Source organism: Eubalaena glacialis, chromosome 15, assembly GCF_028564815.1.
Source record: "Eubalaena glacialis isolate mEubGla1 chromosome 15, mEubGla1.1.hap2.+ XY, whole genome shotgun sequence".
NCBI lineage: Eukaryota > Metazoa > Chordata > Mammalia > Artiodactyla > Balaenidae > Eubalaena > Eubalaena glacialis.
The window spans coordinates 56,784,427-56,856,515 of NC_083730.1; the positions used below are offsets into that span (position 1 = coordinate 56,784,427).

The 72,089-nt window shown below is 36.9% G+C and overlaps 1 pseudogene; it reads right to left on the reverse strand.

Annotated features, from left to right (window-relative positions):
- Positions 1-12,640: 12,640 nt before the first annotated feature.
- On the reverse strand, positions 12,641-49,377 carry LOC133075134 (hsc70-interacting protein-like; annotated as a pseudogene).
- Between the last annotated feature and the right edge of the window lie 22,712 nt (positions 49,378-72,089).

A 72,089-nucleotide genomic window follows, 5' to 3' on the forward strand; every position in this document is an offset into this window, starting at 1 on the left:
CACCTCGCAAAGGCCCCACCTCCTAATAACCATCATGTTGGGTGTTAGGTGGGGGGCTGGGCGGCACAAACATTCAGATCAGAGCACAGTACTAGGAGACTGGGTGGCTGCTTCATGACTGTGAACCTCCTTAAGGATGAGGCAGTGCACGAAATGCTCAGGCAGTGGCAGTGAAGGCAGGAGCTTGCTCTCAGATTTTCAAAACATTGTAGGAAACTTTTGATTTCAATAATAGTTAGATGCCACCTAGAAGGCAAATCGTATTTGTTTCCTAATTTATGTTTCAATTATGATGGAGTAAAACAATTCAGATGTATTATAAAGAATATATGTTACTTCTACAGCTCTTCTATTTTTTCAAAATGTGTTTATGATCAAGTTGCAAAAAAATAAAAGGATATATTGCATTCTCTGATTAAAATATTTAGTTATTATACAAATCCAAAATAAGGATTGCAACTCGGCTATAAAAATGCCGTGAAATATAATGCTACTGTAGCTGAAGTCCTGTTTTGCGTGTAGTAGAACCTTTTGATTATTTTGCAATAATCAAAAGATCTTTTAAGCAAGCTCTCATTTATTTAATATGTCCTATGAGGAAATAGCATTCCTATGAGGGGTAGAATTTGGGGGAATGGGGTTTATGAAGTCTAGATTACCTTAGGAATGTGAATTGTTTCCTTGAAACAGAGGGAGAAGAAACCTATGGCTTGTTTCGATTCCCCGTTTTGGGATAAGGAGTTCTCTTGGAGAACTAGGCCTCTCCTTAAGGTAAGATCAGAAAGCGCACTGAGAGTTACTAAGTGCCAAGCTCAGGAACAAAAACAAAGGGATGAAATCCATCAGAATGCCCATCTGCCAGCCTAGAAGAAAATGAGGACTGTAGACTGTTTTTAAGATTTGGAGTTACTGTTAAAAATATGTAAAATTCTGCAATCTTTTTAGTGTTCCCATATTTGTTGTTTTTGTATGCCAGTTTCTTACTTTCTAACAGAAGCAAAATCCTTATAGTCAGTAGGTCTATGAATTTTATTTTATTTCATTATTTTATTTTTGAAAGAGTGAAAGACAGGTAAGCTGAAAAAACATTTCTATAACTAGGCTTGAGGAACATAGAATCCCAAGGGACAGTGTTGCTAGTAACAGTTCTCAAGAAGAGAAAGAAACATTCTGTATGCTATGGAGACTGCTACAAAGGAGAAAAAGAATCTCCAGATTATTTTCAAAGCATGGAGATAACACAGGCTAACAATTCTCTAAGATCTAGAGTATCTCTTTTTACCAGATAAATACATAAACTAAACATTAGCAAATTTAGGTCATGTGGTACTGATATTCCAACTATGAAGCAATGTCATTAGCTCATTTGTGGTTAGCCACTTAGAAAAACCTACAGTTTATTAGCTAGATCTTTGAATTAGGCAACAAGGGTTCCTGATGACAAATTTTCCTTATGCGTTCAGTATACTTAAATTTATGCCAAGTGTAAGTACATGATTACATGTTTTATATCTCCAAATATTATCAACTTTCTTTTTGCTGGTAGTGTTACATACAGTCATGGATAATCATCCCACATACAGGTGATGAAAAATACCTAAAATATATTCAGAGTACTTAACTTGCCATTAAGGATTAATTTGATTGTGATCATTAGCTGGTTGAAACACTATTGCAAATCTAAATCAATTTCTGATAGTTTATGGGTCATTTAAAGTAATTGTCCACAGCAAAAAGTATATAAATTAGTTAATAAAAGTAGTTCTATCTCTTTAAGGGACACCAAACATTTAATATCCATCCAAATTAAATTTAAGTTTAATCTGGACTGTGGGAAACCTGCAAATGACCCTGTTAATTATCAAATAAGCCTAACCTAATCCATACCTAGTCAATAAAGAACTCTCTAAGAGAAGCCCTGGTAAATATGAGTGGAGACTGCCAATTTTATAGGGCAAATATTATTTTTGAAAAAGTTTTGGGAAGTCATAAAAAGTGCCCAATAACCACTTTATTTGTTGTGCAGCTGTCTTGTCCATCATGGAGCTGCATTAGTGTTTGGGGTCAACGTCACATACTGCTGGAGATGAAAAGAGAATATTTCCTGTCTGTTTTTCAGTACATATAGTTGAGGAGTAGTGGCTGCAGAGGGACAGAACTGGGTATCTTAAATTCTAGATTCACTCTGCATTCATTCATTCATTCACTCATTCATTCTCTTGTACCCTATGGCTCCTTATCAGACCCTTTTATCACTGCTTACACTATGCTGGACAGGTCAAGAGATTCCTGCAAAATGTATCTGTGAACTTTGATTGCTGTGGGCATGGAAATTAACAAATGGTCTTAAAAGGCTGCAGGGCTAAAAACAAAAGAAAATGAAACTCACAGGCCATACTGTGAAAATGAATTGCATCATTGCTTCTGAGTTGTTATCTTTTCTATTGACTTCACTTCTATTGCATTTTCTATTTCTTCCATCAGGTTATGCTGTCTAGCAACTTCCATGGCCCATTTTAATACAACACATCTAATTACATATAGGTATTATTAGGACTTTTGAATGACACAGAAATAAATGGAAATGTTTGTATTGTATATCAGAGTATAAGCTAGTTATTTACACAAATTGGGTATTACCTTTTTATTTTTCTTCTGAAAACTTTAATACACATTATTTTTAAAAATTAAGAACTGCACCAATCTTCTGGAGTCCCTAAAAATGTTTGCCTGAACTTTCACCCTATTTAACCACTTTGCACCTTCAAGCAGATTTTAACCCAACTAGGCTCTTTTTATTCTTCAAACTCACCGGTACTCTTGCTCTTTCCTAATTAACATGGAATCATCACTACTATATGTGACACACCCAAAGCTTTCCTACCTTCTTTAAATTTCTGTATGTGTTTATCTCAGCTTAGAACATTTACTATTTATGACCCTCTAGGGGGAAGGGAGGAGGGCTTTCAGGTAGCACAGTGAGTAAGAGCTTAGAAATAGGAGGCAGGCAGCCTGGGCTTAAACGTGGCACTTCCTAATGTTGTGATGTCCGTAATTCCATAACCTTCCTACAACTTCTCTTTACAGATCCTTAAACTTAGAAAAAGAAAACTAAATGAATTGTCGCTGTAGACAATATTTCTTTTCACTCTCAAAATGTTCTGGTTTGGGCACTACATTATATAGCCACACAACTGATATTGCAAGTTGTACATGTTAGTAGTACTTGTTAGTAACCTTGGCCAGAGCAACCATAAGATATAAAATGGCCTAGTTTGAGTGTCATATCTTGTATTAAGCAGTAACTACGAGGAGGTTATAGTAACTACCAGGAGGGTAAAGAAGAGCAAGGAAGAGATAAAACACACAAATTCAGAGTAATCTTCTGAATACTTCAGACATGATTGTGTTATTTTGCTGTCATGCAAACAGGCATGTCAGAAATCTGATTATTCATTCCATAATTCCTGTGCCTGGTTGTTATTATAATGAGTTTTTTCTCTTTCCTGTCATTGTGTTCATATTTACAGTCACTTGCTTCTTTTTAATTTGATTGGTGTATTACATTATTCTTATAGAAATAGTCATACCAAAGATTCCATTTGCTCCTCTACATTTTTTCAGTCACTTTACATACAAGTAGGTAGGGTCATGGACACCAGTTCTGGTCAAAAAATTGTGGGAGGGATGCTCTGTGTCCTTTCTAGGCTGAGGCTATGTAAAGCCTTGCTGCTTTTCCAACTAGTGGAAATCCCAGAGAGTGGGTCTCCATTGGGCTGTCTAGACCACACCCCCTGTCCATCTGCAGGAGACATGTGCTGTGATGCGGAAACACCCTTTGGTATATGAAGCCACAGAGAGTTGGAGGCTATTGGTTATGTCAGCGTCACCTAACCTGTCCTGACTAATACAGAAACTGCTACCAGGAGAGATGTGCTGCTGTAACAAACAAGCCAGAATCCTCAAGTGCGTGGCCCTGGGTTTGGTGGCTACTGAGTAAATGACTATCAAGCTAGAAAGGTAGCAATCAATTTTTTTCAATAAACTTTTAAAAAGTTTAGAACTGTTTTAGATTTACAGTAGCAATCTGTTTTTGCAGGGGTGAAATATTTTATAAAACTGGAACCTGTGATAATTTGGGAAGCAGATCTTGTAGTGTACCTGATGCAGCTCTCTGAGAAGAGGTTGAAGATAGAGCATGAATAGTGTGTGCTGGTTGCTTTGGGGTTGTATTTCACAGGATATTAGAAGAAAGAGGTGATTTCAGCATAGAAATTGTCAATTTGCAGCTTAATGAAAGGGAATGAGGACATTTAGACCTTTTACTGTTAAGAGTCAACTGCTTTGACATCTAATAGTAAGAGGCTTGAGAAAGACTTTTTGAGAAGCCTACTCAGTACTATCTTTCAACTAATTAAAATGCTTAAGGGAACAATTAAACTAAGTGTCAGAGCCCAGAAAAAAACATTTTTTTTCCACTGAAGCCCAAGGGATTCTAGACGCCACCATTAAGTTTAGAGAAAGTGATAGTTACCAGGATGAGAAAGCAAACAACTATTTTCTCTATGAGAACTATGTCTCAAAGAGAATGTTAGATACATTTACTGGCACATCGGGCTATCTGGAGTGGACTGGATAAGAAACTCTTGAAATTTTTGAAATTATTATATTGCCAAAGAAACCACTGAACTAAAAGAGATGGAGCCTTAAAATGACCCTAGTCAGTTTTAAGATAGGTTAAGTTATGCCATGGCAACAAACAACTGAAAATACTAGTGGCTTACAAGAGGCAAAGCTTATTTCTCCTTTGCACACATGACCATCATAGTTGGCTGTGCTCTGTATGTTCTCTTTATGCTGGGTCCCATCTGAAACAACCACTGTCTGGTACGTTGCAAATCAAAGTGGCAGAGGGTAAAGAGAGCATGGAAGCAGGTCCTACCGTAGAGGTAACACATGCCACTTCCCATAGGATCTTGGCTGAAACAATGAGAAAGCCAGAGATTAACCGAGGGGACATGTGATCCCCTTGCCTGGAGAGGCAGTGAATATTCATGAGCAGCGATGGAGACAACTATGTGTTACTGACCATCTTGTGGGCAGGAAGTGGGCTCAGAAAACTGCATAGCCACAATGAAGGTGAAATTCCCCAAGGCTCAATTCAGATGTGAACAAGAGTCAAGATACAGGAATCAAGGATTATTTTCCACCCCAGTCGAGGGTGCCCTCCACAATGTATACTCAGTGGGATTTGGGGATTGGTACAAAAAGTCATGACTGTGCCTTTCCTATTTTTCTCTCCAGATGAAGTTTTCTACTGTTGTTTTTTGTTAGTTAGGGCGGTAACAGGTCTTTTTAATCCATAAGTCTCTGGACCTAGAAGAGCCATATATGGGCTAATGTAGAGATGACTGTGCATCACCCAGAGACCCTGGGCTTTCGGCTGAGTCTTTGACTGGCTGGAAGTTTTATGCGATCTCCCTTGGGAGGTGGTTCAATGTGGCCCATCTGTTGGAAGAAGAGAGCAGGAGGATATGCGGTGACTAGATGGGTAAACTGGAGCATAGATGGTAATGCTCACCAAATATTCCATTTTCCCCTCCATTTCCACTCATGTGACCATGATGGCCAGTGACCTATGAGTGGAAGCAAAGTGTCCCTTCAAGGCTGAGATGATGAGAAGCTCACACATGATCTGCAGCCTCTCCTTCCTGGTGTGGAGCCTGAGCAAGCCTTGCAGGGAGCACACTCACAAGAGGAGAAGCCTCTGTGGGATCCACCTCTGAGGGGCAGTGTGGGGCAGAGCCTCCTGCTATCCCGCATGAGGCATGAGCCTGAGGGATCAACCGACAAGGACCTACTGTATAGCACAGGGAACTCTGCTCAATATTATACAACAACCTAAATGGGAAAAAAATCTGAAAAAGAATAGATACATGTATATGTATAACTGAATCACTTTGCTGTACACCTGAAACTAACACAACCTTGTTAATCAACTATACTCCAATATAAAATAAAAAGTTAAAAAAAAAATAAACTATTCTTATGTCAAGTGCCTGCGCTTTGGGAGTGGTTTGTTCCTCAAGCCTAATCTAGTCTATCAAGTTATGCTGGGTAAAGCTGAAAACTCTGTATAAAGCAGGCTTTTTAAAAAAGGTCATTTTAGTTTCCTTCACATTTATGAGGACACTTTGTGTGGCTTATCCCCCTTATTCACCCATCTCCCTGCTCCTGGGGGAAAAATAAGTATCATAAGAATAACTGTGAAGAGGCAGACAGAGAGCCTGATCTAACCATAAAGGCTCTGTTTCAAATGCAGCAAAATGTGGTTAGAGAGTTTGTTTTTCCCTCTCCACCTAATGGTGCATCAGAGGTTAGACACACTCAGGAAAAGGTTACTGAGAATATCCTTTGGGAATTCCATAATGGGCGTTGGCTCTTTGTGCATCCCTTCTAATCAATGCAAAACAGCAGATTGTGGGTTCCATAAGCAAAAACACAGACATTTAATCACATGAATGCACACAAATCCAAAAGAAGAATTAATTATTAATGATTCTGTGGTTAGGCTCAACTTCAATTAGTAAATAATTTAGAATGCTGTAGACAAGGAAACCACATTATAATAAAAAATAAGGTAGAGTCTTAACCAGAAACCTCCAACTCAACATTTAAGAGGTCATTTCTCAACATTGATAATTCCTAACAGTGTAGCACTCGGCTCAGTCCACTCCTGCTTATTCATAGCAACACCCATAGACCAGCATGAGGTATTTATTAATATTTACATACTTCTTTTCATAAGGATATGATGGTGTATTATAAAAAGGACATAGTTCAAGATGTAATGTGGCCTGATGCAATGAAAATAGATAACACCCAAAGCAGCTTTCACTAACACATAGCAAGGCAACAAACAAACTTATTTCTGCTTGCAGAAATTTCTGCTTGCCTAGACAGTGCCAGAGTCTTTCAAATCCCAAAACTGCTTTAACACAAATTAACAACCATCTTAAAAAGTCGTGCTACAGCACGGTACTCTTCTCATTTAATGGCCCATCTGCTGCTTGTGGCTAATGTATGTGCCAGTCACTTATTCCAGAATCTACCAGCATTTAGGCTTCAAGATGAAAAGACAACACCATCATGAGATGCTGTTTTCTTTTGATATGCACTTGGTAAACACTCCTTGTGTTCTTTGAGCTTCAGAGTTAAAACTACTTCAATAGGGTGTAGACATAGGAAGAAATTAATCTGGGAAGTCCGGTTTGAGAATCATTTTCAAGAACCTCTCATCCCCCCTCACTCCTCTCCCTCCCTCCCAGGACAGTAATAGAAAAAGGGAAAAATGAGTTCAAAGTTCCTTTTCAAGCTTCTTTTGGCAACGATTGCATATCTAAAAACCAAGATATTTTGGATGGCTTCACATTCAGTAAACTCTGTGTGATGTTTCCTGTCACTCCCTGTGCAGCTAATTTTTGGAGAGTGTGACATTAGAGACAGATAAAACTGTCTCTAAGCATAATTTAATTTTCGTAATTTATGGTCTTTCAAAACCTAGAATTTATTCTAGGCCAGACGAAATATTAATCATGTGGACTGTCTGGAGCTTCTGCCTGAGATTATAGAATTAGAAAATAAAGATGTTGATATAATGCTCAATCTTGTACTACTGGTTTATTTTCATTCTTATTTCATGTTAAAAGTAATAGCCTTTAAAAAATTGCTTATACAAAGTTAACAAATGTAATAAAAGGAAATAAGAGCCCTGTGAAAGCCTCTGGTTCTACATTTTATTACCCAGTGTTTAGCTTTTTTTGTTTTCTTCTCAGTCCATTAAATAGATACAATAGTAGAAACGCCTCAGAGTTAAAAGAATATTTGCAAATTTTATAATATACATTGAGTTCTTATGAAATAGGTATTCTATAATATAAAGTGGGTTAAATTTTAAGAGATGTACATCATTTATGTATTAAGAACTGTACGATAGGCAATTAAAATTAGTTAAACTGTATTGGTGTATTTGCTAAAATAAAGATGGATGAGAAGAATTTTTAGAAGAATTTGTCTTCTAAGGAAAAAAAGAGGAGTCCTCATGCTGGCATTTATTCAGTGGCTGTCTAGTGTTTTAGTGCCTAAGTCTCATGGCAAGGGACTCTTTCAAATGATAGATTCTAGAGGGTCCTTATTCTAGTGATTGGCAATAGACAACTTTGGGCTTAGGAATCAGCATTTATAACCAGCAGCTCAGGTGATGCCAATATGCATGGTCCCTGTCCACACCTTTTTTTTTTTTTTTTTTTTTTAATAGGTAAAGATAAAAGCTGACAGAAGAGAGAGATTAGCTGGATGGGAAGAGAGGAACCTCCTGTGAGGGACCAGGTATAGTAAATAAAAATCTAAAAATTCCCTTGGTAAAGAAAACCAAGGGGAAAAAAAGCCTGAAAAAATAGATGGACTATCCAAAAGTAGTTAACAAATAGGAAAAAGCCAGTCTATCAAACCTACCTAGACCAGAAGCAAAGTTAACAAGTGTAAGAGAATGATGAGAAAGGAAGTAATTGGATAACCTTCATATTATTGTATTTTAATTTTTCTTTAAAATTTTGTATTGGCAGTTATCTTTTTCTATCATTGTGTTTTTAATGTTTTCCTGTCCCCTCTACCCCCACTGCCCTGACTCTTCCCTGTTTGGAGAAATAACTTGTTCCCTCAACAGATGTTCCTTGACACCAATTTCTTGTGTGAGGAAACCTTAAGAAGTAAGAAATAATAAAAACATAAATGGGGAGAAATTATCCTCCTTGACTCGTGGATCCTAGTCTTGGGGGCACAAATAAATTTGGAAACAATTTTGAGGGATTCACAGACCCCTTAAGCCAATCCTCTGGATTTATTATTATTTTTTTTCCCTAGAGTTTTAACACAGCCCAGCTTAAGCACCCTGGGAGAAGAGCTTGGACACCTTTATCAGATCTAAAGTTTTTTTTTTTGAAAAAAAATTTCTTATAACACAGATACAGAAAGGTACCATTAAACAGATTTATAATTTAACAAATTCTTATAAACCAAAATACCTTAAGAATTCAAGAACCCACTTCAAGAACCCCACTCACAAACCCTCAACGCAACTCTTCCTAATCACCAGTTCCACTCTCTACCCGAAATGAAGATACTATCCTCACTTTATGGGAATCACTTTCTTGCTTCTGTAAAAATGGTTTTATCATCCAAGTGTGCATTCTAAAACATTCTATTTCACTTTTCAACACATATTTGGGTTGTCTCATTTTTCTTTCATCTTTCTTCTCTTTTCCTCTTAAAATTAGTTATTTTGGAAATATCAGGTGGTTTTAACTGTAGTTTCCTGGAGTATGAATGTTACTGATTTGATAGTCATGATATGTTTCACATGTCCTCTGTATTTCCTGTAACTTCGTAGTTAAATCTAAAGACTTGATTAGATTCCTTTTCTTCCTTCCTTCCTTTCTTTTTTTAAAATAAGTTAATAGGTGGTGGTATTTTCCTTTATTAGGACATTACCTCTCTTTTGGGGTGTTAGTAACCATTGGTATTTGATGCCTGGGTCCATTAATTCACTGGGGATTAGAAACTATGACATTTTAATTCCATCACTTTGACTTCATTTATTTGTTGGAATATTTTCATAAAAATGTTTCCCTTCATCAACTATTTTGTTATAAAGTGGTGCAGTTATTATAAAAAAGCTAAGATATATATACATATCATCTTTTCAAGATAATTAATTGGATCCCTATCACTCTCCAAACTTAGTTTTTTTCTTTAAATTTGATACAAACTCATAAGCTTAAATATATCTACTGTTTCAATCTGTTCCAATTAATATCCTCATTGGAGCTTAAATTATCTCAATTAATTTGTCAGAACTTCTTTAAGTTGGCTCCTAAGTCATTTCAACATGACCTTCGTAAACTTCACTATCTTTCTTTCTGACATGAAAGACGGTTTTAGCTCATTTTTTTTAAAACGTCTTTATTGGAGTATAATTGCTTTACAATGGTGTGTTAGTTTCTGCTTTATAACAAAGTGAATCGGCTATACATATACATATATCCCCATATCTCCTCCCTTTTGTGTCCCCCTCCCATCCTCCCTATCCCACCTCTCTAGGTGGTCACAAAGCACCAAGCTGATCTCCCTGTGCTATGCAGCTGCTTCCCACTAGCTATCTATTTTACATTTGGTAGTGTGTATATGTCCATGCCACTCTCTCACTTCGTCCCAGCTTACCCTTCCCCCTCCCCGTGTCCTCAAGTCCATTCTCTACGTCTGCGTTTTTATTCCTGTCCTGCCCCTAGGTTCTTCAGAACCATTTTTATTTTTTTTTAAGAGTCCATATATATGTGTTAGCATACAGTATTTGTTTTTCTCTTTCTGACTTACTTCACTCTGTATGGTAGACTCTAGGTCCATCCACCTCACTACAAATAACTCAATTTCATTTCTTTTTATGGCTGAGTAATATTCCATTGTATATATGTGCCACATCTTCTTTATCCATTCATCTGTCAGTGGACACTTAGGTTACTTCCATGTCCTGGCTATTGTAAATAGAGCTGCAATGAATATTGTGGTACATGAGTCTTTTTGAATTATGGTTTTCTCAGGGTATATGCCCAGTAAGTGGGATTGCTGGGTCGTATGGTAGTTCTATTTTTAGTTTTTTAAGGAACCTCCATACTGTTCTCCATAGTGGCTGTACCAATTTACATTCCCACCAACAGTGCAAGAGGGTTCCCTTTTCTCCTCACCCTCTCCAGCATTTATTGTTTGTAGATTTTTTGATGATGGTCATTCTGACTGGTGTGAGGTGATACCTCATTGTAGTTTTGATTTGCATTTCTCTAATGATTAGTGATGTTGAGCATCCTTTCATGTGTTTGTTGGCAATCTGTATATCTTCTTTGGAGAAATGTCTATTTAGGTCTTCTGCCCATTTTTGGATTAGGTTGTTTGTTTTTTTTATATTGAGCTGCATGAGCTGCTTATAAATTTTGGAGATGAATCCTTTGTCAGTTGCTTCATTTGCAAATATTTTCTCCCATTCTGAGGGTTGTCTTTTCATCTTGTTTATGGTTTCCTTTGCTGTGCAAAAGCTTTTAAGTTTCATTAGGTCCCATTTGTTTATTTTTGTTTTTATTTTCATTTATCTAGGAGGTGGATCAAAAAAGATCTTGCTGTGATTTATGTCAAAGAGTGTTCTGCCTATGTTTTCCTCTAAGAGTTTGATAATGTCTGGCCTTACATTTAGGTCTTTAATCCATTTTGAGTTTATTTTTGGGTATGGTGTTAGGGAGTGTTCTAATTTCATTCTTTTACATGTAACTGTCCAGTTTTCCCAGCACCACTTATTGAAGAGGCTGTCTTTTCTCCATTGTATATTCTTGCCTCCTGTATCAAAAATAAGGTGACCATATGTGCGTGGGTTTATCTATGGGCTTTCTATCCTGTTCCATTGATCTATATTTCTGTTTTTGTGCCAGTACCATCCTGTCTTGATTACTGTAGCTTTGTAGTATAGTCTGAAGTGAGGGAGCCTGATTCCTCCAGCTCCGTTTTTCTTTCTCAAGATTGCTTTGGCTATTCGGGGTCTTTTGTGTTTCCATACAAATTGTGAAATTTTTTGTTCTAGTTCTGTGAAAAATGCTAGTGGTAGTTTGATAGGGATTGCATTGAATCTGTAGATTGCTTTGGGTAGTAGTCATTTTCACAGTGTTGATTCTTCCAATCCGAGAACATGGTATATCTCTCCATCTGTTTGTATCATCTTTAATTTCTTTCATCAGTGTCTTATAGTTTTCTGCATACAGGTCTTTTGTCTCCTTAGGTAGGTTTTCTTTTCCCCCTATGTGGAAATATGAAACATTTATTTTAGATATCAGAGAAGAACAGAGCTAAGTAATCCAATTTTACTGCAGCAGTATAAAAATCATCCCTTCACCCAGTGTAAGATTTAAGTGCATCTGCACAAGGGTACACATTATATGAAATGTAGTAAGATTACTGCTGCCCTGACAAGTACTTCCACTCCCTACCCAGGTCCTACTGCAACACTGGTGGTCCCAATAGTTTCATGGAAGCAAATCATTAAAAAGAAAAATAATAAAGCAATTAAAAAGACAAATCAAAATGCCTCAGTGACCATATATCCAACTCAAACTTTATATATTTAAATGTTACATTTTCCTCCCACTAATAAATCTTTATTTCACTCAAACTTGAACAATAAATCTTCCATACTGAAGTATCTTCCTTGCCTAATTAATTCAAAGGAAAAAACCAAAATGATTAGTAAAGAAAGATGTAGGGATTAACACACCCTTTTAATTTGTTTTAAATATTTTTAAGGTTTAAAAATTGTTTAAAATTTTTAATTTCTAGTAAGAAAACATTATCTGAATGAATACCCTAATGGAAAACCACTGTAAAATGTTTCAGCTGCATTTGGGGCAGAGGGGTAGGAATTATCTTCAAAGCACCCCAGCTTTCTTCATGAGAAGGTCAGAGGTACACTAGTTTGTATTATTGCAACATCCATTAGGTGATCTAAGTTGCTTTTCCTTCAGCAGGGGCTTTATTTGTCCGAAGGGCATTATGCTTGACCTCCAAATTTGCCCGACAATTTACTGATGAGATTCATAACCTTTGGGTTGCTCTGATATATTGACATATTTCCCGGGTTCTGAGCCACATCCTGGAAGGCCACCATAACTTCTGGATCCTGTATGGCTGCAAGAACCCCTGGATCACTAAGAATTTCATTGAGCCCAGGCATTCCTGCCATTCCAGGCATGCCCCCTCCTATTCCAGGCATTCCTCCAGGAAAATTACCAGGCATTCTGCCAGGAAAGCCACCTGAAAAGAGCCATACTAAGCTCCTGATTGTCATCTGGCTTCTTCCTCCCTCTGGGCTCTCTCATGTTCTTCCTTAGCCTTCTTGACCCTTTCTATTCTTTCTTTGATCTCTCGCTCTTCACATATTCGCTCATACTTTCTCCTATGTTCAGCAATTTTCTGGGCCCTTGGTTGAACTTCTTTCAGCATTGCACTAGTATCTTCATCATAATCCAGCTTACAGGCATGGGCAAGATCATGGGCAGCTTCTTCCCAATGGCCCAAAAGTCTGTGTGCTTTCCCTCGCCACTTGTATGGCTGAGCAGAATCAGGATTTATTTCAATAGCTCTGTCACAGTCTCGGAAGGCAGCATTTGGCTTCTGTAATTTGATGAAGGCACTTGATCTCTTGGCATACAGAATGGCCAAACGAGGATTTAGCTTGATGGCATCTGTGAACAAGTCAATGGCTTTCTGTAGTTCACCATTATTTAGGGCATCAATGGCAGGCACTTTTTTATCATTTGCCTGATCCATCATCTCCTCAGTTATCTCTACATTTTCATCTCCCATTTCTTGAGGGGCATCAGGGTCTGGTTCAATCACACCTTCATTGTCAATTTCTAGATCACTTTCCTCACTTGATGGTTCGTCTGTCTTTATGTTTTCCTCCTCGTTCTTACTGTTTTTTCTTCCTTGGTATTTTCTTCCAATTTAGTTTTACGAGTAGCAGGTGGTATTTTACCCCCCATGCTCTCCACCCATTCCCTCAGGAAGCACATTTCCTCGGTGTGCAGAACACTCGGGTCCTGCTTGCACATTTTCACGAAGGCTCGAAGCTCGCTCACTTTGAGGGGGGTCTATGGTCCGGAGGCGGCGGGAGACAGCAGGAGGCGGCGGGCGCAGCGGAGGCTGTGGCACAATCCCAGGCCCAGGTGCTAGCTCAGCATGACCACATAAAGGGGGCGGCTGCTGTGAGGCAGAACAGACTAGAACCTCCCCAGCCGCTGGCTCTGCCCACCCAATGGTCTCGTGACCCTGGGTCCTTCGCCCGTTCATTCCTACTCTCTACCGCTTTCCTGCGCACTGGCTAGAATCTTCTAGAAGTGTGGCTGTTAATGCTGTTGCTTGCCTCTCCATGCACGCATTCTTATATTCACTCAGAACCAGTGCTCTCCTTAGGTAGGTTTATTCCCAGGATTTTATTCTTTTTGTTGCAGTGGTAAATGGGAGTGTTTCCTTAATTTCTCTTTCAGATTTTTCATCATTAGTGCATAGGAATGCAAGAGATTTCTGTGCATTAATTTTGTATCCTGCTACTTTACCAAATTCATTGATTAGCTCTAGTAGTTTTCTGGTAGCATCTTTAGGATTCTCTATGTATAGTATGTCATCTGCAAACAGTGAATGCTTTACTTCTTCTTTTCCGATTTGGATTCCTTTTATTTCTTTTTCTTCTCTGATTGCTGTGGCTAAAACTTCCAAAACTATGTTGAATAATAGTGGTGAGAGTGGACAACCTTGTCTTGTTCCTAATCTTAGAGGAAATGGTTTCAGTTTTTCACCATTGAGAACGATGTTGGCTGTGGGTTTGTCATATATGGCCTTTATTATGTTGTGGTAAGTTCCCTCTGTGCCAACTTTCTGGATGGTTTTTATCATAGATGGGTGTTGAATTTTGTCAAAAGCTTTTTCTGCATCTATTGAGATGATCATATGGTTTTTCTCCTTCAGTTTGTTAATATGGTTTATCACATTGCTTGATTTGCGTATATTGAAGAATCCTTGCATTCCTGGTATAAAACCCACTTGATCATGGTGTATGATCCTTTTAATGTGCTGTTGGGCTCTGTTTGCTAGTATTTTGTTGAGGATTTTTGCATCTATGTTCATCAGTGATATTGGCCTGTAGTTGTCTTTCTTTGTGACATCTTTGTCTGGTTTTGGTATCAGGGTGATGGTGGCCTCGTAGAATGAGTTTGGGAGTGTTCCTCCCTCTGCTATATTTTGGAAGAGTTTGAGAAGGATAGGGTGTTAACTCTTCTTTAAATATTTGATAGAATTCGCCTGTGAAGCCATCTGGTTCTGGGCTTTTGTTTGTTGGAAGATTTTTAATCACAGTCTCAATTTCAGTGCTTGTGATTGGTCTGTTGATATTTTCTATTTCTTCCTGGTTCAGTCTTGGAAGGTTGTACTTTTCTAAGAATTTTTCCATTTCTTCCAGGTTGTCCATTTTATTGGCATAGAGTTGCTTGTAGTAATCTCTCATGATCCTTTGTATTTCTGCAGTGTCAGTTGTTACTTCTCCTTTTTCATTTCTAATTCTATTGATTTGAGTCTTCTCCCTTTTTTTCCTGATGAGTCTGGCTAATGGTTTATCAATTTTGTTTATCTTCTCAAAGAACCAGCTTTTAGTTTTATTGATCTTTGCTCTTGTTTCCTTCATTTCTTTTTCATTTATTTCTGATCTGATCTTTGTGATTCCTTTCCTTCTGCTAACTTTGGGGGTTTTTTGTTCTTCTTTCTCTAATTGCTTTAGGTGTAAGGTTAGATTGTTTATTTGAGATGTTTCTTGTTTCTAGAGGTAGGATTGTATTGCTATAAACTTCCCTCTTAGAACTGCTATTGCTGCATCCCAGAGGTTTTGGGTCATCGTGTTTTCATTGTCATTTGTTTCTAGGTATTTTTTGATTTCCTCTTTGATTTCTTCAGTGATCTCTTGGTTATTTAGTAGTGTATTGTTTAGCCTCCATGTGTTTGTATTTTTTACAGATTTTTTCCTGTAATTGATATCTAGTCTCATAGCGTTGTGGTCAGAAAAGATACTTGATACGATTTCAATTTTCTTAAATTTACCAAGGCTTGATTTGTGACCCAAGATATGATTTATCCTTGAGAATGTTCCATGAGCACTGAGAAGAAAGTGTATTCTGTTGTTTTTGGATGGAATGTCCTATAAATATCAATTAAGTCCACCTTGTTTAATTTACCATTTAAAGCTTGTGTTTCCCTATTTATTTTCACTTTGGATGATCTGTCCGTTGGTGAAAGTGGGGTGTTAAAGTCCCCTACTATGATTGTGTTACTGTCTATTTCCCCTTTTATGGCTGTTAGCATTTGCCTTATGTATTGAGGTGCTCCTATTTTGGGTGCATAAATATTTACAATTGTTGATCTTTTCTTGGATTGATCCCTTGATCATTTTGTAGTGTCCTCTTTGTCTCTTGTAATTGTCTTTATTTTAAAGTCTATTTTGTCTGATATGAGAATTGCTACTCCAGCTTTCTTTTGATTTCCATTTGCATGGAATATCTTTTTCCATCCCCTCACTTTCAGTCTGTATGTGTCTCTAGGTCTGAAGTGGGTCTCTTGTAGACAGCATATATATGGGTCTTGTTTGGTGGGAGTATTTAATCCATTTACATTTAAGGTAATTATCGATATGTATGTTCCTATTCCCATTTTCTTAAATGTTTGGATTTCTCTGTCGAATCTGAATGAGATCCTTGCTGGGTAGAGTAATCTTGGTTGTAGGTTTTTCCCTTTTATCACTTTAAATATGTCCTGCCACTCGCTTCTGGTTTGCAGAGTTTCTGCTGAAAGATCAGCTGTTAACCTTATGGGGATTCCCTTATATGTTATTTGTTGTTCTTACCTTGCTGCTTTTAATATTTTTCCTTTGTATTTAATTTTTCATAGTTTGATTAGTATGTGTCTTGGCGTGTTTCTCCTTGGATTTATCCTGTATGGGATTATCTGTGTTTCCTGGACTTGATTGACTATTTCCTTTCCCATAATAAGGAAGTTTTGACCTATAATCTCTTCAAATATTTTCTCAGTCCCTTTCTTTTTCTCTTCTTCTTCTGGGACCCCTATAGTTCTTCTGTTGGTTAATTTAATATTGTCCCAGAGGTCTCTGAGACTGTCCTCAATTCTTTTCATTCTTTTCTTTTATTCTGCTCTGCAGTAGTTATTTCCACTATTTTGTCTTCCAGGTCACTTATCTGTTCTTCTGCCTCAGTTATTCTGCTACTGATTCCTTCTAGAGAATTTTTAATTTAATTTATTGTGTTGTTCATCATTGTTCTTTTGTTCTTTAGTTCTTCTAGGTCCTTCTTAAATGTTTCTTGTATTTTCTCCATTCTATTTCCAAGATTTTGGATCATCTTTACCATCATTACTCTGAATTCTTTTTCAGGTAGACTGCCTATTTCCTCTTCATTTGTTTGGTCTGGTGGGTTTTTACCTTGCTCCTTCATCTGCTGTGTGTTTCTCTGTCTTCTCATTTTGCTTAACTTACTGTGTTTGGGGTCTCCTTTTTGCAGGCTGCAGGTTCGTAGTTCCTGTTGTTTTTGGTGTCTGCCCCCAGTGGGTTGTGTTGGCTTCCTGGTGGAGGGGACTGGTGCCTGTGTTCTGGTGGATGAAGTGGATCTTGTCTTTCTGGTGGGCAGAACTGCATCCAGTGGTGTTTTTTCGGGTGTGTGTGACCTTGTTATGATTTTAGCCAGGCTTTCTGCTAATGGGTGGGGTTGTGTTCCTGTGTTGCTAGTTGTTTGGCATAGGGTGTCCAGCACTGTAGCTTGCTGGTCATTGAGTGGAGCTGGGTCTTAGCGTTGAGATGGAGATCTCTGGGAGAGCTTTCGCCATTTGATATTACATGGAGCCGGGAGGTCTCTGCTGGACCAATGTCCTGAATCAGCTCTCCCACCTCAGAGGCACAGGCCTGACACCCGGCTGGAGCCCCAAGACCCTGTCAGCCACATGCCTCAGAAGAAAAGGGAGAAAAAAAGAAAGAAAGAAAGAAAATAAATAAATAAAATAAAGTTATTAAAATAAACATTTTAAAAAGTATTAAAAATAAAAGAATTAAAAAGTAAAAAAAAATTAAAAAAAGAAAGAAAGAAAGAAAGAAGAGCACAACCAAGCCAAACAACAAATCCACCAATGATAACAAGTGCTAAAAACTATACTAAAACAAACAAACAAAAAAGAAAACGGACAGACAGAACCCTAGGAAAAATGGTAAAAGCAACACTATACAGACAAAATCAGACAAAGAAGCATACACATACACACTCACAAAAAGAGAAAAAAATATATATATCTATATATAAAAAATAAAAAAGGAAGAGAGCAACCAAATCAATAAAAAAATCTACCAATGATAATGAACTCTAATTACTAAACTAAGATAAACATAAAACCAGATACAAATTAGATGCAGAAAGGAAACCCCAAGTCTATAGTTGTTCCCAAAGTCCACTGCCTCAATTTTGGGATGATTCATTGTCTATTCAGGTATTCCAGAGATGCAGGGCACATCAGGTTGCTTGTGGAGATTTAATGCTCTGCTCCTGAGGCTGCTGGGAGAAATTTCCCTTTCTCTTCTTTGTTCGCACAGCTCCGGGGGTTCAGCTTTGGATTTGGCCCTGCCTCTGGGTGTAGGTCGCCTGAGGGTGTCTGTTCTTCCCTCAGACACAACGGAGTTAAAGGAGCAGCTGATTTGGGGGCTCTGGCTCTCTCAGGCGTGGGGGGGGGAGGGAGGGGTACGGAATGTGGGGTGAGCCTGTGGCGACAGAGGCTGGCATGACGTTGCACCAGCCTGAGGCGTGCCGTGTGTTCTCCTGGGGAAGTTGTCCCTGGATCACGGGACCCTGGCAGTGGCGGGCTGCACAGGCTCCTGGGAGGAGAGGTGTGGAGAGTGACCTGTGCTTGCACACAGGCTTCTTGGTGGCAGCAGCAGCAGCCTTAGTGTCCCATGCCCGTCTTTGGGGTCCGCGCTGATAGCCGCGGCTTGCGCCCGTCTCTGGAGCTCCTTTAAGCGGTGCTCTTAATCCCCTCTCCTCGCGCACCAGGAAACAAAGAGGGAAGAAAAAGTCTCTTGTCTCTTTGGCAGCTCCAGACTTTTTCCCGGACTCCCTCCCGGCTAGCTGTGGTGCACTAGCCCCCTTCAGGCTGTATTCACGCAGCCAACCCCAGTCCTCTCCCTGTGATCCGACCGAAGCCCGAGCCTCAGCTCCCAGCCCCCTCCCACCCCGGCGGGTGAGCAGACAAGACTCTTGGGCTGGTGAGTGCTGGTCGGCACTGAACCTCTGTGCGGGAATCTCTCTGCTTTGCCCTCTGCACCCCTCTTGCTGTGCTCTCCTCTGTGGCTCCGAAGCTTCCACCCTGTGACCCCCCGCTCTCTGGCAGTGAAGGGGCTTCCTAGTGTATGGAAACTTTCCCTCCTTCATAGCTCTCTCCTAGAGGTGCAGGCCCCGTCTGTATTTTTTTTGTCTGTTTTTTCTTTTTTCTTTTGCCCTACCCAGGTACGTGGGGAGTTTCTTGCCTTTTGGGAGGTCTGAGGTGTTCTGCCAGCGTTCAGTAGGTGTTCTGTAGGAGTTGTTCCACATGTAGATGTGTTTCTGATGTATTTGTGAGGAGGAAGTTGGTCTCCATGCCTTACTCCTCCACCATCTTGAAGGTCTATATCTTAGCTCATTTTCTGTATCACTTTTCTGTTTCTATTTCATTGATTTTTTTGCTTACTTTTGTTCTTGGCTTCCTTTAGATTAAATTTGCTTATCTTTTTCTTATTTCTTAAATTGAAGCATAGATCATTGATTAGAGAAAATTCTTTTTTTTAAATATGAGCATTAATCCCATAAATTTCCCTCTAAGCAGTTTAGCTAAAACTAACAAAATTTGATATAATGTGTCCTTATTTTCACTCAATTTGCATGTATTAAGATTTACTGTTTTCGGTGATTAGCTCTGTGACATTTGACAAATGTAGACAGCTGTATAATCACCACCACAATAGAGATTTAAAATAGTTCCTTCACCCCCATAAAGGTCGCATGCTCTTTATTATACAAATCCTCCTAACATCTCCATCCCCTCTCAAGAATTGGTCTTATGATTGTACCCTTGCAAGAATGTCAAATAAATGGAATTATACAACATGTGCCCTTTTGAATCCAGCTTCTTTCACTTACCAGGATGCATTTTAGATTCACCCATGTTGTGTTGACCAGTTGTTTTTCCTTTTTATTGCTGAGCAGTGTAACATTATATGGATGTGCCAGTTTGTTAATCCATTCTCTTGTTGAGGGATGTTTGGGGTTTTCTCCTGTTTTGGCTATTGTAAATGTTCATAAATAGAGTTTTATATTTTTATTACACTTGGGAGTAGAGTTGCTGGGTCATGTGATAAGTATAGATTTGCTTTTTAGGAGGTTGCTCTGCATCCTCAACAACACTTGATATTGTAGGGGTTTTTTTAAACCATTTTAATAGATATTTAATGATATCTAATTATGGTTTCATTCACATTTCTTTAGTGACTAGTGATGTTGAGTATATTATCACAGGCTTATTTGCTGAAACAATTGTTCAAATTTTGTCCATTTTTTTGTGGTTTTCTTATTAAAATTTGAGAATTTTTTGTTAATATATTTGAGATATACCTTTTATCAGATATGTGATTTAAAATATTTTCTACCAGTATATGACTTTTTCATTTTATTAACAGTGCCTTTTGAAGAACAGATATTATTAATTTTGATGAAGTCTATCAGTTTTTCTTTAATGGACCATGCTTTTGATGTCATGTCTATGAAATATTTGCCTTAACTGAAGTAATAGAGATTTTCTCCCATGTTTTATTCTAGAAATGTTACAGTTTGGGGTTTTGCATTTGTTTTGCACGCATTTTCTTAGCAAGAGTAGTAGGAGAAGGGGGAATTTAAATTGAAGAGATTATAAAATAACACATGCTTTGTGAAAAGACCAAATTCTATAGTATCTGTTATAGACAGTGCATCCTCAAATCATGCCATGTAGAAATATTATATGTTATAATATAAATAGGCTTTTAATTTTGTCAGTATTTGTTAAGATTATTTAAAAGAGAAATAGTGTCAAAACATAATACTGTCGTAGGGCTTGCCTTTCCTCCTGCTTGGCAATATATTTATCTTGGACAGCTGATCATTTTAGTACGAATAAATTTGTTTTGATTTTCAGTGACTATATAATAATACCTAGATTAAATAACTCTCATTTTGATGAACTTTGAGGTTCTTCCTTTTTTTTGCTATTGCAAATGGTTTTATATAGTTTTGTCTATTTCTGTGACTATATCTCTAGGATAAATTTCTCCAAGTGAAATTGCTGGATCAAAAACTATGTAGAGTCCATACACAAATTTCCCAGTTTTTTCCTGTATTATCTTTTAAAGCTCTTTCTTTTTGATCCAAGATTCAATTAAAGTTCACAATTGAATTTAATTTTCTGTCTCTTTTGCCTTTTTTTAAAGTGAACTTGAATATTTAAAGAGCCCAAGCCATTCGGCTCATAGAATGTCACACATTCTGGAACTGTTTGCTGGTTTCCTCATGATTTAATACTGGATAAACATTTCTTACAATAATGCTATATAAGTGATGTATTCTTCTTAATGTCTTATATCAGGAGGTACATAAATGTTAGGTTATCCCACTGTTGGTGACCTTACTTTTGTTACACTTGGGTTACAATGATGACTGTCAGACCTTTTAATTGCCAATTCCCCCTCAGTAATCAACAATCAATCTATGATATATGATACTTTGCTACTATGATAATCTATTTCCCAGTATTCTCTTACCCAGGGGTTTAGTGTCCATTGATGATCCTGGCCTAAACCAAATATTACAATGAAGAATGGTCATTTTCTAATTCTGTCCTACATTTACTAGCTAGCTTCCTTCTTCCTCTTTATCTCCTTCTTTCCTTTAAAAAAAAAAAGTATCACTGTAAACAAATTATTTTTAGTATTATATTTGTTATACCCTTTACATTTGTTAGTCATTTTTGGCTGCTGACAGCTCTTGCAGGCTGGCTCCTGGGTCGTTTTGGTGTGACCCCATTAATCACTGAGCAGTCCCTTGCTTTCTGGAACTACAAGCTGTTCCAGGTTCTCCTACTTTTTCTGCACCACACCTGGAATCAGCTATTTTCCCAAGGAGCTCTAGACCATTTCGAGAAGAATGATATTTAGAAAACAATTTCTGGGTGTAATGTGTTCATTGTTACTGAAGTGGCATTTCTTGTAGATCCTTTCAGTAGGTAGACATGTTGCTGAGTGCAAGCTCCTACTCCTTGCTGCATGACAGCTCAATAAATCCAGAGACAGGTGTTGGGGCAAGAAATAGTGATTTTTTTTGGAAAGCCAGCAGACTCAGAAGATGGTGGATTAGTGTCCCAGAGAACCATCTTACCTGAGTTATAATTCAGGCTTCTTTTATACTAAAAGGGGAGGGGAGTGTGGCTGGTTGTTGCAGACTTCTTGGTGCTTGCCAGTCACCAGAGGGGGTGTGATAATCCTATGTTGTTGCAGCCCTCCACTTAGGTCTGGTCACAATGGTCCTGTAAACCTCCAACAAGACAATGGTTATTTTCTGTTCTGCAACTTTTTATCTTTATATAAATGGAAGAATGTTATACCTTTAAAGCTCAAGCCTGGGAGGCAGAGCATTGAGACAGGGCTATTATGTGTATTTCAGGCTATAGGTAACATTCTTTCAGGAAACGTGCAGAGCCACCATGACTCAGCACAGGCAACAGAGCACAAAGGTTAGAGCTAGAGGAATAGATCCAATGTAGAGTCAGGTTTGTTCTTCTCTGTTACAAATAGAGATTTAGGTAATGTATATCTTGCAAATAACATGAGTTCATACAGATATTTCCAGTCAAATGTAATAGTACAGTGTTTCCTTACTGATATTTTTAAAGTTTTGTATTTGAATCTCCTCTTGCTTACAGTGAAAATCCTAGACTCTAATGACATTATTATATTTACATATTAGCTTTAGTCTATATGTACACACACAGATAATAGTTTTAGAATTACACTACTAATATTTCCACTAATAACAAACTAAGTCAACTTTAAGACCTCTTTGGATTTATTTCTTTCCTTGAAATAGTACATTAAGTTCTGTATCTGGAAGTTCTCTTTTTAATTTATTTTTTCATAATCAATGTTATGAATTTGCTATGGAGTTATGTCCATTTATTTCTCTCTATATATGATTTAGGGTTTATTTTTTCCTGCTTTTGATTTAATTTCATTTTTGAATATGTGAAACATGATAAAATATTGTTATGGTTCAAAACTTAGACTATAAAAAGGTGGTACACTTCTTACCATTTCTGTCCTTCCTTGTTCCCATCTACCCTATCATTTTCATTATTTTATGGCTTTTCCTTCCATCCCTTTCTTCCTTCCTCCCTCCCTTCATTTTTCTGTTTTTTTGTTTTTTTTGGCACCAAAGTCATATACTGTACACACTTGTTTTTACCTTTTCACAATGGCTTATACTGGTAATTGCTCATACCAGTTTACAGAGATTTTTCTTGTTCTCTTTTGTGGTGGCAGAGAATTGGAAATTTGAATTAGTTTACATTTCCATCAAAAGTGAGTGGGGTACTGGAAGCACAGATGAGTCCTGGCCTTCAGAGATCTGTTAAGTTGACAATATGACAGACAGCAAGATATAACACCATAAGACTCACAAATGCAGGGACCTTTACCCTAAATTTACCAATTGGACAAGCATGGAACAAGCGAAAAGAGTGACCCTCCTTTGCTCCCTGCTGAGAGTGGAACAGGAGCTCCAGTCCCACTGAGGCAATGTAAGGACCTCTCCAACGGCAACGTTCGGGCCATTATGCAGGTTTATTGGCAAAATTAGGGTCATACAATTTCAGGGTTGTGGGAAGCACTTCCTTTACTCCTAACAGACTCTTCTCAAAAGTCCAATTTGTTCTGGAGTTATTCCAAAGCAGTATTTGGATTACGTAAGCTTCCTGGGGCATAAAATTATGCCATCACAAAGGGACTTAGTTGCTGTTGCCTACCCTGCTGATAAGGACAGGGAGAAAGACTTCCTGAGAGTAACAGGACAAATGATGCCTGTCACTATCACAACTGTTGCCGAAGATGGGTGGTTTCTCTTTCTTTAGAAAGAAGCAAATATTTACTCTCCTAGTTATTGTAAAAATATTTCACTTTATGCTGTCCCAGTACAGTTTTATTTGATTGCAGAGCCTGATGTGCTCCACCATGAGGAAGGAAATAATGAACAAATCCTTCTTTTCTTAAATATATATCCACCTAACCCTGTTAGAAATGACTTACACATATGTCAGTTTGTTTGCTGTAATGAGGCACCAATATCTACTTTGCAAAGTACTCAGACCTGAAGTACCACTGGGGGTTTATAACACTGTTCTGAAATGTGGACTGTAAAATAAAAATGAAAAATCTATTTAATATATTTATCTAGACCAGCAATCTAATATGTGTATTACTTTAGAAGATCTTAAAATATGAGCACCAAAAACTGATATTAAATAGTTTAAAAGTTTTTAATGGCTTTACTTTCCCCCATGGAGATTAAAAATTTGCTATAGTATGTATTGTGGAAAGATAGAATATTTACAAAGAAAGTAAGTGCAACCAAGGACATCACATTTGCCAGTTTTTACTATTCTTTCCAGTTTGCCTTTGGTCTCCTAAATAGTTAATGCTGCATGTTAACATAATTTCCCACCACTTAGAAACAACATATACTCGGAAATGCCACATTTTAATTAAGAGACTCTTACCCAATGAAGAGGTCTTGTCAGAACGACCTTTTTTACTTTATGTCAACTTCCTGTTCTGACTACAGATTAATTACAGATAAAATGATTTGGAGGATTAGGCAGAGGACTATTTCTCATCTTTATTAACATTACTCTTTCTTTTCTATTTATAAACAGTGAGTACACTGGCTATAAAAGAAAAATATTGGTACCATCCATTAAGTGCTCTCTATTATTGAGTATTCCTACGAATTCTTACCACTTGTGAGGGTAAGGTGACATTTGGCTATAAGGTGAGCATTCTTTATGCAAAGGAATTTCTATCAAGAAAATGAAAACAAGATGAAAGCAATAAGAGAAAGGCTCTTCCTTATGGATTATTCACTCCCAAACATATACAAACAAAACCTAGTCTGAAAACCAATTAAAGCATTAAGCACACCAATTGTGTTTTACCCAAAGTACATTAGGAGCCACATAGAAGAGGTGTTATAGCAAAGTACAAATGAGTCTGAGGAAGGCTGGTGAATTTTCAATAGCAAGTTAGTGTTGACCCTTGATCCCTGGAACTTTTGACAAAGTAAACTGTAGGCCAAGGTATGGTTGGATTCTACTCCTTGGTTTCTGAAATTCCTACCTCATGTCATCATGTTTATCTGCACCTTTTGGCACCTGGATCAGAACAAACAAATCTAGAAAGGGACTCAGTGAAAAAGCCAAATAGGAATTGCATACTTTGAGACTTCTAACTATATTTTGTACTCTCCTGAATCCTGAAACATGGCTAAATATGTTTTCACACACACACACACACACACACACACACACACACACACACTATATATATATATATATCATTGCTAGGTGTATAGAGGCTGTATACATGTCTTGGAGTTGGAATTGGAGAAGTTCAGTTTCATGGAATCAGTTATCACAGCACCAATTTTGTTGTGACAGGAAAAAAAAATAACAATCTTTAGCATCACTTAGCAGTAGGCAACAAGACTACGAGCACAACTATTTAAAAACCTTGCCTAATTTTTCCATAGTTTGCCAGATGAACTTTTTGATAAGATGTAACTTTAAATTAATGGTTTATGCCTCCTTAATGTTTTTTAGCCATCTCAGAAAGAAAGAAAAAAACTGTTTTGGTTTCATCTCTTGACCCTTGAGAGATTCCAAGAACAACCATTATTCTTAAGACTGGATGACTAAGGGCAAATCTTAATAGATGAAACAGCCTGGTCCTCATAAGCCTCTGAGATTTTTATATTCCTTCCAGTTATTCTAATCATTTTGCAAGTGGTTTTAGTTTGTCTAATTTTGAGAAGTGACTTGAGAATTATAACTCAAATTTTTGCATTCTGTTGTATTCTCTTTTAATTGTACTTATCTTTCTTACTCAGAGTCAGCTTCACAAAACGCAAGGACTCACAGAAACCTGCAGAAAGTTCCATGATAATGAGAAGTAATGTGAAAATGTCTCCATTTCACACTATATTTAATAATTAATTTGTTTTTTCAAAAGTATCCATTACCCATCTGACTACCTTTTTTGTCTGCATATGAGTTCATAAAATGCAGAAATATAAATATGCTATGAATCTCACCCATGTGTTGTTATATCTGCTACCTGATCTCAAATTTTGAAGAAAGATGATATGTTTGTTCAGGAATTAAGCAGGCCTTTTGTGTTATTATGCAAAGATTTTCGTGCCTGAAGTTTAATTGTTTTTCAGATAAAGTCATAATGTGGTTTTAAGGTTTTCTTAGTTGGAAAGCAACAGAGAATGTCTCTGGTCAATTTTAACCAAAGGACATTTTTGAAAGGACACCCAGGCATCGCAGAATTAGTAGGAGACCACAGAGCAAGGCTGAGAAAGCATCAAGAAGCAAACTATAAAAGAAAGCAGTGATCATTTTGAATACACTAAAATTATAAAATTCTGATAGAAATGTTACTTTTAACAGAATAGTAGAAAACATCTCAGAGACAGAAAGAAATATATACAATGATCATAACCAACGATAAATTATTTAAATTATATTAAGAATTTTAAAAGTCAGTATGAAAAGCACAAAACTCTTAATAGATAAGTATATAAAGGAAATGAGCAGGCAATGCACAGAAGAAATTTAAATGTCTAATTAAAGTGAGATGCTCAACCCCACTGGAAATGAAAATAAAATTGAAAGTGAGATTTTGGTTCATATCTGTCAACCTGATCAAGATTACAAAGGCTGAGAAAAAAAAAAGATTACAAAGGCTGAAAATGCTAAGTGCTGGTGAGGGTCTGGAATAAGGGTACAGCTTGTACGCTACTGGTGGTATTATAAATTTGTTCAACAACTTTATAGAGTGACTTGCCAATATCTGGTAAAGCTGAAGAAACTTTCCGCCTCTAGATATGTACTTTACAGTAACTCTTATACATGTTTATATAGAGAGATGTATAATAATGCTTATGGCAGCTTTTTATGTAGAAGCAATAATATTGAAAAACATAAATGTCCATAGACAGGAGAATAGATAAATAACTTTTGGTATGTTTATATAATGGAAGATTATCAAAGGGAGAAAACAAAACTAGAGTTACCTATGTTAATATGGATAAATTTCCAAAATATTATGTTGAGTAAAATAAGTTACAGAATAATGTGTGGCATTTGAGCCATAGACAAAAGCCAAAGCGCAATGTCTTTTTTCTCTCAGCCTTGCTTTTAAAGCCTTCTGACTGATTAATTCAGGCCCACCCAGTTATTCTGGATAATCTCCCTTGCTTACACTCAACTGATTAGGGACTCCAGTGACATCTGCAAAATCCATTCACAGCAAACCCAGACAAGTGTTCCACTGAATCACTGGGAACTATATCCTAGCCAACTTGACATCTCAATAAAGTCATCACAATGAGGTTAATAAAATATTTAAAACTTCTGTGAGACAAGTTGGGAAGCTAGAGTTTTCAACATTATTTCTGGGTGAGTTAGGGACACAAACACGTGGTAGATTGGGAGTGGGAACTGATACTGGTAGCATCTAGTGAGCATTCAGAAAATAATTATTGAATGAATGAATTAATATATTCAGGTGACTCTTGGGGATCAGCTATATTGTGTATAGGTATCTTTATGAAGTTGTTGCTGGGGAGAACATCATAGAAAGAATTGTCAGTTTTAAGTATTGTTTTCCTCAGGCCTCAATCTTGCTGTGACATGAAGAAGGCTTTTTACACTGACTCCAAAACATTTCTGTTTTTATCTTTTAATAATATTGCATGAGGGGCGAGTTTCTCCAGCCATTTTCTGTGTCATATCAGTATCTTATTAGGTGTTAATAGGTATTCTGTGAAAAACAGGTTCCAAGGTGAAACAAATTTGGTAAAAAATCAGGATAAGCCAGGTAACAACCAGTACAAATCTTAGTAATTTAAGACAACCATGTTTTGTATCTCACTCACAAATGTCCATTTGTGTCAGCAGCAGCCTCTGGTCTGTCACTGTTACTGTCTTTACTCAGAGCCAATAGGACAGAGGAGCACTGTGTGGAATTGTGTGTGTTGCTTGGACAGAGGTAGAAAAGAGCAGGGACAGCACCCTTTGGCTCTTAATGCTTCTGTCTAGAATTGACACATGTCATTTCTGCTCACATTTCATTAGTCAAAGCAAGTCCATGTCTCTGCCTTGAAGAGGGTAGGGAAGATGAATGCTCCTGCAGCGAGGTAGACATTATACCATCTACCATGAAAAGTAAACCACAGGGCTTCATGGAACCAAGGAAGTGCTAAAATGTGTGATAAATAACAATGAACACATTTAACCTTCTGCCAGGGCTACTGACACAGTATTAACCAAATTTATTAGAATACAGATAGAATCTTTCCTTCTATTAATGAGAGAGGGCAATGTTGTATAGGTAGGTAAATGCATGGACTCTGTTGTCATGCTGCCTGGGTGCAAATTCCACCCCTGATTAGCTAGTGACCTTGGGCAGATTTCTTAGCCTTCTCAACCTTCGGTTGCCTCAATAATGTCTCTTACCTGATGGGTTTCTTGTGAGGATTAAATGCACATGAATCACTTATTCACTTTCTGGCAAGTTATAAGCTCTTAATAAAACTCAGTGGGGTTCTGAGGAATGCTGAAAAACAGTGTTATAGGGTTTTGCGTTATTAGTTTACAAAACAGAAGATTTTACTCCATACCCTTAAACATCAAGAGTCCGGTGTGTGCTAGTAGATAAGGATCATGAGAGGAATTAATCAAGGCTATTGAAAAAGTCAGAATGAGCAGGACAAGGGGGGTGGCACAGGACAGGACACAAGGAAAGTAGTGCAGCCAGAAAGAGTGACCCTGGGGAACATTATATTTCTATTATAGCTTGGAGAGCCAGCAAATTGAGTCTTCTGAAACTTCCCATAAAACATTTAGTGAAGCCCATGTGGTGCAGATAGAGTTGTAATGAAATAAGAGGTGATTATTCTTCATCACCAGAATGCTGGCACTTTAAAGGGGCAACACGATACCCGTGCTTGTATTGATTGAGAGCATGTTACAATTGGCCAATATGTGTCAGGTACCACTAGCTACATCATTGTAGAAGTATTTTTTTTTTCCTGTGGATTTTAATGATCTTTTCTTATTATGAAATATTGGCTAAGAGTTTAGATATAGGGCAGATAGATAGCAAAACTTACTAAGTTTTTAAAATATTCTTGGAAGTATTGTTATCTTATTTACTTGATAGCTTCAAGATTTGTAATTATTTCCAAAGATTCAAATGTACATTGATTGATTATGAGTTGTCTTAAGGAATGTTGCTATGGAAAATTACTGATTCTTATAATTATTTTTGGGTGAAGCCATTTTTTGTACTGGAGTAAACAAATAATGTCTACTTATTTAGGGTTTAAGATTTTCTTATTTTTATGTGAAGTTTGATTAAAATTTCATACTACCGTTACATAATTTCCAAATAAACAAAACATGTTTCTTCCATCTCCTCAAAATAGGAGTCCTAGAAAACAAAAATAATTTCTTATAAAAAAGGAGATACACTTTTATTAAATGTCAATCAGTAGATTTCTCATAGAATTTATATTTCTCAACCAGGAGATTAACTTTGATGGAATTGAATAAAAGTGAGTAATTTGCATAATAATAGATTTCCCAGTGTTCCTGAAAAACATATTCACACCTATTATACTCTCAGCTTGAAAGTATGATGTTCCTTTGAGATCTGGGGACTTAAATAATTCTCAGAAAAAGAATTGGAACAGTGTCCTATTCTCTATCCATAAATCAATGTATAACTCAGTCATGCTAAAGAAGGGATAACTCAGGTGATATGGCTCTCTGACAGTCTTCAGCATTGACTGAAAACAAAATAATTGCTTAATTGTTTTCAGAAATATGCAGTATTTTGTTATGGTTTCCACTCTTAAAACGTTAGTAGATAATATTATGTCACATAAACACATGGAAGAAATTCAGATGCCTGAACATATATTAAGCAAAATAATTCTGGTACCATTCATCTCAGGTGAAATAAGCTTACAAAGCATAGTCCTTTTGGAGCCTCAAGGTAGACTGTGAATATTAAATGGTCAACTTCCAATCAAGTATGTTACTGTGTTTTACTTTTTTGGAGATATTGATATATATCTATATATCTATATATATACACACACACACTATACATATTTTTTAATTAAAAAATTTTTAATTGAAGTATAGTTAATTTACAAGATTGTGTTAGTTTCGGGTGTACAGCAAAGTGATTCAGTTTTATATATGTCTTTTTCAGATTATTTTCCATTATAGGTTATTATAAGACATTGAATATAGTCCCTGTGCTATACAGTAAATTCTTGTTGCTTTTCTATTTTACGTATAGTAGTTTGTATCTGTTAATCCCATACTCCTAATTTATCTACCCCCCTCCTTTCACCTTTGGTAACCATAAGTTTGTTTTCTATGTCTGTCAGTCTGTTTCTGTTTTGTATATAGATTTATTTGTATTATTTTTTAGATTCCACATATAAGTGATATCATATAGTATTTCTCTTTCTCTGACTTATTTCACCAAGCATAATATTTCCTGGTCCAACCATGCTGCTGCAAATGGCAATATTTCATTCTTTTTTATGCCTAATATTCTCTTTTATATATATATATATATATATATACATACATGCATGTATGTATGTATGCCATATCTTCTTTTTTTTTTTTTTTTTTTTTTTTTTTTTTTTTTTTTAGTTCACTCATTTACCAAATATTTATTGAGCTCCTATTTTACATAACCGTGTTAATTTTGATTTATTTATATTAAGATCTTTTCTTTAATGAGGATAACCTGGACCTCCAAACAAAATCAGCTGAGGTTCACATTCATAAAAACAGAATTAATGAAGCTTACTATTCATTTCGTCATCAAACATTTATTAATTGCCTACCGTGTGACAATAACTACGCTAGAAGTTATGGGAAATTGAAAGTTAAAGATAACTTATATTCTTCCTTAGAGGACTTTACACTCTAATGGAGGCAACCTCAAATAATTATTCCAGTTAAAATAATACTAGCTAAATATTAATGTAATAAAATATTAAAATAAAAAGATGCTTCATTTGTCTAATATTGGTATTTGGTCGGATAGGGAGAGAATGGAGGGGGAAAGGACCCTGGGAAAGATGAAGATGCGCAGGAGAATAGTTGCAGAGAAAAACAAGTCAGTTCATCAAATTCCAGCGGTACACACCTACTAGGCATGCTCCCAGTTGCAAAAATATAAATATAATATTTGCCAAAGTTAACATATTAACTAGCACACAAATTAAATACAGCCCTTTTGTTCTAGAAATGTGGTTAAATGTTGCTATAGTTTAAAGTATTTTTGACTGTCACAGAAGTTCATGAAATTTTCTTTCCTGTTCTCAGTAATTTATTTATTTATTTATTTTTTTTTTTTAAACATCTTTATTGAAGTATAATTGCTTTACAATGGTGTGCTAGCTTCTGCTTTACAACAAAGTGAATCAGTTACACATATACATATGTTGCCATATCTCTTCCCTCTTGCATCTCCCTCCCTCCCACCCTCCCTATCCCACCCCTCTAGGTGGTCACAAAGCACCGAGCTGATCTCCCTGTGCTATGCGGCTGCTTCCCACTAGTTATCTATTTTACATTTGGTAGTGTATATATGTCCATGACACTCTCTCACCCTGTCACATCTCACCCCTCCCCCTCCCCATATCCTCAAGTCCATTCTCTAGTAGGTCTGTGTCTTTATTCCCATCTTGCCACTAGGTTCTTCATGACCTCTTTTTTTTTTTTTTTCCCTTAGATTCCATATATATGTGTTAGCATACTGTATTTGTTTTTCTCTTTCTGACTTACTTCACTCTGTATGACAGACTCTAACTCCATCCACCTCATTACAAACACCTCCATTTCATTTCTTTTTATGGCTGAGTAATATTCCATTGTATATATGTGCCACATCTTCTTTATCCATTCATCCGATGATGGACACCTAGGTTGCTTCCATGTCCTGGCTATTGTAAACAGAGCTGCAATGAATATTTTGGTACATGACTCTTTCTGAATTATGGATTTCTCAGGGTATATGCCCAGTAGTGGGATTGCTGGGTCATATGGTAGTTCTATTTTTAGTTTTTTAAGGAACCTCCATACTGTTCTCCATAGTGGCTGTATCAATTTACATTCCCACCAACAGTGCAAGAGTGTTCCCTTTTCTCCACACCCTCTCCAGCATTTATTGTTTCTAGATTTTTTGATGATGGCCATTCTGACCGGTGTGAGATGATACCTCATTGTAGTTTTGATTTGCATTTCTCTAATGATTAATGATGTTGAGCATTCTTTCATGTGTCTGTTGGCAATGCCATATCTTCTTAAACCAATTATCTGTTGATGGGCACTTGGGTTGTTTCCATGTCTTGGCTATTGTAAATAGTGCTGCTATGAACATTGGGGTGCATGTATCTTTTCGAATTAGAGTTTTCATCTTTTCTGGATATATGCCCAGGAGTGGGATTGCTGGATCATTGGTAGCTCTATTTTTAGTTTTTTAAGGAACCTCCATGCTGTTTTCCATAGTGGCTGCACTAATGTACATTCCCACCAACAGTTATACATATTTTATATATACTATGTATATATGATTTTCTAATATTCAAAATTCATGGGGCTAATAAAGGAAAAAGCTATTTACTCAGTTATCTTGGGCTCAAAGTTCACATTTTAAAGGAGACTCAAAGGACTTTGCAATTCCTATATCACAGCAGGTATTGGTTACAAACTCTAAGCTATAATTATTTGCCTTTGTGTTAAGTTTGAAACTCATTTTGAAACTTTCTCTTTTTTTTGTGGAACTGCTTCTTTTTCTGGGTGGACATTGAACCATTTGAACTTGATCTACGTCAGATACTTGGCTTCTTTCCCTCCTTCATTTCCCAGATCAGCAGAGGGGTGGTGAATGTTTCAACACTATGAGTAGATTAATTGACTAAATCTTTACTGAAAAGTTTTAGCATCTAATTGCCATGCTATTTATAATGTCTTATGAAAGTGTATTATCAGATTTATCCAAAATTTATAAATGATTCTGATCAACACTGAATAATGAAATTGGCTGATGAGCAACTATGTTTATAATCAGGTAACAATTCTCTTTCATGTAAATAGTCGGTGGGGCATTCCATGAATGCATCTCAACACAAAGAGCCCTCTCTCAGTGAACTCCCATATGACCTACTGTCTATAACATATATCACACCCTTTACTGCTTTACTTTGTAACTATGGGTATATTTGTCTCATTCATCTTTTAAAATTGCAAGCCTCTGGTGAGCAAGACTGAGATTATACACATCTTTGCATTTTTTAATGTCCCTTAATAACTCATACCATGTCTTGAACAATAGATGAGCTCAAAAAACATTTGTCCATAAATGAAATAGGAGAGAGAAATGATAATTTATTATTGGATTTATTCTAAATGTTTCAATATGATGAAAAATTGTGTTTGGTTTCAAATAAAAAAAAATGAAGTTAAATGCAAATTCCTGCTCAAATGAAAACATTTCACTCCTAATGTGAACCCCAGATTACTTTAAAATCTAATGTGCTAGTAGGAAACAAAGAGAAAGTAAAATATTCAGATTAGATTTACTTTAGGAGTTGAAGAAGGAATTTATATACTTAAGTTTTGATTTTGAAAAAGGATGTCTCATATTTTCTCATTACCAAATAATTTTTAAAAGACACGTCTAGGATTGATGTGGTTTGAGGATTTGGTGATAGATTCTGGGCTTGAAACCAAAGCACTGCTCAGTATGGGTTGCCCAGAGACACTGGAATTCTCTGCTTGTTCAATCCGTAGGACTGAATCTCAGAAAGGAGAAGGTAAAATGCAAGCATGTTATCTTGAACTGGTGTTGGATGTTAACAATGAGCAGAATTAAAGATATCTTATAAGGATATTATCATGGTTTTGCAAGGCAAATAGGAACAAAGAATGTATTTTTTTTATACAAAGAAGATTTTCTGTGAGGACATTAATTATAATGAAAGCTTGAGTCCTGAGGGAAGTGGCTTTGAATCTTTTTTGATTTTCAGAATGTTTGGAGAATTTGAAGAAAGCTATTGTACTCTGTTTCCATAAAAACAAGGAATATCAAAAATACATTTTGCAAATTAACGTTCGGGAGTTCTTGGCCACCCCCGCCCCTGCAAAACTCTTTCACTGGTCTGAGCTAAGACCCCTAACCCTGTAGGGCACACCTCATACTGAGAACAGGATTGGACCAGGCACACGCTTCTGGTCTAAGAACTGAAATGGTTCTTAGCTCCTTTCATGTAGACCACGCACCTCATCTTATCATCATGTCTCACCAGTACAGCAGTGAGATGAGGCAAAGAGAGTCAGAGCTGAGGAAAAGAGGAGGCTTCTTTCCCAGGTCCGAGCAGGACTGGCCTGAGGATCCCGTGTAGGTTTTCCTGAGGTGGTGGTGGGGTGGGAAGGGATGGAGGAGCACGGATTACTGTGTTAGGGACATGAGAGAAAATAGCTCCAAACCAGCAGGATAGAAAACAAAAGAGTACAAAAAGGATAATACAAATATTATTTCAGAAGGGCCATGTGACAAGGCTGTGACATTTTTTACTTCTGTCATGAAGTAAGAATGCTTAGATGTTAGCACCTAGACCCTGATGCACACCAGTGCTTTTCATTTTCTGGAGTAGAATATGGGAGGTGGGAGCAAATTTCCCTGGTGTGTGTTTCAATTATTGGCACTTTAGGCGGTGCTTGTTTTTACAGATCTTCACAAGAAAGACTTGACTGAGATGGAGGAAACCAAAGGGGAAGTGAGAGAAGCTTAGCTACCATTCTCAAACTCCAGTGTGCAAATAGGATTGACCCCCAGAAATTCTAATTTAGCATTTCTGGAGGGGAAGTGAGGAATTTATTCTTTTAATCAACAATCCTTCATAATTTGATCCTGGCAAAATTTTGATACCTGGACAATATTTTGAGAAACACTGAGCTATGGTGTAATGAATGCCCAGGAGCAGTGGATCTGTCAGAAGTAATCAACTGTGTGCATGTGTGTGTATGTGCATGTGTGTGTGTGTATATGTGCTTGGGGAGGAGGTGGTCAGGCTTTTGTTCTAAAGGCGAGATAGCAGTCAGAACAGTATTCACACTACCAAATGCAAAACAGACAGCTAGTGGGAAGCAGCCGCATAGCACAGGGAGATCAGCTCAGTGCTTTGTGACCACCTAGAGGGGTGGGATAGGGAGGGTGAGAGGGAGTTGCAAGAGGGAGGAGATATGGGGATATATGTATATGTATAGCTGATTCACTTTGTTATACAGCAGAAACTAACACACCATTGTAAAGCAATTATACTCCAATAAAGATGTTAAAAAAACACATTTATTTTAGTCATTAAAAGTAATGCATCTCTCTTAATAAAGTAAAGAATATAGAAAAAAAAAAGAAAAGACGGTATTCATTTAGGCAACACGTGTTTCCATGCTGGGCACCTGTCTAGGCCCTTTGGATCTATTAGGGCAAAAATTCCTTACCCTTATGGAACCTAAATTTTAATGTGGGGGAGTGAGAGTGTAACTAATACACTTAATAAATAAATTGTGTGTTAGAAGGAGAAGGACACTATGGAAAGAAAGATAATTAGATCAGGGTAGGGGGATCCGAACTGGCTGGGGGATAAATTCTAATTTTATATTGGGAGACCAGGGTTAAGCCTCATTGAGAAGGTGATGTTTTAGCAAAGACATGAAAAAGGTGAGGAAATTGACCATGGGAATATTGAGGAAAGAGCTTTCAAGGAGAGCCTCGCATGGGTTCTCAGGGAGGGGTTGAATTGGTGTGAGGCTGGAGGGATGAAAACTAAAGAGAGAGAGAGAGAAGAATTAAATGGGGTCAGATAATATAAAGCTTTGTAGACTATTGTTTACTCAGGAAAAAATAGTCATTAGAGGGTTTTGAGAGAAAAGTCACGTGATATCTCTTATATTTTTAAAGAGTCACTCTGCTGTGTTGAGAATTGACTATGGCTGGTGGTGCAAGGTGGCATCAGTAGAAATTTGGGAGGAATTCAGAAGAAAGATCACCAGGGGTGGTGGTGAGAATTAGTAGAAATCTGGATACATTTTGAAGATAAATTTTTAAAAAATTCTTGATTAAACATGAGATACAATAGAGGTGGTACAATAGAGGGGAATAAAGAGTGACTTCATGATGTATGGTCTCAGGTACATGGAAGGATAAAGTTGCCATCAACTGAAATGAGGAAGCTATTGAGAGAGAAGACCATAAAACCCCCAGCTGTCTACTATTCCCAATAACATGATTTAGATCATTCAGTGATGCAAGACATGAATTTACCTCCTTGATCTACTAGATAGAGGTGATTTGAACCACCCATTGAACCCCTGTTTCCTTCCCCTTAAAGCGAAACAACATCTGTTCTTTTTACCTTGTAGTGTTTTTTTTTTTCTTTCTTTCTTTCTTTTTTTTGGTGAGGAACAACAGAGATAATAAGTGTGAAAAAGTTTTAGTGTGTTATACTAGAAAGTTGTAAGACATAAATTTGCCTAGACTATACTTAATAGGTCCAAATTATGAGTCTTTAACTTAACTGTAGAAATGCAATAAAATACAAATGGTGCTATTTGTTTTATACCTAATAGATGCCAGGCATTGCATGAAGTGATTTGAATATACTATTTCTAATTCTTATAGCAACTTCACAGATGTGGAAATGAGGTTCAGAGAATGTAAGAAAATACACAGGTTTGTGAGAATAATAAATAGCATAACCATTATTTCAATTTGTCCTCCATCCCCTACAACATACAACCTCCCTAAAGTAGACAGAAAATCCCCAACTAGAACTGACAAATTGTGGTCCTGTTTTCTTTTAAAAAATACTACAAATAATATTACTGTGGCAAGAGAACAGTAGCATCTAGGCTGAAGGTAAATGACCCTTTTGATACTTTTTGTAGTATTTGTCTGGTTTTGATATCAGGGTGATGGTGGCCTCATAGAATGAGTTTGGGAGTGTTCCTTCCTCGGCAGTTTTTTGGAAGAGTTTGAGAAGGATAGGTGTTAGCTCTTCCCTAAATGTTTGATAGAATTCACCTGTGAAGCCATCTGGTCCTGGACTTTTGTTTGTTGGAAGATTTTAAATTACAGTTTCAATTTCATTACTTGTGATTAGTCTATTCATATTTTCTATTTCTTTGTGGTTCAGTCTTGGAAGATTATACCTTTCTAAGAATTTGTCCATTTCTTCCAGGTTGTCCGTTTTATTGGCATAGAGTTGCTTGTAGTAGTCTGTTATGATGCTTTGTATTTCTGTGGTGTCCATTGTAACTTCTCCATTTTCATTTCTAATTTTATTGTTTTGAGTCCTCTCCCTCTTTTTCTTGATGAGTCTGGCTAAAGGTTTATCAATTTTGTTTATCTTCTCAAAGAACCAGCTTTTAGTTTTATTGACCTTTGCTATTGTTTTCTTTGTTTCTATTTCACTTATTTCTGCTCTGATCTTTATGATTTCTTTCCTTCTACTAACTTTGGGTTTTGTTTGTTCTTCATTCTCTAGTTCCTTTAGGTGTAAGGTTAGTTTGTTTATTTGAGATTTTTCTTGTTTCTTGAGGTAGGATTGTATTGCTATAAACTTCCCTCTTAGAACTGCTTTTGCTGCATCCCATAGGTTTTGGATCATTGTGTTTTTGCTGTCATTTGTCTCTAGGTATTTTTTTATTTCCTCTTTGATTTCTTCAGTGATCCTTGCTTATTTAGTAACATATTGTTTAGCTTCCATGTGTTTGTGTTCTTTATGTTTTTTCCCTGTAATTTGTTTCTAATCTCATAGTGTTGTGGTCGGAAAAGATGCTTGATATGACTTCAGTTTTCTTAAATTTACTGAGGCTTGATTTGTGACCCAAGATGTGATCTATCCTGGAGAATGTTCCATGTGCACTTGAGAAGAAAGTGTAATCTGCAGTTTTCAGATGGAATGTCCTCTAAATATCAATTAAATCTATCTGGTCTATTGTGTCATTTAAAGCTTGTGTTTCCTTATTAATTTTCTGTCTGGATGATCTGTCCATTGGTGTAAGTGAGGTGTTAAAGTCCCCCACTATTATTGTCTTACTGTTGATTTCCTCTTTTATAGCTGTTAGCATTAGCCTTATGTATTGAGGTGCTCCTATGTTGGGTGCATATATAATTGTTATATCTTCTTCTTGGGTTGATCCCTTGATCATTATGTAGTGTCTTTCCTTGTCTCTTGTAGCATTCTTTATTTTAAAGTCTATTTTATCTGATATGAGTATTGCTACTCCAGCTTTGTTTTGATTTCCATTTGCATGGAATATCTTTTTCCATCCCCTCACTTTCAGTCTGTATGTATCCCTAGGTCTGAAGTGGGTCTCTTGTAGACAACATATATGTGGGTCTTGTTTTTGTATCCATTCAGCGAGCCTGTGTCTTTTGGTTGGAGCATTTAATCCATTCACGTTTAAGGTTATTATCAATATGTATGTTCCTATTCCCATTTTCTTAATTGTTTTAGGTTTGTTTTTGTAGGTTTTTTTCTTCTCTTGTGTTTCCCACTTAGAGAAGTTCCTTTAGCATTTGTTGTAGAGCTGGTTTGGTGGTGCTGAATTCTCTTAGCTTTTGCTTGTCTGTAAAGCTTTTGATTTCTCCATCAAATCTAAATGAGATCCTTGCCGGGTGGAGTAATCTTCCCTTTCATCATTTTAAGTATGTCCTGCCACTGCCTTCTGGCTTGTAGAGTTTCTGCTGAGAAATCAGCTGTTAACCTTATGGGAGTTCCCTTGTATGTTATTTGTCATTTTCCCCTTGTTGCTTTTAATAATTTTTCTTTGTCTTTAATTTTGTCAATTTGATTACTATGTGTCTTGGCGTGTTACTCCTTGGGTTTATCCTGCCTGGGACCCTCTGTGCTTCCTGGACTTGGTTAGCTTTCCCATGTTAGGGAAGTTTTCCCATGTTAGGGAAGTTTTCGACTATAATCTTTTCAAATATTTTCTCGGGTCCTTTCTCTCCCTCTTCTCCTTCTGGGAGCCCTATAATATGAGTTGGTGTGTTTAATGTTGTCCCAGAGATCTCTTAGGCTGTCCTCAATTCTTTTCTTTCTTTTTTCTTTATTCTGTTCCGCGGTAGTTAATTCCACCATTCTGTCTTCCAGATCACTTATCCATTCTTCTGCCTCAGTTATTGTGCTATTGATTCCTTTTAGTGTATTTTTCATTTCAGTTATTGTATTGTTCATCTCTGTTTGTTTGTTCTTTAATTCTTCTAGGTGTTCTTTAATTCTTCTAGGTCTTTGTTAAACATTTTTTGCATCTTCTCATTCTTTGCCTCCATTCTTTTTCCAAGGTCCTGGATCATCTTCACTATCATTTTTCTGAATTCTTTTTCTGGAAGGTTGCCTATCTCCACTTCATTTAGTTGTTTTTCTGGGGTTTTATCTTGTTCCTTCATCTGGTACATAGTCTTCTGCCTTTTCATTTTGTCTGTCTTTCTGTGAATGTGGTTTTCATTCCACAGACTGCAGGATGGTAGTTCTTCTTGCTTCTGCTGTCTTCCTTCTGGTGGATGAGGCTGTCTAAGAGGCTTGTTCAAGTTTCCTGATGGGAGGGACTGGTGGTGAGTAGAGCTGGGTGTTGCTCTGGTGGGCAGAGCTCAGTAAAACTTTAATCCACTTTTCTGCTGATGGGTGGGGCTGAGTTCCCTCCCTGTTGTTGTTTGGCCTGAGGCAACCCAGCACTGGAGGCTACAGGCTCTTTCGTGGGGCTAATGGTGGACTCCGGGAAGGCTCACACCAAGGAGTACTTCCCAGAACTTCTGCTGACAGTGTCCTTGTCCCCTCGGTGAGCCACAGCTTCCCCCTGCCTCTGCAGGAGACCCTCCAACACCAGCAGGCAGGCCTGGCTCAGTCTCCTATGGGGTCACTGCTCCTTCCCCATGGGTCCTGATGTGCACACTACCCTGTGTGTGCCCTTCAAGAGTGGAGTGTCTGTTTCCCCCAGTCCTGTCAAAGTCCTGCAATCAAATCCCTCTAGCCTTCAAAGTCTGATTCTCTGGGAATTCTTCCTTCCGTTGCCGGACCCCCAGGTTGGGAAGCCTGACATGGGGCTCAGAACCTTCACTCCAGTGGGTGGACTTCTGTGGTATAAGTGTTCTCCAGTTTGTGAGTCACCCACCTAGCAGTTATGGGATTTGATTTTATTGTGATTGCGCCTCTCCTACTGTCTCATTGCGGCTTCTCCTTTGTCTTTGAATATGGGGTATCTTTTTTGGTGAGTTCCAGTGTCTTCATGTTGATGATTGTTCAGCAGTTAATTGTGATTCTGGTGCTCTCGCAAGAGGGAGTGAGTGCACGCCCTTCTACTCTGCCATCTTGAACCAATCTCCAGATCTTGTTTTTTTTTAATACTGCTTATATTAAATAATTTTATTTCTCCTTTTATCCTCCCACAGACTTATTTAAAAGTCAAATATCTTCTACTTTTTATTAGAGGAAAACAAAATTCTTTAACATGTTTCTTTCAAGTGCTATAGGTTATGTATGAAGGAAACTCACCATACTCCTACTTCTAAATACCCTTGCTTGTTGGGAAACACAACAGGAGGCCACAGACAGTTATTCCTAGAATAATATTAAAGGTAAGGACACAAACATGAATATTCAATACATGATGAATTAGTCATGGTATTATACAGAATCACCTCCTCGGTCTCTAGTTTAATTACTCTTCTTTATTAAGTAGTCATATTTATTATTACTAGTATTATTATTTAAAAAAATTTTTTTAGAGTATAGTTGATTTACAATGTTGTGTTAGTTTCAGGTGTACAGCAAAGTGAATCTGTTATACATATACATATATCCACTTTTTTTAGATTCTTTTCCCAACTAGGCCATTACAGAGTATTGAGTAGAGTTCCCTGTGCTATAGAGTAGGTCCTTACTGGTTATCTATTTTATATATAGTAGTGTGTATATGTCATTCACAATCTTCCAACTTATCCCTCTCCCTCCTTATCCCCTGGTAACCATAAGTTTATTTTCTACATCTGTAACTCTATTTCTGTTTTGTAGATAAGTTCGTTTGTAGCCTTTTATTAGATTCCACGTATAAGACAAAAATGATATTTGTCTTTCTCTGTCTGACTTACTTCACTCAGTATGACAATCTCTAGGTCCAACCATGGTGCTGCAAATGGCATTATTTCCTTCTTTTTTATGGCTGAGTAATATTTCACTGTATATATGTACCACATCTTCTTTATTCATTCCTCTGTTGATGGACATTTAGGTTGCTTCCATGTCTTGGCTATTGTAAATTGTGCTGCAAAGAACACTCTTTTTGAGCTATGGTTTTCTCCAGATATATGCCTAGAAGTGGGATCATGCAGCTCAATATCAAAAAACAAACAAACAAACAACCCAATCAAAAAATGAGCAGAAGATCTAAATAGACATTTCTCCAAAGAAGACATACAGATAGTCAAAAAGCACATGAGAATATGCTCAACATCACTAATTATTAGAGAAATGCAAATCAAAACTTCAGTGAGGTATCACCTCACACTGGTCAGAATGGCCATCATCAAAAAATCTAGAAAACAATAAGTGCTGGAGAGGGTGTGGAGAAAAGGGGAAAATCCTACACTGTTGGTGCGAATGTAAACTATTACTAGTATTATTAATTTATTAAAAATGAATATAAAAATTCTTTGGCTTATTTCATCTTTGTGACAACACTTTGGTATTGTCACAGAAGATATAATTATTCCAACTTATTGATGCATAAGCTGAAGCTAAAAAACTCATCTACCTAATTTCAAATGGTTATTATTTAGCCTTTGGTTTTTGCATCAAGGTTTTCTGGATCATCCATTGCACTGTTTGGGAAGTGATCTCCTACAGCAACAAATCTTTCCTAACCCTATGTGCCCCACTGAGCATCAATACACTGTGCTCACTGAGTATCATCAATGCTTAGTGTGTCCCACTGAGCTGGTTCCATCCTGTCTCTGTGATCTGGAGAGGTTCCCACAACCATATATAGAGTCTCCACACTGCCAGGAGACCCTGAGTGCAGTTTGTGGTCTTGTTTCTGGATTTCGATAGCTTCTTCCTGTCTATCCTAAGTGCTACTTTTGTCTTAGGTATTTGTGATTAAGTTAATCCAGTGAAAATTTGATCCTACCTAAGAGTTGAAACTCAAGGATAAACTGTGGAACTAGAGTTTCTGCAAGTGCATTTTCATTACTGATATATTTAATTTTGGCAAATGAACCAGAGCAAATTTGATGGCAAAACTATATATTATATGTATATTACATTAAATTATATTCATAAGTATATATGTCCAGAAAAAGATTGAGCATCCTAGTATGATAAACTATTTCTGGATTTATATTAACATGAATTTGCTGCTTATTAATTATTATTTTTTCTGCTAGATCTTATGAGCAGATATTCATTGATTGACAGGAAAGTTTTTAAAATAAGATTTATGGGATAAAAAATTAATGAGACTAATTGAAAGATTTATATTCTTTAAATTTATTTTTCAACAACATTAAAAGATTTTCATTATTCAACTTTAGAAGCAGAGAATGTTGGTTCACCTTGTAGAACTCTAAATAGTATAGTTTAAAGATCCTGGATAATTTAAAATTTCTTGGCTAGTTTAAAAACTAACAATGACATTTCCTTATACACAGTGGGTATGGGGTTAGGTGGTGGAAAAAAGACTAAAAGCTCTGACATTATTTTGGTTTGTAACCTGTTAAATTTTTTTTTTTTTTTTACTCATTTTGAAAATAAAGTTTAAATGGGAACTCAACAAATTATAGCTCTCACTTCATTAAACTGCTTAGCAGAGAATGTTTTTATCCTTCAGGTAGCCTCTCCCTTGAAGCAGCCTTCCTGACTGTGCTCACTCTGCCCTGATACCTAAGCTGCAGCCTGGTCTTTGTTCTTCACCAGCCACAGGGGCATCAGTAAAAGGTAGCCCCCTCCTTCTCCTTCCTTCTTCGCTCTGCCCCAGCCACACTGGCTCCTTGCTTCCTTTGAATATGTCAGGCACGTTCCTGCCTTAATGGCTTTGCATGGGCTAAAGCAACCTGGAAATTCTTCTCCCAGGAAGCCACCTAGCCTCCTCCTTCAGCTATGTCAGTGTTTTGATGTAGCATCACCTTGGTGAGGTCCTCCAAATCACTCTTGCCTCTGGTACTTCCTACCCCACTTTCCTCAGTATTTTTCATCATAAACTTTACAACTTCTAATATGCAACAGTATCTACTTATATATTTTGTTTATTTAGTCTGCTTGCAACACAGTCATCCCTTGGTATCTGTGGGGGATTGGTTCCAGGACCCCCCACAGACAACAAAGTCCACAGATGCTCAAGTGCCTTATATAATTTGTGTAGTATTTGCATATATCAAATACTTATATAATTTACTTATATAATTTGTGTAGTATTTGCACATCCTCCCGTATACTTTAAATCATGTCATTCTGGAAATTAAAAAAATACATTTTTGATCTGAGGTTGGTTGAATCCATGGATGTGAAGCCATGGATATGGAGGGTCACTGTATTATCTTTTGCTTCATGAGAGCTGAGTACTTTGTCCCTTAGTCGATAAACAAAAAGTGGTTTTCATTAGACACAGAAAATAGAAGTTACCATGTATTTGTTATTTCTAATTGTGTTAGGGCAAGAAGGTAGACAAGTAACTTCCATATATTACAGTATTTGTCAAGATGTAGTTCCATGGAGGGGAATAAACTAGTTTCCTAAATATGAATCAATGAAATTAATAACTCCTGATATTGTCCAGGATATTGATTTAGACTCACTTGTTATTTTTATACACTATATCTTATAAAAAGGAGAATAGAAAAATAACAGAGGTCAATAAATTGCTTACCAAAATAACAGCATATCTTTAAAAAAAAAACAGGTGAGGGAATATTTGAAAACTGGAGTGCACTGAACAGCAGGCCCAGATGGCATGCACAATAGGGTACTAAAAAGAACCAGCTTGTGAACTTACGAAACTAAGCTTCTTTAGTCAGTAATAAATCACAGATATCTGAGCAGGAGTTCTCCAGTCCACTTAATGGAGGTTTAAAAATCATACAACCTATCTAAATTGAAAGAAAAATGGCAATGGACTTTGTCAGAGCACTAGGTACATAACGAAAAATATTTTCTACAAACACACAGAAAGCAACTACATAGTAAATCAATAAGTGGAAGCATTAGAAAAATAAAGCCATGTGAATTTTACATTTGCTTTTCCCAAAATGAAATAAATGATTCTATTTGATACTACTAGTTTAGTCAGATTTATAGTCTATACAATTATAACAAAACAGCAAAGTTAAGATAAGGATCTCAATTTACTCATTTGGGAGAATTTGATACAATAAATTTTGGCAGGCATCCTGGAAAGTAGTTAAATATTACTTGAAAAGATTTTTTCAGTAGCTGAAAAAGGGGCCAATGATCTTGACTAATATCAATAGCAGTATATTTAATATGCTTTACTGATACGTAACTTTATATAAAAATGTAGATATTTACTCCACAAAGAGAAGATACATATATGTTTGGAAAAATAATACAGCTAGTTTTTCTTGACCACATGGTATAGTAGATGTTGTATTTTGTTTTTTAAATATTTGTTTATTGCTCATTGATTACAGTCTATGGCCAATAGATTATAATCCCCTCCCTTTCCTCCTTATGACCTTTACTCCTCTATTACATGGAGTTGGAACTGTTGGTCTTGCTAAATGAGTCCTTCCACTTCTTTCTGAGTACTCATTTTTGAAAAGAGGGATGCAGGTGGGTGGTATACCAGGGTGGAGGGGCCTGTCACCCACACACAGACACACACTTGCAAAATCATTGAGTAGAAGAAATACGGAGTAGAGCTGTCGTTAGGAAGACATCTCTCTTCCATTTCCCTGATAAGATGGTGTTTAAATAAAACAAGAGAAAATAAAGACAGCTATGTTATTTAACCATGTATCATGAACGGTCACCATGTTTCATTGACCTCCGTCTTTCAGACACATTATTTGTAATCAGCTCTGCAGTCTGTCCCCATCTGATGGATGAGGACACTGAGTCTGGAGAAACTTCAGTGTTTCAGAGCAGGCCAGTTCTCATCACAACAGAGCTTCAGGTTAAGCTACTACTGCTTTCTTTCCATCTTAAAATAGAGCAGCTAATGGAGACTTTCCAAAGGTCAGCAAATAAATGTACTTTCCTCTAGACATAAAAAATAGACAATTTTCTCAATAGTATGGCAGAAGGACTGTTTTCTTCCCTCCTCTTTCCCAATTCAAGGGCTTTGGGAGGATACATTCTATGCCATTAGGGATGTGTTTTCAACTTGAAAGGAAGCAACTGTTTTTTGTTGTTGTTGTTTTTATTAAAGTACAGTTGATTTACAATGTTGTGTTAATTTCTGCTGTACAACAAAGTGATTCAGTTATACACACATATATATGTATATATGTACATATATATATATACATTCTTTTTTATATTCTTTTCCATTATGGTTTATCACAGGATACTGAATATAGTTCCCTGTGCTATACAGTAGGACCTGTTGTTTATCCATTCTATATGTAATAGTTTGCATCTTCTAACCCCAAACTCCCAATCCATCTCTCCCCAACCCCCTCTCCCCCTTGACAATCACAGGTCTGTTCTCTATGTCTGTGAGTCTGTTTCTGTTTCATAGATAGGTATTGTACATTTGTGTCATATTTTAGAGTACACATATAAGTGATATCATGTGTATTTCTCTTACTCTTTCTGACTTACTTCACTTAGTATGATAATATCTAGGTCCATCCATGTGAGAGGAAGCAACCACGTTTAGCAAGTGGAATGGGTTGCATGAAGTCATAACACCAGGAAGCTTTAGGGAAGAGAACTTCTCTCCATAAAAGGAAAGTAGAAGACATGATTGGATGATGATGATGATTATTTTTAGCTGAAACCTACAAAATGATGACTCCTCGTGAAACCGAACACCCTACTCACCTCTCAGTGTACAGTGCAAGTCCTCCACCTGTGTGGCTGTGTCACTGTGTAAAGGTCTGTGGGGACCAAGGAAGGTAAAACAGTGAGAGAGATGGAAAGTTAAGTCTACCACAGGGGAAAAAAAGGGAGAAAGAAAAAAATAGGGAAAGCCATTTCTGTGATATTTTGTTGTTTGTAAGGGTGGAGGTTTTTATCCAAGGTCACCCCTCTTTGCTCAGGCTCTTTTGATTTCTTATCTTTCCCAAGTGCAGAGATTTCCTCACATGTTGTTCCTCCTTCTTCCCTTGCTCTGCTCTCACCCCCTCGAGCCTCTGAGATGAGTATTAATATAAGCAGACAACAGCACAAACCTCTCCTGAGAAAGGGATGCCCTTACTTGTTTTTTCTCTCACTGAAGCTAAAGGTCATGCATGTATAATCTAAGACACCATGTAGTTTCTGCATTTAAAAAAATACTAAGTAGATAAAATTTAGGTCCCAAACTTGTATACCTCTAGTACACCACAAAAGTCTGGCTGACATTGTTCTTATGCATTGCTTTGTATGAGCATCTGTATATGTTCTCATCATTCGATTTCTCTTTTGCAGTCATCTTGTTCACCAGCTCCTGGCTGCAACCTGGCTCTTGTTTCCCTTTCTAAGTCATCTGAGTTGCGGTTAGATTAGCTCCCCTTCAGCAGTAAGTGGGATATTGAAGAATTTGGCAGAATCTAGGTAGTCAATGATGACTCCATATCGTTTGTGATTTGGGAAGGTGGGAGGATCCCAACAGCAATATAGAGGTTTCTACTTCTGTCTACGTCACTTTCCTCGCATATTGAGCTAACTCACATGACAGGTTCCAAAGGCTTCTTTATGGCCAGGGATGTATTAAGCTGCAGCAGTGTTGTGCCTGTGTTCATATTTGTACAGACATTGTCACTGATAATTCTTCCAAAGACTTTCTAGTCTGGTGCAGAGCTAAGTCCCTACTGTCACTTGAATTATTACTTTGTGTTGTGATTTTTCAGTCTTAGCAAGGCCACTGCTGTGATAGCTGCACATCAAGGACTCAGTTGTGTTGGAGCCTATAGGTATCACGTGGGGAGAGTTTCTTCTGTTACTGTTCTTTCAGTTTGAATGTTGGGTCTTCGAAAAGAGGAAGTAGATACATGGAAAGGAGTTCACTTTGGCCAAGAACTAACAGTAAGAAATATATTCATAAGCTGAATGACTATTAGTTACTAATATTCTTGCCTGACCTCTAGAAGCTTCCAGGTTCTCCCTCGGCATGAGTCCTTCTCAAATTGGAGTTTGTATGAGTGTGTCAACTTCAGGAGCCTGAAGGAGGCTCTAAATAGACCCTCAACTTTGCTTTACAAAACTTCCTTCTTAAAGCATCCTGAAGGCTCCTTTTCTTAACCTTTGGAATAGTACATTTGATGCCCTAAGAGCAGAATAGTTATTAATCATCATCTTTGTTAAATAGCTTAAATTCTCTGTTCTTTCCTTTTAGAAATTGAAAGCTCATATTTCTCAGCAAGCTGACTCTGATGACTGTTTTGAGGATTAGCTAGATAATATGATTTATCTCAGTGTTAGAAATGCCACTTTATTACAAAATATTAATATCACCAGGCAGATCCACTACACAGTGGGGCTAAGCACCATGCTATATGAATTTCCGATAAAAATATTACTATTCTCTGGACTGAATCAGAAGGTGCTTTAGTATTAACAAATTTAATTGAATACAAATCTTAGTCTAAAATTGGATAAATCTATTGTGGATTAAACTTCTTAAGAGTTTCTCAGATAAGTCAGAATGGTGAAGACCACAAAAAAAGTGATTTGTGGTCATCATTAGAAATATTTTTAGCTCCCATGTCACTTTGGCCAACAATTCAAACACTATAAAATGTATTTTAATAAGATGTTATTATTCCTCTTTTTATTTCCATTTTATACTTATCTATAAATTTTAAAACTCCAAAAATGTACCATTTCTGAGGAAATTACCAGATTTTTTATTCAAATAATCAGTGAGGAAGAGTTAAAAGACAATCTTTACTTCTGTGCCATGTGTAATTTATATTCCAACAGAGTTAGAATTATATGAACACTTTAACTTTAAACCTAATTCTAGTTAAGCTTAACAATTTATTGTTTTGATTCAAATATGAAGTTAAACTTTGGATTTATAATGGAATTATTGGTATGGCAATGCTGGTTATAAATGTATACTTACAATTTGATAAACTTGTATATTTACATCAATAAGCTTCTTAATATCAAAAAAGAAAATTATCAGAGGCTAGTGCTGCATTTAGAAAACACTTAATATTTTAAAAAATGCTGACAAGTGCAATGATTTCAATATAAGTATGTAATTGATAGATTAAAATATTTGCCTGTCTCACGGAAGATTTCAAATTTTTGTTCTATTTTAACCAATTGGTGGTGTGTTGCAGTAGCTAACTCAGCAAAACTCTAAATCAGACTCTCATTTCAAACAGTGGCTGGCTCCTAACCAGATATGTGACTCTGGGCAAGTTCATTCTTCTCTCTAGGCTGAGATTCTTTATCTGTAAAATGAGTATAATTCCAACTTCATGGGATTTTTTGTGAGGAATAAATTGTAGAAATACTTCCTACAAAGCAAATTTTATGGTGACTGGCACATATATGTTACTCAGTGGATCTCAACTTTTATCATTATTATTTGTGAGGACAATCAATTTCTGTGCTCCTCACCTTGTATAGATTTTGTACTCTACCTTATCCATCCATATTTTCCTATGATAGATCAGAGCTGGCTCTAAACACTTTGCTACTACTCCTCCCATTGAGAGGTAGGGATTTGTTTCTGCTCTTTGAATTGGAGATGGGTTCTGTGACTACTGGACCAATGGAATATGGCAGAAATAATGCCACACTGATTTCTGGGTCAGCCTCGAGGGACCAGAATATTTGGGAGACTTGCTCTTGAATGCCTGAGCCATCATGTAAGAAGACTGTATGCACTGAAGCCAACATGCTATGTGGAGGCCCATGAGGAGAGGACCCAAGGCCACTGGTCAACACCCCAGCTGAGATCCCAGCTGACAGTGAGTACCAACTTGCCCGCGTGTGAGTAGCGACTATGGAAGTTGATTTTTCCAGCAACAGTGGACGCTTGTCTCACTGATGCTGCAGAGGTAAACTGGTCTCCTTCAGCCATGCTCAGATTGAAGAATCATGAGCAAAAGAGATGATTGATGTTATTCTGAGATGGCTTGCTATCAAGCAATAGATAACTGGAACATTTGCCAGTCTTTTGAGGTTCACTCCTAAATTGCACATTTCTGATAAAGCATTGCCCACATATTTCAGCATACTCTGATGTGCCCTTTTACTATATTCTATAGCTTTTACAATCTATACTAATTTTCATGTTTTAAAATCACAAATAGACATTTGATATAAATATTTATATTATTTTTATAAATATAAAATTTTATATACTATGTTATTGATGTTAATATTTAAAATATTTTAACTCTTTAAAAATATTATTTAAAATTTTCCTTTGTCTAAGTTATTTCCTTTGTGTTAGTATACATATATATTTATACACAAATATAAATATACATGTATGTATATGTATATAAGTATGTATATATATCCCTTCTTTTATAACTTTTATCCTTTTATAACTTTTATAACTCTGATGGCATTTAGCATAGGACTCATCCATGGTACACATTCAAATAATTCTTGAAAAATTAAATTGCATATATAATCTGCTTTACTCTTCCTAGTAGCCCTAATAGTTCATTTTCAACCCTTCCTGTTTTCTACATTGCAATGGCATTTATACATTACATGATATTATCAAAACACAAATATGATTAGGACCCACGAGTGTCTTCTGATTGGCCTTAGGCCACATGGAGGCTATTTTTCATCATCCTGGTGTGGCGTCCATGGTGTGACGCCTACCTACTCCTTCAGCCTTGTCGTGGACTAAGCTCTGTGTCTGCATTCTGGCCACATGGGCCTCTGTCAGCTCCTCATGCTGGCCATGCCTCCTCCCACTATGGGACCTGTGTGTGTGTGATCTCTTCTCTCAGATGAAGTACCCCTCTCCATGCTCTGAACACCTCTTTTCCCTCTTTGCTTGCCCTGAAAAGACACCATGAAGACTTTTCTGTTTCCTCTACTAGGAAAGACTCTCCTCTTACTGTGTCTTACCAAGGAATTTTAGCTCTATGTCTCCTGTATCATTTATGATAGCACATTTTTTCATAGTTGTATTGGAATTTAGGAAAGCTGCCCAAAAGGTTGTCCTTAGTGATGCACAGTGGACTTCCCACACAGAGAAAAAGTCACCCATTAGGAATGTGATCTGCATGAGAAACTTAAACAGTATAATCAATTATGATTAGAAAAGTGAATTTAGTTTAGTCAACAACATTTGAGAAGACATTTTTGTTAGATACTTAGTCTCTAAAACTATTGCTAACATAAAGCTTTTGTTAAACCCATTTTACCATTAAATTCACATTCTTGATTGCAAGATCCACGTATGAATTGTCTTTGTATAATTTACCGTTTCAGTGATTTTAGCTCATTATCATATGCATAGGAATTTGATAAGCATGTGACAAAAGGAAACTTTCAGCTGTCCCAAATAATCAAGAGGTCAGTCATCGGAGGGTGACATGACCTCCTGGTGATGTTTCCTTAAACAATTGAAGGTCCTTTATGGCCATCCCTAAGGTACAGGTCACCATGTTTACAGAAGAATGACAAATTAATGCATGGCTTCCACACGAGAGGTAAAACCCCAGGAGTGCACAAGATGCCCCTTGAAATAAAGTGTGGTTTACAATATTCGGGGCTCCCCCATGAGGCTTCCATTCATCGGGGGCTACAGATTGACAGTGCCTCCCCCATGTGCATCTGAGCACAGAAAGATAAATGCAAAGTGAAACTTAAATTCAAGAATGGTGGTTTTAGAGAAGAAATTGCTGGAGACAAGTATCGAGTACTATTCTGAACAAATATGATAGTAGTAAATACAATGATAATCTTGAAAGTGTAAAAATGTGATGCCAATAAGCCAAAATGATTATTTTAAATATTTTCAAATTGAATGTAAAATGAAAAAGTACCTTAGATTTAATATTAGCGTTTGAATTACTGGCCTTTGATACTAAATTAAATTATGGAAATCTAGAAAGTGAGAGGAAAGAAAGCTAGGAATAGGAAGAACTATATTAATTTTTTTCCATAAGTTAGTATCAAAAGTTAATATTTTAATTTTTATGTAACATATGATTATTGACTTAAATACAACAAAAATATGTGTAAATCAACTGTTTTTGTTATCGATAATGCTTCTGGTCAACAGAAGGCTATTAGTAGTTAAGTTTTGGGGGAGTCAAAAATTATGAAGTTTTTGACTGCGTGAGGGGTTAGCACCCCTAATCCTTGCATTGTTCAAGGGTCAGCTGAAATTGTGATGAGATGAACAACTCACTCAAAGTGAGATGACCCAGGAATTATCACTTTCTACAATAGAACTAACTTTTAATATGTATATATGTCATATAGTGATTTATATCAATTTTATATACTTAATTTGATGGTGGGAATCATATAATTTAGCCCTTCCTAGGCATGCTAGCAAAGGAGTTCTCATCCACCTGCCAAAATACTATGAAACACATCACTTTAGGTAATTCACAAAAAAATGCTTTTAGGAAGAGATGCTTCATAGAAAAATATTATTGTTTAAAACATTATTATGTATTCATTAATCTCTTCCATTTTTTACTGCGTATATGGCAACAAAAGTGAGAAAGGCTTTGGATTTAGAAATAGGATTGAATTCTATCAGAGACATGAACTCTCTTTCAAAACAGATCAAGTTCTTTCTATATCACTATTATCCTATTTGTAAAAATGGGGATAATAATATTTCTCACATAATTATTTTAATGACTAAGCTTAGCACCATACCTGACATACAGCAGCCAATTTCTGTCATGAGTTCACAAATTTAGCAGACTGCATCATGCAATGAATACACTTGGGGTTGATCCAATATCATTAATTAAGAGGGAATATGGCCAGTTCTCACAGTTTCAATATATAATATCTATCTCCTTTGCTCAGTTTGTTAAATTGCAGTTGGGTTTTTGCCTTTCTCACACAAATATTGTACACTTGGTTTGATGAAACTGCTGTTATATCAAGTTAATCCTCTGTATGGGATTTCATTCTCGTCATGAACGAACTCTGTCAAATTTCTAATCTTTCCTTAGCTGGAGTGAATAAGCTAGTGGTTATTCGATTCCGAGGCTCTCTCTGAGAATTGTTTTCTCTCACATTTCAACCCTTTTCTGACCTAGATGGGACTGCTGTAAAAAGAGAATAAAGGAATTACTTAATTTGGTAGAGAAAAAAAAATCTATGCATGTAGTTCCTAAGGAAACAAAAGATGTTTTCCCCACAGGTTAAGGTTCCCAGAAATGTTTTCTTCAAATGTATTTTAAAATAAAAATATAACATATTTTATTTTTTTGGAAAGTAGTGTAATGCTGGTCAGGCTTTCGCCAACAACATGGTTTATAGGATAAGCCTGTTAAATTGATTTATGTTTCATCATTACCATCTTACTCTCTTCTAAATGGATTTTATGTTTGGGAGGAGAAGAAATATCAAGTGCTTGCACCTTTTCACTGTGCTTATTATTATATCTTCTCATCAGAGCAAATAAGTTGAAAATTTTCTCCCTTTTCTTAGACAAGAATGGCGAATTCAATTCTTTGACCTCTGCCAATGTGAGTCTAAAAATTTTTCGGTTTGGTCATATTTCTAGCTTAAATCTCTCTTGTTTGGAGTTTCACAGGAAACATTAAAAATATGGGTAATATATTTCCAGAATGAAGAACATAAAATTGAAATCAGTGAAGAAGTTAGTCTTTAACAAACTTGACCTGGCTGACTCTTAATCATATCTTTGAGGTCAGGTTGGACAATAATTCTCCTGGAATTCTTTGCTGACTTCCGAAGGCTAATTTTGGTTCTGTTCCTCTGTGCCTCTGAGATCCAAAGACTTCCCTTTGTGTAAAGCATTTCCCATTGTAGTGCAATTATTTATTGGTCTCATCACTGGAGAGTTAACAATTACAACAGGAATCGCCTCTGTCTTCTTTACTGTGCTATTCACGACCTTAAGCACAATACCAGAGATATAGCAGATATTCAATAAATATTTGTTGAATAAGTCAATAAGTCTACTATGTACAATGCCAGAGCTTAATTTTTTCTAAAGTTGTATTGGTTATAATGAGACAAGAAGAAATCAGAGATGGACCAAAGACATTCTGGCAACATTGATCCTGAGTTTATAGTTTTCCTACATCTCTTTCTTTGATTTTGAGTTGAGCCACCCAGTGTCTTTCCCAATTATGTGTGTCACAAATGATCATTTTTTGCTCGAGCTCTTTTGAATTGTATTTCTCTGCTTTATAATGACAATAATCATGACTAATAATTTTGGTCAAATGGATCAGTTAAGAGTGGAATATTAATGTGTTAAAAGAAGTGTATTTCTATATTTATTGAATGTCTCCTTGTGCCCACTGCTATTTTATGTTCTGAGGGCATACGGGTTCCTGAGACAGAGTAGCTGTCTAAAAGGAACTTGCAGTCTAGTGGATTCATACATATCCTACCAAAAAAAGTGCTCGTACACAATACAAAATTGCATAGGGGAAAAATAAATATTTTTCAACTGTTTTCAAATATATTCAAAAATAATATGAAGAGAACTGTGGGAGATTTGGCTGTAAGCTTTGAGGAGATATTTTACTGTGGTATAGTAAGCCTGCACATTGACAGAAGAAGTGAGCTGGAACCATCTCAAACTTGTTTGCAGGAACTGGTGGTTAATTTTTCAGGAATTTTGATAACCAGTCACTAAATACAGTCAATATTAAAAATTAAAGTATATAAACTTACTATTATATAAAATATATTGGAAACAAAGAAAATACTTGCTTGCAACTCATCACTTCCTAATTATCTGACTACATTTTCCTACTTTATGTGCTCTTGAAGTTATTTACATCTACTATATGTGTACAGTAGAGATATTACATAATGGTGTTGCTATTACTGCCCATACATTCTCCATTCCATGTTTAGTGACCTCATGGAGGTAGCTTGAAATTGCCCTTTGTGGGAGGATTTAACATTGAATATTGGCAAACACTACAAATGAGTGCTTGATTTATTGTGTTTATTTTATTTTTATCGTCTATACTTTATTTTGATATTTTATTATCTATTAATTTTTGTCTAAATAATGAAGTGATGGATAAATGTTAATAGAGGGGATTAAACTTAAAAAATATGTTGAATCTGTAGCTGTTACACTGAAATAACACAAAAATTGAGGAAATATTCTAATATTTAAAAAGAGTTTTGTCATATGTCTCTGTTGTTTCACTTTCATCTTACTCTGTAATGCAAATAAAATTCTCAACTGATATTAATATTGTAGCAGCATTAATTCACCACGTGCAGCTATAGATTAGCTGTGGGTATAATAGTTCAACAAAAATCAGTGAAGGCGTTCTGGAAAAATCAAGTGGCTATATGGAATTTGCAGTAAATAATATTGTATGTTTTATTATTATTTGTAAGTTAGGTGCTACTAAGTCTTTATATGAATCAAATTTATAATAAATGTGTATGTATGTGTAATTTTTTTAAAGAACCATTGTTAAACATTTCCCAGCACACCACTGGGTAGAAGAGCACAAGAGTTTAAAAAAACAAACACAGTAGATTATATTGATTTGTGAGTTTTTTCCTCCCTCATGCCCTCCTACAATTTCTCAGTTTTATTTTCCAATTCTTCAGGGCAATTGCAAGATAAATTATTAAGTAAATTAATTATGTATATCTGTTTAAATATATGTTATACATATATAGTGTATATATGCTTATGATTGAATTATAATTAACATAGGAAAATGCACAATTATACATGCACAGTTTGATAACTTTTATAATTTTACAGTGTGATCATCCCCCTCAGATAAAGATGGGGAATATTTCCAGTGACCTAGAAATTTCCCTAATGTACTTTCCTGTCAACAGCGTTAGTGACTATTTTCATATCTGTCACCATGGATTGATTTGGTCTGTTCTTGAAATACATGTGAATAGAGGAATACCCTATCTGTTCTTTATTTTTGGCTTCTTTCACTCAACATTATGTTTTTATATTTGTAGCTTGCACCCGGAGTTCATTTCCTTTATTGCTGTGTAGTATTCCATTATATGAAAAAGCCCAATTGTTTTATCCTTTCTCCTGTCTGTGGACATTTTTGTTGTTTCCAGTTTAAGACTATTAAGAAAAAAGCTTACTAGGCAAAGTTTGAGAATTTCTATGTATGCCTTCTTCATTCTTTTTTCTTTTAAATCCTTTATTCAACTTTGGCTGTGGAGTTCGGAATTGTGGCATTTATGATGTCACATCAAGAGAAGTATCAGGCAAACTTTAATTAAGAGGTATTTTATAAGGAACTGGCCTGTATTCTTTAAAAATTTCAATGTTATAAGAGATAAAAGCTGAGAAATGATTCTAAATAAAAGTAGATCCAAGAGACCAGTCAACCAAATGCACTGGGTGATCTTGAACTGGATTCTTTACTAGAGGGACAAAACTTGCTATAAAAATGTTATTGAGACATTTGACATGAGTCCCCAAGTAAGGTTACATAAATTAATTTAACCTTTCAGTTTTATAAAACCAAATCCTGGCTAAAATCCTCGAAAAGACAGTGAAAGAGTGCACACCCTTTCTCTTGTTCCCGGGTACCAATGTTTGTTTTCACCCTCTCAGCAAGGCTGTCTTGATGGCAACTATCATCTCTCTCTTCTCCCCACATTCTGTTGCCAATTTGAAGGAAAAATCTTTTTCTGTGATGGCTTTGTCCATAGATGATTCAGGGACTGATTCTGACTCTGCTCTTGTCCCCATTCTTTGTGGTCTGCAATTATAAGAGTTTGCTGAATTAAAATAGTAATTTTGTATGCTCTAAGTAGCATAGATGTTGGAAGGATGAAAGATAAAAAGAAAGCCCTCACATTTGTTAAGAGTTAGGTGGGTACATAAGCATCGACTCACTTTATTATATCTGATCCTCAACATAAACCAGTCAAAGAAGTAGGAATAATTATCCCCCATTTTTACTGAGGAAATTGAGATTTAGAACGAGGAAGCTGCATGCCCAAAGTCACAAAGTTTGCGTCCAAGTCTTCTCATTGTAAGTCCTGGACTTGCACATCACAAAAGGCCAGCTTCAGATCTGGATAAGTGAGTGGATAATTATGAGAATAGCACTACATAAGACAGGCATAGCAAGAGCATGTGCTAGGGAAGATATTTACTCAGTCTTGATTTTTAATTATTTTCCAGAGTAACAATTTAATTAACTCACTAATCATCATTCTTCAACACTTTCAGAGAATTTGTTTAAAGCTCCATTATAGTTCTTATCATCCATGATTTATTGTATAACTCTTTCTAATCACAATAGTTCCTTATCATTCATCTCTGTGTATCTCATCTCATTGTTCTTAGGACAATGCTTTCCACAAAGCAGGTAATCAGTAAGTGCTGGTTGAAGGAACTGGATTTGTATCTCTAAATAACATATTTACAATAACACTTTAAATATAACAAATATAAGACCACAATAACACAGTCTTAAAGAATGTGGTCTCTTTATAGACTGAGGGTATAGGAAAATTTCCTACTTAAATTTTGTAAGAAAGCTGCAAATGAAGTGGGGAATAAGGGAGTTTATAAATTCATAATATGCCCATTAAGTAAAGTTTGCAGGTGCCTCACTGGCATGTGTCTGTTTTGGAACCACAGCAAATGTAATTAGTGGGTGAGATTCCAGACCTCCAGTTGCCAAGTGGTTGAGTATAAGATCAATAAGCAGCTGCATGAGGGAGAGAATAATCAGATGTGAGAAAATGAGAAAGTATCCATGAAGCTTCGGTCCCAGGTCCAGTTGTATTATTGATAATGCTAAAGAGGTATAAAGCCATTTCATATATAATTGTCTTAATACAATCAGAGTGTGAGAGCTGACATCACTAAGCAACCTATGCACAGAAAGGTGAAAAGAGGTTCCTCCTCAATCAAAGTTTGTCTTTTTACTGTTAATGGCCTCTGACCCAACAGAATAATTAGCTTCCATTGTGTTAACCTGGTAGTCAGAAAGTACAAGCACATACGATTGCAACTATAGAGAATTTTTTTCCCAGACAAATAACATTGTCTTTGGAGCAAGACCTTCTTTTAGCCGCTGTCGTAAAGATAATAAAGGCATCTCAATGCAATACCCATTTTTTCTTTTCTGTTGAGATTAAGATTTATGTTCTTACGTATTGTAACTGGAGAGAATTTACTACTTTAAAAACTAAAGGATTCTAAAAGCAACAGAGGATTGTGTAAACGTATGATATAAAATATGAAAGTGGAAAGAAAAACATTAATAACAGGTATGGTAGTTTTGAAGTCCCTTCATAAATAAACGTTTTGACATTTAGGTGTTTAACAGGCTGAAGAAAAATACAGACAAGACTATTGACAACCAGTCTGTTTATAATTTCTTGAGCATCACCAGTTACAAATAGTATTGCTTTATTGTTTTATTATAATTACTATTGTCCTTTATTCAAGAAAGGCTAATAGTACATAAGGATTTCTCAACTAAAAATAATAGTAGGGAAAATGGGTAATTTGATCATGATTGACTGATTGATTGATTTCCCTGAGATTCAGTAGTTTGACATTTCTAGTTTCTCGTCTCCATTTCTTAAGTTTAATGGATACTTAATCTGTTTTCTACTTTGTCTTTACTAATTAATAACCTCCATAAAGATTTTCATATTAAAACTATTTGTTAATCTCTATACAAGTTTATGCACGTATCCCAGTGTCTGTCCTGGAGCAGGAGAAAGAAGTTTTTTTGCTCACCCAGTACATACTACTGACAGGTTTTGATTCTTCTAGGGGCTAAAAACAAGGGTATTGAGGGATTAGGAAAATGCCTTTGAGCACCATGTACACACTACCAAATCCTGTCTAATATCTAAGTCCTCTGTTATGGATGCACAAGGGGCTCTTTGGGATAAATCGGTGCTCTTCAGCATATCACCTACATTTTATAAATAAAGTTTTATTGGAACACAGCCACACCCATTCATATTGTTAGTGGCTGCTTTCTTGCTACAGAGGCAGAGTTTAGCACTTGTGGCAGTGATTTACAGTGACTTTATAACCCACAAAGCCTAAAATATATGCTACCTACTCCTTTACAGAAAAAGTTTGCTTACCTCCAGCTACATGAAGTGAAAGAGGGAATTATCTGGTACTCCTTGCTGTTCTCAGTTGTGAAAAGATGACCAACTACCACACAGACATGCAAACACATACACACTTTTACTGCATAGGAAGCAAGTATCAAACAAAAACAGAGAGTAATTACAGTCTATTCTGTATATACTGATATGTCTAGAGTAAATACAGTATAAAATATTTTTGTTTTATTTATTGTTTTATAGTTTAAGTTCTTCCACATAGTCATTTAATTTTATTATAACATCTTGTAAAATATAAAATGTAGGTATTATTATACTTACTTTCCAAGTGAAGAAATTGGAGTTCTAATTTAGGACTTCATTAAGTACCTAGCAAATAATTATAATGAAAATCTCATCCCTAAGCTCAAACTCATATTTCTGACAGTCTACTTTTGGCAGAGAAGCTGTTCTGTGTTTAATGTACTGTTTATGCCTCATAGGCATACAGAAAGATTACATTTTCTAACCTTTCTTACAGTTAAATTGGGTGATATGACAGTTTTGGTCAGTGGATTGTGGATGAAAGTCATGTAAGTTCCTGTTTCCCTTGTGCCCCCAGATAGCTCATCTGCAAGATGAGAGAGAGAGCTCTACCTTTCCAACCTACACTAGATTTTGTGAGAGTGAGAAATAAATCTTGTTTGGTACAAGTCATCGAGATTTTGGAGTTACCTGTAACTACAGTATAGCCTAATCTATCCTTATTAACACATACATGGGATCTCCACTTGGATGCCTTAGTCATCTTGAACACATAAACACATAAATCAGACTCATTCTCTTCAACCTCTGTCTTCCAACCACCCCAAATGTATTCTTGATCCAGTACCCTTTTTATAGGTTGACACCATCTCAAGATAGAAAGCAGGGGGTCTTTCTAGATTCTTTCCTTTCTCGTCTCCTAAATCCATCTTTGCCCAAAATGTTATATTTATCACTTATCTATATGTTTTTGGCCATATTACTGATGTATTTGCCCTAACAGTTTTCTAATATGAAAATTATCTAATGATGAGAATTGTGTTCTTCCTTTTAAGGTCTATAGTTTTTTGTTTTGTTTTGTCATGTCCTCTAGAAAAATGTTGTATCATGTTGTAATAGTGACCATCATAGGATCTTGGGTATCTCTAAAGGATAATGTTCACTGTAGTTTTTAAGTAGATACTTTTTATCAAAACATGTAAGTTTTCTTCTTGTATAAGTTTACTGTGAGTTTTAAAATAATGAGTGATTACATTTAATTCCAATATTTCTTCAAATGTCACCTCCTTTTTTCAAATTTTATGTAAATATTCTTGTCCTCTGGGTTCACATAGTAGTTTTTACACATATTATCACATTGTAAACATTGTTTACTTTTCTATCTTCTTCAAAAGCCTGTGAATTTTAGTGAAGAAACTGTTTTTCTTGTCTTTGTGTCCTTGGCACTCAAAAGAGTGCTACCGACTACTGAGGGAGGGGCAAGATGGCGGAAGAGTAAGACGCGGAGATCACCTTCCTCCCCACAGATACAGTAGAAATACATCTACACGTGGAACTGCTCCTACAGAACACCCACTGAACGCTGGCAGAAGACGTCAGACCTCCCAAAAGGCAAGAAAATCCCCACGTACTTGGGTAGGGCAAAAGAAAAAAGAAATAACAGAGACAAAAGAATAGGGACGGGACCTGCACCAGTGGGAGGGAGCTGTGAAGGAGGAAAGGTTTCCACACACTAGGAAGCCCCTTCGTGGGCAGAGACTGCGGGTAGCAGAGGGGGGAAGCTTCGGAGCCACGGAGGAGAGTGCAGCCACAGTGGTGCGGAGGGCAAAGCGGAGATTCCCGCACAGAGGAGCGGTGCCGACCAGCACTCACCAGCCCGAGAGGCTTGTCTGCTCAGCCGCCGGGGCGGGCGGGGCCTGGGAGCTGGGGCTCGGGCTTCGGTGCTAGCCGGGAGGGAGTCCGGGAAAAAGACTGCAGCTGCCAAAGAGGCAAGAGAATTTTTCTTGCCTCTTTGTTTCGCGGCGCGCAAGGAGAGGGGATTCAGAGCGCCGCCTAAACGAGCTCCAGAGACGGGCGCGAGCCGCGGCTATCAGCGCGGATCCCACAGCAACAGGGACGCAGAGGGAAAAACGGAGAGATTCCCGCACAGAGGCTCGGCGCCGAGCAGCACTCACCAGCCCGAGAGGCTTGTCTGCTCACCCGCCGGGGCGGGCGGGGGCTGGGAGCTGAGGCGCGGGCTTCGGTCGGATCCCAGGGAGAGGACTGGGGTTGGCTGCGTGAACACAGCCTGAAGGGTCTAGCGCACCACAGCTAGCCGGGAGGGTGCACGAGAAAAAGTCTGCAGCTGCCGAAGAGGCAGGAGACTTTTTCTTGCCTCTTTGTTTCGCGGCGTGCAAGGAGAGGGGATTCAGAGCGCCACTTAAACGAACTCCAGAGACGGGCGCGAGCCGCGGCTATCAGCGCGGACCCCAGAGACGGGCATGAGACGCTAAGGCTGCTGCTGCCGCCACCAAAAAGCCTGTGGGCGAGCACAGGTCACTCTCCACACCGCCCCTCCCGGGAGCCTCTGCAGCCCGCCACGGCCAGGCTCCCGTAATCCGGGGACAACTTCCCCGGGAGAGCGCACGGCGCGCCTCAGGCTGCTGCAACGTCACGCCGGCTTCTGCCGCCGCAGGCTCGCCCCGCCTCCTCCGTACCGCTCCCTCCCCCCGGCCTGACTGAGCCAGAGCCCCCGAATCAGCTGCTCCTTTAACCCCATTCTGTCTGGGCGGGGAACAGACGCCCTCAGGGGACCTACATGCAGAGGCGGGTCCAAATCCAAAGCTGAACCCCGGGAGCTGTACGAACAAAGAAGAGAAAGGGAAATCTCTCCCAGCAGCCTCAGAAGCAGCGGATTAAAGCTCCACAAACAACTTGATGTGCCTGCATCTGTTGAATACCTGAATAGACAACGAATCATCCCAAATTTAGGAGATGGACTTTGGGAGCAGGATATATTAACTTTTCCCCTTTTCCTTTTTTTTGTGAGTGTAGATGTGTATGCTTCTGGGTGAGATTTTGTCTGTATAGCTTTGCTCTCACCCTTAGTCCTAGGGTTAGGTCCGTCCGTTTTTTTTTTTTTTTTTTTTTTTTTTGGCTTAAAAATTTTTTTTTCCCTAATAAATGTTTTCTTAATAATTTTTTCCTTATTTTCTATTTTTAAAAAAATTTTTAATAAGTTTTTTCATATTTTTTATTTTAAAAAATTAAAAAATTTTTTTTCTTAATAAATTTTTTCTAAATAATTTTTTTCTTATTTTTAGTATAAAAAATTAATAAATCTATTTTTAAAAATTAAAAAAAATTTTTTTTTCTTAATAAATTTACTCTTAATAATTTTTTTCTTATTTTTTATTATAATTGCTTTATTTTATTTTATTTTATCCTCTTTTTTTCTTTCTTTCCATTTTTTTTCCCTTTTATTCTGAGCCGTGTGGATGAAAGGCTCTTGGTGCTCCAGCCAGGCATCAGGGCTGTGCCTCTGAGGTGGGAGAGCCAACTTCAGGACACTGGTCCACAAGAGACCTCCCAGCTCCACGTAATACCAAACGGCGAAAATCTCTCACAGATCTCCATCTCAACATCAAGACCCAGCTTCACTCAACGACCAGCAAGCTACAGTGCTGGACACCCTATGCCAAACAACTAGCAAGAGAGGAACACAGCCCCATCCATTAACAGAGAGGCTGCCTAAAATCATAATAAGGCCACAGACACCCCAAAACACACCACCAGACGTGGACGAACCCACCAGAAAGACAACATCCAGCCTCATCCACCAGAACACAGGCACTAGTTCCCTCCACCAGGAAACCTACACAACCCACTGAACCAACCTTAGCCACTGGGGACAGATACCAAAAACAACGGGAACTACGAACCTGCAGCCTGTGAAAAGGAGACCCCAAACACAGTAAGATAAGCAAAATGAGAAGACAGAAAAACACACAGCAGATGAAGGAGCAGGGTCAAAACACACCAGACCTAACAAATGAAGAGGAAATAGGTAGTCTACCTGAAAAAGAATTCAGAATAATGATAGTAAGGATGATCCAAAGTCTTGGAAATAGAATAGACAAAATGCAAGAAACATTTAACAAGGACGTAGAAGAACTAAAGAGGAACCAAGAAACGATGACAAGCACAATAAATGAAATTAAAAATACTCTAGATGGGATCAATAGCAGAATAACTGAGGCAGAAGAACGGATAAGTGACCTGGAAGATAAAATGGTGGAAATAACTACTGCAGACCAGAATAAAGAAAAAAGAATGAAAAGAACTGAGGACAGTCTCAGAGACCTCTGGGACAACATTAAACGCACCAACATTCGAATTATAGGGGTCCCAGAAGAAGAAGAGAAAAAGAAAGGGACTGAGAAAATATTTGAAGAGATTATAGTTGAAAACTTCCCTAATATGGGAAAGGAAATAGTTAATCAAGTTCTGGAAGCACAGAGAGTCCCATACAGGATAAAACCAAGGAGAAACACACCAAGACACATATTAATCAAACTATCAAAAATTAAATATAAAGAAAACATATTAAAAGCAGCAAGGGAAAAACAACAGATAACACACAAGGGCATCCCCATAAGGTTAACAGCTGATCTTTCAGCAGAAACGCTGCAAGCCAGAAGGGAGTGGCAGGATATACTTAAAGTGATGAAGGAGAAAAACCTACAACCAAGATTACTCTACCCAGCAAGGATCTCATTCAGATTTGATGGAGAAATTAAAACCTTTACAGACAAGCAAAAGCTGAGAGAGTTCAGCACCACCAAACCAGCTTTACAACAAATGCTAAAGGAACTTCTCTAGGCAAGAAACACAAGAGAAGGAAAACACCTACAATAACAAACCCAAAACATTTAAGAAAATGGGAATAGGAACATACATATCGATAATTACCTTAAATGTAAATGGATTAAATGCTCCCACCAAAAGACACAGACTGGCTGAATGGATACAAAAACAAGACCCATATATATGCTGTCTACAAGAGACCCACTTCAGACCTAGAGACACATACAGACTGAAAGTGAGGGGATGGAAAAAGATATTCCATGCAAATGGAAATCAAAAGAAAGCTGGAGTAGCAATTCTCATATCAGACAAAATAGACTTTAAAATAAAGACAATTACAAGAGACAAAGACGGACACTATATAATGATCAAGGGATCGATCCAAGAGGAAGGTATAACAATTGTAAATATTTATGCACCCAACATAGGAGCACCTCAATACATAAGGCAAATACTAACAGCCATAAAAGGGGAAATCGACAGTAACACAATCATAGTAGGGGACTTTAACACCCCACTTTCACCAATGGACAGATCATCCAAAATGAAAATAAATAAGGAAACACAAGCTTTAAATGATACATTAAACAAGATGGACTTAATTGATATTTATAGGACATTCCACCCAAAAACAACAGAATACACATTTTTCTCAAGTGCTCATGGAACATTCTCCAGGATAGATCATATCTTGGGTCACAAATCAAGCCTTGGTAAATTTAAAAAAATTGAAATCGTATCAAGTATCTTTTCCGACCACAACGCTATGAGACTAGATATCAATTACAGGAAAAGATCTGTAAAAAATACAAACACATGGAGGCTACACAATACACTACTTAATAACGAAGTGATCACTGAAGAAATCAAAGGGGAAATCAAAAAATACCTAGAAACAAATGACAATGGAGACACGACGATCCAAAACCTATGGGATGCAGCAAAAGCAGTTCTAAGAGGGAAGTTTATAGCAATACAAGCCTACATCAAGAAACAGGAAACATCTCGAATAAACAACCTAACCTTGCACCTAAAGCAATTAGAGAAAGAAGAACAAAAAAACCCCAAAGCTAGCAGAAGGAAAGAAATCATAAAGATCAGATCACAAATAAATGAAAAAGAAATGAAGGAAACAATAGCAAAAATCAATGAAACTAAAAGCTGGTTCTTTGAGAAGATAAACCAAATTGATAAACCATTAGCCAGACTCATCAAGAGAAAAAAGGAGAAGACTCAAATTAATAGAATTAGAAATGAAAAAGAAGAAGTAACCACTGACACTGCAGAAATACAAACGATCATAAGAGATTACTACAAGCAACTCTATGCTAATAAAATGGACAACCTGGAAGAAATGGACAGATTCTTAGAAATGCACAACCTGCCGAGACTGAACCAGGAAGAAATAGAAAATATGAACAGACCAATCACAAGCACTGAAATTGAAACTGTGATTAAAAATCTTCCAACACACAAAAGCCCAGGACCAGATGGCTTCACAGGCGAATTCTATCAAACATTTAGAGAAGAGCTAACACCTATCCTTCTCAAACTCTTCCAAAATATTGCAGAGGGAGGAACACTCCCCAACTCATTCTACGAGGCCACCATCACCCTGATACCAAAACCAGGCAAAGATGTCACAAAGAAAGAAAACTACAGGCCAATATCACTGATGAACATAGATGCAAAAATCCTCAACAAAATACTAGCAAACAGAATCCAACAGCACATTAAAAGGATCATACACCATGATCAAGTGGGGTTTATTCCAGGAATGCAAGGATTCTTCAATATACGCAAATCAATCAACGTGATACATCATATTAACAAATTGAAGGAGAAAAACCATATGATCATCTCAATAGATGCAGAGAAAGCTTTCGACAAAATTCAACACCCATTTATGATAAAAGTCCTGCAGAAAGTAGGCATAGAGGGAACTTTCCTCAACATAATAAAGGCCGTATATGACAAACCCACAGCCAACATTGTCCTCAATGGTGAAAAACTGAAACCATTTCCACTAAGATCAGGAACAAGACAAGGTTGCCCACTCTCACCACTATTATTCAACATAGTTTTGGAAGTGTTAGCCACAGCAATCAGAGACGAAAAAGAAATAAAAGGAATCCAAATCGGAAAAGAAGAAGTAAAGCTGTCACTGTTTGCAGATGACATGATACTATACATAGAGAATCCAAAAGATGCTACCAGAAAACTACTAGAGCTAATCAATGAATTTGGTAAAGTAGCAGGATACAAAATTAATGCACAGAAATCTCTTGCATTCCTGTATACTAATGATGAAAAATCTGAAAGTGAAATTAAGAAAACACTCCCGTTTACCATTGCAACAAAAAGAATAAAATACCTAGGAATAAACCTACCTAAGGAGACAAAAGACCTGTATGCAGAAAATTATAGGACACTGATGAAAGAAATTAAAGATGATACAAATAGATGGAGAGATATACCATGTTCTTGGATTGGAAGAATCAACATTGTGAAAATGACTCTGCTACCCAAAGCAATCTACAGATTCAATGCAATCCCTATCAAACTACCACTGGCATTTTTCACAGAACTAGAACAAAAAATTTCACAATTTGTATGGAAACACAAAAGACCCCGAATAGCCAAAGCAATCTTGAGAACGAAAAATGGAGCTGGAGGAATCAGGCTCCCTGACTTCAGACTATATTACAAAGCTACAGTAATCAAGACAGTTTGGTACTGGCACAAAAACAGAAATATAGATCAATGGAACAGGATAGAAAGCCCAGAGATAAGCCCACGCACATATGGTCACCTTATCTTTGATAAAGGAGGCAAGCATATACAGTGGAGAAAAGACAGCCTCTTCAATAAGTGGTGCTGGGAAAATTGGACAGGTACATGTAAAAGTATGAAATTAGAACACTGCCTAACACCATACACAAAAATAAACTCAAAATGGATTAAAGACCTAAGTGTAAGGCCAGACACTATCAAACTCTTAGAGGAAAACATAGGCAGAACACTGTATGACATAAGTCACAGCAAGATCCTTTTTGACCCAGGTCCTAGAGAAATGGAAATAAAAACACAAATAAACAAATGGGACCTAATGAAACTTAAAAGCTTTTGCACAGCAAAGGAAACCATAAACAAGACCAAAAGACAACCCTCAGAATGGGAGAAAATATTTGCAAATGAAGCAACGGACAAAGGATTAATCTCCAAGATTTACAAGCAGCTCATGCAGCTCAATAACAAAAAAACAAACAACCCAATCCAAAAATGGGCAGAAGACCTAAATAGACATTTCTCCAAAGAAGAGATACAGATTGCCAACAGACACATGAAAGAATGCTCAACATCATTAATCATTAGAGAAATGCAAATCAAAACTACAATGAGGTATCATCTCACACCGGTCAGAATGGCCATCATCAAAAAATCTAGAAACAATAAATGCTGGAGAGGGTGTGGAGAAAAGGGAACACTCTTGCACTGTTGGTGGGAATGTAAATTGATACAGCCACTATGGAGAACAGTATGGAGGTTCCTTAAAAAACTAAAAATAGAACTACCATATGACCCAGCAATCCCACTACTGGGCATATACCCTGAGAAAACCATAATTCAGAAAGAGTCATGTACCAAAATATTCATTGCAGCTCTGTTTACAATAGCCAGGACATGGAAGCAACCTAGGTGTCCATCATCGGATGAATGGATAAAGAAGATGTGGCACATATATACAATGGAATATTACTCAGCCATAAAAAGAAATGAAATGGAGGTGTTTGTAATGAGGTGGATGGAGTTAGAGTCTGTCATACAGAGTGAAGTAAGTCAGAAAGAGAAAAACAAATACAGTATGCTAACACATATATATGGAATCTAAGGGAAAAAAAAAAAAAAAAAAAAGAGGTCATGAAGAACCTAGTGGCAAGATGGGAATAAAGACACAGACCTACTAGAGAATGGACTTGAGGATATGGGGAGGGGGAGGGGTGAGATGTGACAGGGTGAGAGAGTGTCATGGACATATATACACTACCAAATGTAAAATAGATAACTAGTGGGAAGCAGCCGCATAGCACAGGGAGATCAGCTCGGTGCTTTGTGACCACCTAGAGGGGTGGGATAGGGAGGGTGGGAGGGAGGGAGATGCAAGAGGGAAGAGATATGGCAACATATGTATATGTGTAACTGATTCACTTTGTTGTAAAGCAGAAGCTAGCACACCATTGTAAAGCAATTATACTTCAATAAAGATGTTTAAAAAAAAAAAGAGTGCTACCATAGAACTATATCTTTAACATATGTGTGATAAATGCGCTAGCTTTTTTCCTGCACCTCTTGATTGTATGGAATATTACACAATACCTTATGGGTCAGGAAATGGGTTTGAATAGGTTTGAATTCTGACTCTGCAGGGCCTGATATAATAAGAACAAAATCTGATGGTTTATTAGGCCACCCATCAGAACTTTTGGTGAGTGAGGGATTACTCTGTTATCCTTAGCTTGGCTCTTGGCCTACCCAGTGTTAGCTCCCAGGGTTCTTGGTAATGCAATATAGCTATAATCTTACCCAGGGTATTTGTTCCAAGTCACTTTAACTGGGGTCCTACCTGATTCCTAGTTTAGTCTTCAGTTCTCTGTTGAGTCTGTGTCTCTGTTTTGGGATTTGAGGACCAAGTGTGCTACCTGGATCTTGACAACCTACCCAATTTCTTTTTCCAGGGGTAATCCCATGATGTCGAACTCTCTATTAAAAATGTGTGTTTCTGCTGCTGCATCAGCATCCATTAATTCAGACTCAAGCTGGGGGCCAATGGCCAGAAACATGGTTGGGCAGGGGAGGAGGGCCTGAATTGTGAACCAGATTCACAATTTGGTTAGTTAGTCCTAGATACAGTTTACTCCTCTCATCATCCTAGTCTATCATTGATGTCTCAATGTGGTCTTATAGTTTGTTTATGGGGCAGGAAAATGAAATCCTAACAGTGAGCTTCTAGAGAATGTATGCTCTTCTTAGAACAAATGTCAAAAAGAGAGAAAAGATTTAAGTACGTACTTTATTCTCAGAGCAACTGAAGATGCATATCTAGAAGCTCACCATTCTAGGTATGATGGGAAGGTCAGGGACTCATGTATGGAAACTGTGGTGTTAGGTGGAAGATTTGATCTTTGAAAACAGTACTGTTAATCACAGGAGCACCATTCTGGCTACAAGAATGAGACATCTACAGAGGACTCAGAACTCATCCTGATGATACCAGCCCTAAATGAAATGGCCTCCAAAATAGTGGTAATAAGAGCTGCCCCAGATGTTTGAAACCTGACTATAGAGTGAAAGCACAGTGAAGATCTCTTAAGGACTACTTTTTGTTAGGGAAGCTTCTCTGTAAGTAATATATAGTCATAGATACATCTGAAAAAAGTGGAGAAATGGATTAAATTGTCATCATTATTGAATGGCCATTAGAGAATACCCTGTCTATAAATATATTCCCTGTTTTATGCCAAAGGTTGTTAGTGAGAAGCCATGAAAGGTAAAATACCCATAGCAATTGTCTTGAGCATTATTAGCCAGGTGTCTTAAGAGCATCAGTCACAGTGGAAAAGGGTATGGCCTGTTGGCCCCTATGCCTAATTGCAGCTAAGAACCATTCTCACCCATGGAATTGTATGGTTCCCATAAATTGTATTACTATCTCATTCATTATTTTCTTTACTTATTTATTTAACAAATATTTATTGAGCTTTTCTTCTGTTCCATGTAGGAATAGAGCAAAAGGTAGGAAGAAAACCAAAGCACTTCTCTCGACCAAGGAAAAAGTTACAAATCTGTGCAACAATAGTCTCAGTGGTAATGAATATGTAAAAAATATGCTTTGCCAGAATTTGGGTCAGGGCAATCCTGTACGAGGTGGGTATACAACTGAAGCTATATTCAGGTTATAGTTCAGAGTGTACTCAGATCCTAAGGAAGTAAGGATTTAGCGTCTGTTACCTTGGTTCACTTGGAATTTGTTCAGGTGAACAAATTGTTCAGCCTGTTGCTCCTTAGAGAATGACCTTCTCAGTAACGCATGGAAAAGCCTTGGCTATCATTTTCTCGTTGCTTTTCCTATGTTGTCACCTTGCATTGCCTTCTGTTTCATTATATTTTTCCTTTCTTCATTAAAGGTGAGCAGAAAATATAATATATGCATAAGTTTTTAGCTCCCGCAACAACTTTGTGCACTATACATAATATATATTTTATAAATATATATAAAATACTTCCTAAATGTGTTTTCTACTGAATTGGCCAGATCCCATATTTTGTTAATCACTAATTTTAATGTGAATTATTGACAAAGGATGTTTTCTAGAGCATATGATGGATTACTCTCTTCCTGCTCTTCTCTGCCTGTGGCATATGAAGCTCCTTGTTAGAGCCTCTACTTCAGGAGTAGTTTTGCCCTATATATCACAGGGTGGCTATGAAGAATTAGTAAAGTTCAACTTAAATACGATTTACAACACATCAAGTCCGAGAGTAGAATTGGGAGCCGCACTGTGACCTCGAAACAATCTTTATTGATCCAGCTAGGTTTTAATAACATCAGTCAAGATGTGCTCTGACAGCTCCTTGATATTTTTTGGCTACGGTGAGAATTTCACCAACATCTTTAGACTCTTTCTTCATCTGTCTCCTTGTGTGCTGTCCTCTTTCCACTATCAAAATCCATTTATGGCCAGATCTATTGACTCAGGGGTGCTAGCATCTTCATAAATATGGTAGAAAAAGAGGTTTTCAGGCTGTCTTTTGCCTCTTTATTTTAGACTGCTGGGCATGATGACACAAAAGCAGCTGCCCTGCTCTTTGATAAAAATGCATCTTCTCTCGACCATCTAAGATTTAAATAATTCCTTTAAAAAAGATGTACAGGAATAGGGCACAATTTTATGGCAAAAACTTTCCAAATAGTTTTCCACTTTAAGAGGACTGTTTTGGAACTGGAAGTCCACTCAGATGTCATTTCATCTGTACTGACTTTTTCAGAGGTCATTAATTCTGCTTATGCAAATTCACTTTCTTCATCTCCATTTTTGCCAAATGAACCATAAAAACTGCTACAGGGGAAAATGTCTAGGAGAGAAACAGAATGCTTCTATTTTTTTTTTTTTTTCTAGTTTACCATCTCTGCACACTTTCCCCCTCTAATCAGAATTGTTTCTTCTTTAGTTTATAAATCTGTTGCAGTTTTCCTGACTTGTACTCTAGTTAGTTGTATTCAAGTTCTATCCTTAACTAATTTGGAACTATGTTTCATTCACTTTCTCATAACTACCTATTTCAATTACTTAGTTATAATAGGGACTAAAGGCCCATTGAAATAAATCTAGCATGTTGGCAATATTCGGACCTTACAAAAAATATTTGTTGAACACTACTATCTGCTAGGCATTATAATTCTGTACTTGATGTATAAAAAGAAGTATAGTATAAGACAATATCATAGCTGCTAATTTAATGGAAAATACACATAGAAATTTGAATCAGGACTCTGTTAATGATTGCACTATAGAAATCTCAAATGATAGAAATAAAATTCAAACTTAGAATTGTATGTATTCTTTTCATTTCGAAAAAGCAACTGTAAATGTCACCACTCCCACAGTAAACCATCTGCTTTTTCTTTTTGCTGAAGAAGCAAAAATACCTTCAGAAATATTTTAGAAGAAACAGAATTGGCCTTGGTCATGAAATCACTCGCAAACTGTTTTTTCAGAATAATCGTGTGATTTCTAAACAGGGTTTATGGTGCGCTATGTACTATAAGTAACACTGTATCCTTACTGTGTTCATTTCTTAGACAACACTTAGAAGTAATCAGATAATTATTTCTACTTTATAGAGAAGTAAACTGAGGCTTTGAGATGTTAAATAACTTTCCTAAGGTCTTAATGTTAGTGGAGCAGAGATTCAAACTACCCTGCACTACTCTGTCCTCTATTTAAACAGCTCGTTTCTAAGAGAAATGAGTGAGAGCTAGTTTCTTGCCCAACATTCAAGTAAAAGTGGTCTTGAGCTCTCAGTTCTTTATAAATGCATTTGCCAAAAGACTTGAACTTTCTTCAAACAATCACAAGGTGGCAGTGTATCAAACCTTAATTCAGAATGTTAAAGCTTATGCATTTGTAGTGTACTGATATGGGCCTCAGATGTAAATCTGAAACATCTGATGGGTAGATGTTTAAACTGAAATCAAAACTGAGGAATAAGTTCTTATAATATCATTAGGAATTTAAATTCAAGATTATATATTACTGGATATGCACTTTTCTTCTATAACCTACATGGAAAATAATTTATTTGTCAACATACTATATATCATTTGGGGGGGGCATTTTCTTATTTTACATATGAAACATAAGTAAGTGTGTTTTCTATTCAATTGTACTTGTATGACCTGAAATTTTCATGATGGTTCTTATGTGAAAATACTTTGGCAGGTTATGACTATTTCTGTGGGTATATTGTTTTTATGAATTGTAAGGAACTCTTATAATGACATAAACAATGCCAAACAGTTATAGAGTAATTTTAAAACGACACTTCTTAAAAGTTCCACATAAGTTTAACTTTGAAATTATTACATGTGTTGTGATTTAT